The following is a 72,089-nucleotide window of genomic DNA, read 5'->3' on the forward strand; positions in this document are numbered from 1 at the left end:
GCACCTGCATACACGCTTTGTATCATTTTGTTGGAATGTGCTGTTCATACTTTTGTGTTGTTTATGTGATTCCTATATGTGGGGTTAGTGACGGCCTCCACTTGTTGTTCTTGCACTCCTCCTATTCTGCCCTGGGTTATTTTAATTAGTTTAATGCTGGTTCCTACCATCCCCAGATATATATGTAGGCTTAGTCCCAGTTCTGGGTGTATGTGCAGCGTAGGTTCCCACCTTACTGAAGTCGCCTTGTCGTGGCAGGTGGGCTAACACTTTTTAATCAAAATGTGCACTAACAACCTCCCTATTTGTAAGTAGATTTAGCAGTAAAGCATATTTATTTATATTTGCAGTCACAGGTGTTCTTGCATCTGCATATACGTTTTGTATCATTTTTTGGAATGTGCTGTTCAAACTTTTGTTGTAGATAGATAGATAGATAGATAGATAGATTAGATAGATAGATAGATAGATAGATAGATAGATAGATAGATAGATAGATAGATAGATAGATAGATAGATAGATAGATAGATAGATAGATATGAGATAGATAGATAGATAGATAGATAGATAGATAGATAGATAGATAGATAGATAGATAGATAGATAGATAGATAGATAGATAGATATAGATAAATAGATAGATATGAGATAGATAGATGGGGCACTGTTGTACCCACGGTTGCTGACCGCCGGCACGTCCTACTTACCGGCAGCCGCAGGACACTTTTTTATGCCGGTGTCTCCCTCCCCAGACACGCTGGCACACGTTCCTGAAGCTCCTCTCTGTGTCCTGCAAAGGTGCGCGCGTGCGCTCATTCCTGGCCTTAAAAGGCCAGTGCCCTTCCTCTCCTTGCCTGAGCATTGTTGTGTCTGCCCATGTTAGTCTTTGCAAATGGTCCCTTAGTTGTATCCTGTATTCAGTGTTCACATTTCCTGTATCCCATATCCTGTATCCAATAATTGTTTGTTTCAGTGCGTTATCTAGTGTTAGAGTCGAGTGTCATCTGTGCCAAGTATCATCTGTGCCAAGTGTCTGCTGCGCCACGTGTCTGCTTCGCCTGGTGTCTGCCACGCTGGGTGTTTGCCAAATCATCTATCCAGGTACTTTTGTCCTAGAGACTGTAATTGACTTTTGTTTGGCCAGCTGCTACTCCTGGTGTGTCCACATACCCCAAAGCCATGACAGTACGCTCAGGCCATTGATCCCGCTGGTCAACCCGGGACCGCAGTTTAAATTATGCAAGCGAACATGCGTGACCTCCGGGCACGCCAGTACCAACTACTACAGGTGGTAAACTCCATCCTTACTCGCTTGGATCTTCCTCCTGTACCTCCTCTGGTTGCTTCCGCTCCTCCACCACCTGCTATCACTCCAGCCTGAGTTGGACCTGCAATTTCGTTACCTCTACCTCCTCGCTATGATTGGGATCCTAAGACTTCTAGAGGTTTCCTCAATCACTGTACCATCCACTTCAGGTTACGTGCTCATCTCTTCCCCTCTGATGAGTCCAAAGTTGCTTTTATTATTTCTCTCCTCTCCAGCAAAGCCCTGGCATGGGCGAACCCCATCTTGGTATAAGGAGGCCCGGAATCCTCTGATCTACCACTCTTTCTGTACTGTGGTCGAGGAACCGGGTCGAACATCATCTTCCGCTGCATCTCACTCAAGGAGAATCAACTGTAGGGGAGTGCGCCATCTCCTTCCGTACACTGCAGTGGAGCTGGCTTGGAATAATGAGGCCTTAGTGGCGACCTCCTGGCAGTGTCTTGCCTCTCACATAAAGGATGAACTGGCAGCCCGAGAGCTTCCTGCTACCTTGGATGCCCTAATTCTTCTGGATCAATATTAGGATTCAAGGGCGCACTCTGGAAATTCGTCGGGAGAAGAGGTCTTGTAGACTGGCACCAAAATTTCAATGGCAGCTACTGCCCTGTTCCGCTGCACATCCGGAGGAGCCTTTGCAAGTTGAAAGACTCCGGCTGTCCGACCAGGAACGGCAACACAAACGATCAGGACTTAGTTGTTCATCTCCACTTGACCACAGTAACTCTGCAGAAACTTCTGGCGGTCGCCTCTGTAGAGGGACAAGCTCTGCCTGACCCTATCCTGTCTATCACCAAACCACTGAGACTACAGATAGGAGTACTTCATTCAGAGCTTTCTATGTCTTATCTAAAGCTATCTAACCCATCCAGCTGGGATTACCATGGCTTCGCCAACATGCTCCAGTCCTGGATTGAAATTCCTCCAGTGGGGATCCCGATCTCTTCACCGCTGTCTGCCTCAGGTTCGACCTGTTATTTCTCCTCTGCCTCAGTCTCTCTCTGGACTGCATCCGCAATATGCTCATTACGCCTTCAGCAAAAAGGAGGCAGAGGTCATTCAACCTAATCGTCCATGGTATTATTTAGTAACGCTATGGCGATGTTATCCAGTCGCTGTATGGTGATGTTATCCAGTCTCTGTATGGTGATGTTATCCAGTCCTGCCATGACTAAGAACGCAGACTGCGTTCGAAACGCGTAGGCTTGGGCATCCACCCCAACTACTCCTACCCTTTTGCCTTGGGACTGCGTCTCCCTTTCGATTTTAAGAATTTTCTGAAATAAACATGGGACTCGATTTTCCCTTTTAATCTACATCAGCGCTGGATCATTTTCTCTGTCTCTCTGCATATATATGCCGCGGGCCGTCGCGGGGATCCGTTTGACGCTGCTTGAAGACGCAGACCGGTGAGCTGGAGGTTTCTCCTTGTTTTCCATATTGTGGTATTATTTAGTAACAGTATGAAGGTATTATTCAGTCACTGAATGGTGGTAATATTCACTGTATTTATTGTTTTTTTGACGGTAGGGCTCATATGTATACAGGCTCTGGTTCAACATAGTGTACCCTCTATTTCCCAATAGAGCACATAATTCTTGGGGAACACATTCTACACCACTAAACACCAGAACCTCGCTGTGCATCAATGTCATTGAGGGGCATCTACATTTATCAGTCTTACAGATAACAATTATTTTTACGGCTCACAATTGATGATCCACGATAAATGATAGCTTTATCATGGATTTTCTCTTTTGTTAACACTGACCAATTATTATTATGATTACTCAGAAACAAGCGAATCATGACGATAATGGGTAGGCACAAATAATAAACCAATGAATAGGGTATATTCAAGTTTAGTGCCTAGGGCAGTGTAAGCTGTAATCATGGCACCAGGCACCAGGCCACAGGTACAATTGTTACATCTTCACCCCTTTTAGGGCCTTTGCCCTTTACTTAAAAGGGTTGTCCACGTAGGGACAACTGATGACCTATCCATTGGATAGGTCATCAGTATATGATTGGTGCGGGTCCGACACCTGGACCCCGCACCGATCAGCTGCTCTGGCTGCCTCCGGGAGCCGGATGTTATGAAGGGTATGCAGTAGTCAAAGCCAGAAGCAGATGACTCCAACTGCTGCATAACGGCCGTCCTGCAGACTTGAATAGGAGCAGTACTGAAGCTTGGCTGCTATTCTGTGACTGGAGCCATCTGCAGCGGATCTGTGCAGGGTCCATGTGACGGACACCCACCGATCATATACTGATGACCTATCCTGCGGATAGGTTATCAGTTGTCCATGCTTGGACAACCCCTTTAAATTACTGGGTGGACTATCTAGGATTCTCCACCATCTATACTTACTCAACTAGGAACAGCCTTAAACCTTATCTAAATTAAATCTTATGTTTGCATTTCTCTAGGTTAGAGGGAATCTTCTGTTTATTTTTAGTAGTCGGCACCATCCGGTGAATTGTTTGAAAATAGTATCGACATTTTATTTTCATCGCTTGTGTCTTCAGCAAACGTCTCCATCACCGAGATGTCCACCAGGCATTCATTCTGCAGTTTAATATGTACAAAATTGGCTCCAACTGTGATGTCACTTAGCTTCATATATGCTCTCCTTTTTGGGAAATAGGTCCTTTATTGTACATGGGGCCACCAAAAGCATGAGGGGCTGGTCTCCACCAGGATTCGGAAGGGACTGGTCTCCCACTCCCCCCAGTAAAAGGGTCTTGTCTCCACCTCCTCTCATGCTGGTCTCTACCAGGAAAGAGGGATCAGGGGATGACGTCTGTACTATACACTGGGCCATCTAGAAGTAGACTTAGAATTGAACACTGGCCCACCAGGTAAAAATGTTTGTATAGTACACAAAAGGGACTGTTCTGTACGTAACTGTGATATAGGCCACATTATAACGGACTGTCTCACAAGACAGTTATATACGGAGCCAATGCCACAGTTTCTGGTTTGTACTATGGGCCACCTTGTAACTGGCTCCGATCCCCCTTTTTCTCTGTTTTCCCTCACATTACTGCATTCCTGTCCTCGTTGAACGCCACATAAAACTATCATTGTAGAGTAATATCCATCTCTAATAGTGCAGCAATTTAATTTCCACCATAATATGGTAATCTGGTCTCTAATCTAATTTGGTCGCCTGCTTTTTAAGAAATTACAGTTTCAGTGAGTGATAAATCCTCCTGCAAGAGAATTCCCAAAATCAACCTTCTAAACATGAACAGGAGCCTCGGACGCACCAGAAGCGACAGTTTTACATCAGTCCACACGTGGCCATGGTAGTTTGGGGGAAGCAACTGGTATACAGCAATTTTATTTGAGGTGATGGACTTCTCATTGAACCTGCATGTAACACTCACTTTAAGGACTCGACTTATGAAATGACGGATCCCGGAAAAACCAATCCAGTACAGGTGACTTGGACTATCTTGCTTTTTGGGTCACCAGGGACCATACCTACTGGTGGTGTGTATCCATGATAGGTGCCCCTCACTAATATAGGGCATAACACACCCGTGTCTCCAAAAATTGCTTGCAACATTATTTTCCTATAGGAAAGTTCTGACCCGAGTTGCAGTAAAGTCCTGGATTTCATTGCCCTTTCGAGGGCGAGCCCCAGCCTAAGTTTTGGTCATGAAGTGCCCTGGTGATGTTTTCTTTGCAGTCAGCAGTCACTTTATGACCTAATTTGTTCCCCTATTGCCAAAAAGGCCACACAACTAGTTTGCCAATGAACAGTTTAACCTTGGGTGTTCTACAGCTCCCGCCCTTGCGGGGAATGCAGGGCATTGCATATCTAATATTTAGCCCAAAATTTACCCCAAAAGTATCAAATAAAGGTACGGGGGACATGAAGGGTAGCGGGGCACAGCTTTATTGATTAAAAAAATACACAAAAGTAAATAAATTAAAAAAAATTACAATAGTTCACAAAGTAACCTCCATAGTGCCGACAGTGAACCAAAGCGGCCAGCCAGCAACTGACAGGGTTAAATTTACCATAAATCTTCTTGCATAGAAATAGTGCAGCCCCTATAGACAATATATTTATATATTTATATAGATCTATATATATAGTGCGTCCAGATAAATATACTCCATATGTATAGACGTATGTTTCTATATGTAGATAAGACAAGGCATGGCAGGACATTACCGGACGTGGCACAGGCTCATGATGACATCATAGGCTGGGAGGTGATGTCATAGGTCGGAAGGTTTGAGCACAGAATGAGGTCTCAGGAAAGGGTAATGGTGGTGGCAGTGATGTCATGCAGGGGACATGTCAGAAACCTGCAGCTCATTACTCTGTTAACCCTCCCTTTAAGGGGACTCGTCACCAACAAAGACAGTAGGCAGCCATTTAGGGAGTAAAACGTGACATCAACATCTCAATGTTTCCACTAGTTTCTGGCAAGCAAATGGCTGGCTCCAATGTTTGTTGGGAACGGGTCCATATGAAGTGTCTCTACCTGTTCAACCTCGGGACAGACCTGCTGAGTGTTACTCTATGATCTCTTTAGTTTCTAGCACTAAGTGTGTGTGTGTGTGCAGTAACTTTTTCCCAACTAAATAACAATTAAGGCACAGCACAAACACACGGATACACAGACACACACACACAGACACACACATACATACACGCCTGTGCAGCCCCCACCTCTCCTAGAGGCTGTAGAGGGGCAATAAGGCTTACTTCAAGAATCCAGTGTGGGGCAGATAGGAAAACTGACCCCTTTTCATTCCTCTCTCCTGAATATAGAGGGGCTAAATTGATAATATAATGGACATCTTCATTCTTTCACCCTGACGAAGACGAGAAACTGCTTTCCTTAGGAGCGCCGCAGACCTGCGACTGTGGGTGCTGTCTGGGAACCTGGAGATTTTGAGGTTGGGCTCTGGGTGTCACTTTCAGCTCCACTAATCCTAATTGTTACTGGTGACTCCTTGGGTTGATCTGCTTCTGTCCCCTTAATAGAAGATGTGGACACCTTGCTCTGCTTTTTGTCAGCGTCAGAACTTCCAGTAACAGTTTTGGTCGTCTGGTTGTCTACCCCAGTAATAAGTTTATTACATTTTAGCGGAGGAGGAAACTTGACTTGGGTGGTGTCTACCATGTTTACTCTATCAAAGCTTGGAGAGATGGTGGTCTTCTTAAACTGATCGCTCAAAATTTTGCTGATGCTACTATCAGAAGCAGCAGTGGACATCTTTGCCCGAGTTCTCGTTTCTTCACTTGTCTTCTGAGTACTCGATGGCCGGGTTGTCCTTGACTTGTCTTGTTCGGTTCCTGAACGCCTACTTATAACTGGGGTGTTATCGGTAAAGCTTGTCTGCCCAGCTTCGGTGCAACTGACTTTAACTGCTAATGGAGCCATGGCCGCCTTAGTCTTCTCACTTTCTGTTCCATTTGTCTTGCTTATGGTTGGGGTATTGCTTGCTAATGTTTGGCTCTTCTCAGTTGCACTTAGAATAGGTTGGGTGGACACCACTTTATCTACTCCTTCATTTATGGAAACAGGCGGGAGACTGCTGGTCACCTTGGTCTGACATGATTCCTTCCCAATCAGTGTAATATTATTGGTCACTGTGGTAGTCATTCTCATTTGTTCATTTTCGGATTTGGTTATCTGTATACTTATGGGAGAAACAGCTGGTGAACCTGGTGGAAGCGCTGATGAAACCTCAGCAGTCAATCCACTCCCTTTGACATTTACAGTGGCAGGGAGAGATGGAATCAATTTTGTATGTTCTACTTTGCAATCACTGGTCTTATCAGGGAGTAAATTGGTGGTCTGCGTTGGTCCAGGCTTTAAACCATTTGTGCTGGAGGTGGAAACCTTTAAATCATCAACTTTGGCATCCCTTAATCTAACAGGGTGAGAAGAAGAAGACTGGAATGCTTCAGGGTGTTTTGCATTGGATCGAGAAAGAGATGGACATTTCTGAACGTCGGCAATTGGCTTCTCATCCTTAATACTGCAGGATGGATCACATTTTATATTGTTGGGGACTGGCCACTTTATTTCAGCTTGTTGAGATGAAGTGGTTGGGATTTTAGGGGCAGAAGCCTTTACAGAGGAAACCTCAAGGTCTTTATTCTTTGCTGGGTGCAAGACATCAGACTGTACATGTGAGAAGGCCGTAGATGCGCTCTTCATTTGGTCAGCTTCAACACTCTTGGGCTTGACAGAATGTAAACAGTCTTTAAGATTAGAAGGGGCCCCTTTAGTGCTAACATGGGGTGCACTTTTCCCTACTGTAGTCAACTCTTCTACCACTTCTAGATACCAGCGTTCTCTCATGGTTCCACAATCTTCTTCATCCTCCTCTCCCTTTTCTCCTTTTTTTCCGTCTCCCTCTCCTACACCTTCTTCGCCTTCACCTCTTCTGCCCTCGTGTTCCTGGACAGGACTCAGAGTCTTCACCTGGCATCTCCCCACCATAGCATGGGAAGGGTCACCTTGTGTTGTAAGGGCAGAAGTTGAAATAGATGGAGGCTCTTGTGGTGAATATGTAGCAGGACTTCGTACTACTGTACCTATTTTTCCGACTACTTGAACCTTTCCCTCAGTACTTTTGTGTCCCTCGGTCTGCTGTAAAGCTCCCAAGTCACCTTCCAGTCTCTCTAAACTCTCTACTGCACATAGATCTGCTGCACATAAGCTCCGTGGAGACTCCTGTCTACCTACTCTCCTAACTGCTTGTGATCTACCTCCAAGCGTTTCTCCTAGTTCTCCATCTGGGGTTCCCCCACCACCTCCTGGCTCCTGTTTTCTAGGTGCTCCACCACTTCCTCCTCCACCCAACTTCTCTGCGGACTGCACTCTCTTCAGAAGAGGGGAACGTGGAGGTTCTGCACTCTTAGGACGTGGACGGGAGACAGGAGGGGAAGGATGTAACTTTGGAGGGAAGCTCTGTGTGGTCAGACTGCTTCCTACACTGTGGCTTGGAAGCAGAGGAGGGGAGGCAGCAGCAGTAGGTGATGGAGTATGAGCTAGAGGAGAAAGTGGCATATTACCAGCAGACTTGCAACGTGCTGAGCGGTATTGGCGGTGAAGTTTTGGGGACAGGCCGTGTAGTGTACTGGGGCGAATGTGGGGAGAGGGTGGTGCTGGAGAAGATGTAGAGGAAGATGTGGAGGCACAAGATGTGGAGGAAGATGGAGGAGGAGGGGCAGGAGAATTAGGAGTGCTGGATGAAGGGGAGCTGCCTTGTGAGGAGGCACCTGTAGAATACAAGAAAGAAGAATATTAGTATGCCATATGTTTTTTCTCTAGGTACTCAATAAATTGCAGAGTCCCCTTCAAAGTGACTAGTGGAAAGCTTTCTCTGGTAGATGATACTTCTCCGTGCAGGAGACTTTAAGACCTTAACCCATTTATAGAGCATCAACCCTACCTAGATATGCAGAATCCATTGAGCGATAGCTGTGAGTTGGAGAACGGGCAGAGAGGCTGTGAGTAGGAGATCCTGGCAGACTGTCGCTAGAGGAGAGAGAGCGGCTGAGAGAAGATAGAGAGCGGCTGGTATGCAGAAGATTGGACTGCTTGGTGATCTTACGAAAGAGAGAACTGCGCTTCTTGCTGTTAAGGGAAGAGAGAGACAGGACAGAAAGAAGAAGGAATGGAAAAAAGAGAAGAAATGCTAGGTAACCATGTACCCAATATCTGGTACTACATTATTAGATGATGAGACCATATGACCAGTACTTCTCACTGGCTTGCACACGGAGTCTATCACTATGGTCGTCCACCCCATGCACCTTTGACCCGCATTTTTCCACAGCAGTGTTCCTCATAATTTTCTCCTCTTTTCTTCTTGGATCTATGAACTTTTTCTGCTCACTTATTCGCATTTCCACATCTCTTACCATTCTTGACCTTCTCTCCCCATGCTCCTCTTGCTTCTCCGGGCCATCTTGGACTTGTAGCTGCTCCTCCTGGCTGGGCCAGTTCTGATTGATGTGTTCTCAAAAGGTGTTGTGGTGACCAGCACCTTGTTACCACTCTGTGGGGAGGAATTTGGGGGCCGTCAGTACATTTAGGACTCAACTGAACAATTGAAGACTAATGTTTTTGACTTCTCCACAAAGCTCCTACCTTCAGGATCAGCTCAACCACTTCAGTGTGCACCAGACCATGTACAGGCTCTCCATTAACATGAGTAATAAGGTCACCGGCACATAGTCCTGCCTCATGAGCTGGCCCTCCATCCTCAACGTGCTGGGAAAAAGAGAAGGGAAATAGGCATTTCAGATTTGATCATGGATTGAATTTTGTAGCTTCCTTTTTAGGCTGGGTTCACACGTGGCGGAATTTCACTTGAATTCCGCTGCGGACACTCCGCAGCGTTAATCCGCAGCGGAGCCGTTTCTCCATTGACTTCCACTTTAATTTAGAAGTGTTCGTTTAGACGATGCGTAAAATTCCGCTGCGGAGCATAGGCTGGGGAGCGGAATTTGGTGTCCGCAGCATGCTCTGTCTGTTGCGGAGCAGTGGCGGACTGGTTGCGGACTCATGGCGGAATTTCTCCATTGACTTCAATGGAGATTCTAAATTCCGCAATGAAGTCCGCAGCTGTCATGCACATGTTATGTGTGCTGCGGATGCGTCTTGCTTTTTTGCCATGACATTTCTTCATTCTGGCTGGACCTATGTATTTCTAGGTCTACAGCCAGACTGAGGAAGTCAATGGGGCTCCCGTAATTACGGGAGCGTTGCTAGGAGACGTCAGTAAATAGTCACTGTCCAGGGTGCTGAAAGAGTTAAGCGATCGGCAGTAACTGTTTCTGCACCCTGGACAGTGACTACCGATCCCAATATACAGCAACCTGTAAAAAAAATAGAAGTTCATACTTACCGAGAACTCCCTGCTTCTGTCTCCAGTCCGGCTTCCCAGGATGACGTTTCAGTCTTAGTGACGGCTGCAGCCAATCACAGGCCAATAACAGGCTGCAGCGGTCACATGGACTGCCGCGTCATCCAGGGAGGTCGGGCTGGATGCCGAAAGAGGGACGCGTCACCAAGACAACGGCCGGTAAGTATGAAATTTGTTTACCTTCACTAGGGAAAGTGCTGTCCCTTCTCTCTATCCTGCACTGATAGAGAGAAGGGAAGCACTTTTACCGCAGTCCGCAGCAGCTAGTCCGCATCAATTTACTGCACATTTTGGGCAGATCCGCAGCCGTAATCCGCAACCCGGATTAGGTGCGGCATTGATGCGGACAGTTGCGGAGGAAATCCGCCACATGGGGGCATGCCCTTAGACTGTCTTTTTCCCCCCTGATTGATGGTGATGTTTAAGACTTAGCTGCTCAATCCTGGTTTATTTCCTTAACTTGACTTATTTTCTAAAATTTTACAGCAGCAATAAAAACCTACAGACGTGGTCTAGAAAACTAGACTCCTTAGTACAGATACTTTCTGGTGGCTCCAACATGGAGCTTCTTAAGGTGGCCATACACATTAGACCAACGTTTGGAGAACTCGCCGATTTCAGTGGCACAGTCCAACCATCTAATGCATTTTAGATGTTCGGCCGACATTAGTTCGACAGACGTCGGGGAGAAAAAGGATGGACATGTTGAATTTGAACATGCCCGATGCTTGGTTCTCAAGGGAGAGGTGTCTGGCAGCGACTCATTCCCCTCTCCATATTGAGAACACATGAACACTCAGCTGAACTGAGCGTGCATGTGTATGGGGAGATCTCGGAGGAACAGCTGTCGGCCGAACAAGCATTCGTCTGACAGCTATTGAAGGTGTATGGCCATCTTTAGATCTGCTATTATCACTAAGATCCTCTGGCAAGATGATATTATAGCTAATAGTGTGGACGTTAAGGACAGGGCCAGCCTTGTGTTGGATGGTGGGGAGCTTGGACTGAATCAGGTCTACATAGCCTAGGGATGTTGTATGCTATATAAAAGATTATTGGCTGGGGTGTTACTGTTGGTCCTTCTGGGGTGCTTCCTCTCCCCTGTAGATAACCTATGACTATTATTATACAGCCATCTCTTTATGTCCCATAGAGGAGCTCACCCCATGACAGTAACTGCCCACAATTCACACACTTACCCAAACTATGTGTTGAACGCTGTAAACGTCACTCTCCCCCATGTACACTCGAATGGCCCTCAAGGTGAAGCCATACTTTTTTCCTGATCGCTGGATGGATATGGGGGAGCGGAGACTGCTGACTGCTGGGGTGTAGTCACGGCTGGGAGAAGAGTCTCGTGAAGATGGATTGGATGAGAGAGAGCGGGGAGACATCGGACTGACCAGGGGTGAACTGCTGTGCTGTTCAACTGCGGGGGGGAGGAAATATTTATACACAGAATATCATAAACTTGCAGGCCAGATAAGGAGTCTAGCTTCCATATGAGCCTTGAAAGTTTTCCTTGTACATATATGTGGTCTAGTTGTAAAGGGGTTCTCCACTTATGACAATCCCTTTTTGTTAGATGGTACCCCGACTTATAAGCCCCAGCGTTCAGCTGTAATCTGTGGGGGAACCCGGCAGAAAATTTTCAATTACTCTGCAGCGCCACCACAGGGGAAATTAATCATTACAAGGTGCTCATTGAAACCTGCTTGAAGTCTTTCTGAACAAAAATAGTGACCCTGCAGATAAGCAGTGCCAAAGGTGTCTGGCAGCCATTTATCTCACTTCCTCCATATGTACAATAATGTGACTTTGCTCCTAAGAGCCTAAAATGAATAAGGACAATGAAGTATTAAGTATTGGTATTTTTTGAGAGTCCGAGATCCTGCTCTCTTCACCCAAGTGCCACAAAAAAGTGCTCAATCGGATGCGGTCTATCATAAGCCCTCTCCAAACGGAGAAATGACCCGCGACCTATTCCCCAGCCATCAGAAAGCCATGATGCAAGTGTCACGGACCAGCGTCAGAGGGCCGGCTTCCTGGAACGACGTTTCATTCCATGTGACCATCGCTCCAGCCAATCACAGGCTCAGCAGCAGTCTCCTTTGATGAAACATCATACCAAGAGGCCAGCCTGCTAGCTAAATGCTGCCGTTTTCTGCAGTGGACATTCTGGGCGAAAGACTGCACCACAGTTTGGTGCGGTCTTTCGCCCGGAATTCCCTGCGGCCATCAAGGCTCGGTACCAAATGATCCGAGGCCTGTCATTGGTCCACGGCCCAGTACCAAATGATCCACGGCCCGGTATTGGTCCACGGCCCGGTGGTTGGGGACCACTGGATCAGATGACTGCTAGTGGCCTACAAGTAGCCACTGGGCCAAACCAGGTCTAAACCACCTTGCATAAGTTGTACCTGTCCATTACCAATGGCCCTAATTCTAGCCACTGATCAGAACAGATACTACACTTGATCTTATCAAGAAGGCCAAGCTTTGACACCCCAATATATAGACCTTGCCGTTACAAATCCTTTTTTATTGTACTGTATGATGACGCCTGGAATGAGAAAGCAGTCATGACGCTCACCTGTAGGAATCATGACAGAGAGTGCGGTGGTGGAAGCGGACTTGATAACCTTTCCTCCAGCTCTCCTCCGTTCGCTGTCCCCGGAGAGGTGCTGGTGACGAGCTCTGCGCAGGACCAAGTCATTGGTGGCGCGGGGGGAGGAGTCTGTGTCCTGTTGCATTTGTGATTCTGAAGACTTGTCTGGGTAGAGTGACAGGCAGGAACATTACAACTATTTTATATAATGGCTCCCAATATAACATATTTATGGGGTCACTCACCTGCTTCTAGTTCTCCCAGGGGGATTTTACTTTGACCAAGCTGATGTCCGCTGCTGCTTTTTACTCTGCCTTCTCCTTCTCCTTCTAGAGGCGCCACGAAGCGAGCTGTATCCACCAAGGCGGAGAAGCGGCGCCTGGCAGCCAATGGGGGGCTGGAGTCAGCGTCCGCAGCATCTGAGAAATGCTTCCTGCAAGAAAGATATTTAAAGTTTACGCAGAGTTGTAGCTAGGAACCCGGGGTATATGTTTGTTACAATTGTAATTGAGTAATTGTATGTGGTCGCTTTACGACACGCGACTGTTGCAAAAAATTCAAACCTGCTGGATTTTTGGTCGCAGTTCACAAGACACACGTGATTTTGCTGGGATAGACATTAATGGAAGTTGCGTGCGACTGCGACTAATTTGCGACTTGTCAGTGTTTTTTCTTTTCTTGGGTTTCTTTTGGATGTCACAATGTCCATATCGCATGCGACTCGCAAACTAATTGCACCCTGAAATAGTCGTGCTCAGCTGACATTTCGAATGTTTGATGAAAGTGCAATCACTCTTTAACCTGCACTGATACATTGTAACAAACACGACAGAAGAGGAAATGTGCTGCTGATGTGTTTAGCTAATAGAAGATTATCTAGACTGGATACAATTTTAACAAACCCTCAGCTGTGAGAAAGTTTGTGCATTTATAAAAACAATTTTTCCATTCACTAATAGCAATCAGAGATCTTGAAACAAATTAATATTAGAAAGTTGCAGAATCAGTAAGCCCAAGTTACATAACATGAGCTGAACATGTGATGGGTCCTCCAGAGAAGAGATATTCCTGGCAGCAGCTCTCCCTTCTTCCACTCTGGCTAATAAAGGGGGGTCCTATGTGGGGGTCCTCACCCTTTCTTACCTAAATATGCCGTATTAGCCCTAATAGGAAGGTGTTCTCACACACTCACATTTCAGGAGACACGGTCCTCCAGCAGCGATCTCTCAGGGTGACCCCGCCAAGGGTCTCCCTCTTGCTTGTCCTCTCGGAGCGCTCTTGTTTGGTGGAGTCTTGGGCAGGGGTGGAGGGTTTGTGCTCCAACTGGGACAGCTGCTCCATGCTACTGTAAACCTATATACATGGGAAAAGCAATGCTCTGTGTGTGAAAATACCTGCACCTTTCTTAAAGGGGAAATACACCACCCGCACACTGGCTTTAGGTGAGAAGGATGGGGTCTACATTTACAATATCCAGGAGGGGCATTTACTTTACTGAATCTTGGAGTACAGGATGAAAACTGTCTGATCTCCACAGAGTCTTCATCATTCGTATCATCTTCATCGTAGGAGTTAATATGCTGATAACGATCCGACCGAGCTGTAAAGGTAAATAAAACATTAATGAATCATCCCTGTAATATCCAGCCATGATGGGGTTAACCGTACCAGATATGGTCAGGCGAGGTTAGAAGATGGTATTCTGTTTAGTATGTGCACACAGGTCTGTACGTGGGTTTTATGGATAGCAAAAACCTAAGAAAAAAAACCTATACAGATCTACAGACCCTCCCCCTACGGGGCTCAGTCTACGCGAGGCAGTTTCCTATAATCCTCATTGTCTCACTGGTGGTTTAGTTGCTTGGAATTTATAATCATTCTGTCCCTGCTGTAAAGGGTAGAAGCTAATCTGTACAAGCAGAGCTGCAGTGTAAAGCATGGGGGACATAATGATACGGAAAATGGATTTTAGACAACCTCAGACTCTAACAAACAATGCAGCTAAGCTGGAGTCACTGATCATAACTATGTACTTTTGGAGCTGAGCTAAAATGCAGCTAATACTAATATATATATATATATATAACAAAATGTGTTGGTTTATCTAAAGCAACCTTAAAGGAAAATGCTAGAATGCCAATGCCACCACAGATCATTCCCTGCCCGATCACTACAACAGTGATGTTATTGGATGTATGTTATGAACCATGCCACATTTATTATACTCACTGTCAAAGTAGCTGGTATCATCCTCCGCCTCCAGATGAGGAATAAATTCTGCTTTCTGCCTCAGCAACCCATTCCAGTCCAAATCTGTGAAAAACTTGTGGGCCTTCACCTCAATAGCACCCCCTAGTGGGTTAAATAGAAAAAAATTGTATATTGGAAAAACAATATAATTAGTTTATTTTCATTGTGTAATTTTTTGAATTTTGTTATATTATTGATAATTATGTCAATTATGGACAAGGCCGCTAAGAAAGAAGATTTAACATCTACTAGAAAAAAAGGATGTTGTCTGCATAGAGGGCCACATGCTCCTCCCTTTCACCTTAACGAAATCCAGCAATAGGGGGATATATGCGGAGATAGGCTGCTGACGGTTTTATCGCTATTACGAATGGATGGGACAACGAGGGGGGCACTATTTTGAGGGGGTCAAACTGTCGTTATAGCTGCACCTGTGGGAGGGGCAGTATGGTACTGTAAAAGGGACAGCAGAATAGGAAGTTTGTGTAGAGGTTTGAGAAAAAGTGTGGTTGGTTCAGGAAAAGCAAGGAGCCAAAGACGTCTGGGCAGCAAACTCTGCAGAGACGAGACATTGTTGGGAGAAATCATCATGGCGGTCTGGGCTGGGTGGAGAAGAAAAAGGAATGTGGACGAGTCGACTAAAATCTGAGAAGACGTCAACTGTGAATCACTGGATGTACCTGTACTGTTTTGGCTTATAGATCTGCAAAGCTCCTGTTCAGAACTGGTTTCTACCACTACTTGGTCCCTGTATGGTGGCAATATTGGTCTTTGTAAAGTGGTTTTATTCAGCCATTATTTGGTGATAATATGTGGTTATGGTGTGGCGGTATTATTCAGTAACAGTATGGTGGTATTATTCAGTCACTATGTGGTTATGGTGTGGGTATTATTCAGTAACATTGTGGGGGTATTATTCTGTCACTATGGTTATGATGTGGTGGTATTATTCAGTAACAGTATGGTGGTATTATTCAGTAACAGTATGGGGGTATTATTCAGTCACTATGTGGTTATGGTGTGGTGGTATTATTCAGTAACAGTATGGTGGTATTATTCAGTCACTATGTGGTTATGGTGTGGCAGTATTATTCAGTAACAGTATGGTGGTATTATTCAGTCACTATGTGGTTATGGTGTGGCAGTATTATTCAGTAACAGTATGGTGGTATTATTCAGTCACTATGTGGTTATGGTGTGGAGGTATTATTCAGTAACAGTATGGGGGTATTATTCAGTCACTATGTGGTTATGGTGTGGAGGTATTATTCAGTAACAGTATGGTGGTATTATTCAGTCACTATGTGGTTATGGTGTGGAGGTATTATTCAGTAACAGTATGGTGGTATTATTCAGTCACTATGTGGTTATGGTGTGGAGGTATTATTCAGTAACAGTATGGTGGTATTATTCAGTCACTATGTGTTTATGGTGTGGCAGTATTATTCAGTAACAGTATGGTGGTATTATTCAGTCACTATGTGGTTATGGTGTGGAGGTATTATTCAGTAACAGTATGGGGGTATTATTCAGTCACTATGTGGTTATGGTGTGGTGGTATTATTCAGTAACAGTATGGTAATATTATTCAGTCACTATGTGGATATGGTGTAGTGGTTATTATTCAGTAACAGTATGGGGCATTATTCAGTCACTATGTGGTCATGGTGTGGAGGTATTATTCAGTAACAGTATGGGGGTATTATTCAGTAATTGTATGGGGGTATTATTCAGTAACAGTATGGGGGTATTATTCAGTAATTGTATGGGGGTATTATTCAGTATCAGTATGGGGGTATTAATCAGTCACTATGTGGTTATGGTGTGGCGGTATTATTCAGTAACAGTATGGGGGTATTATTCAGTCACTATGTGGTTATGGTGTGGCAGTATTATTCAGTAACAGTATGGGGGTATTATTCAGTCACTATGTGGTCATGGTGTGGTGGTTATTATTCAGTAACAGTATGGGGGTATTATTCAGTCACTATGTGGTCATGGTGTGGTGGTATTATTCAGTAACAGTATGGAATATTATTCAGTCACTATGTGGATATGGTGTGGTGGTTATTATTCAGTAACCGTATGGGATATTATTCAGTCACTATGTGGTTATGGTGTGGCGGTATTATTCAGTAACAGTATGGGGGTATTATTCAGTCACTATGTGGTTATGGTGTGGTGGTATTATTCAGTAACAGTATGGTAATATTATTCAGTCACTATGTGGTTATGGTGTGGCAGTATTATTCAGTAACAGTATGGGGCATTATTCAGTCACTATGTGGTCATGGTGTGGAGGTATTATTCAGTAACAGTATGGGGGTATTATTCAGTAATTGTATGGGGGTATTATTCAGTAACAGTATGGGGGTATTATTCAGTAATTGTATGGGGGTATTATTCAGTATCAGTATGGGGGTATTAATCAGTCACTATGTGGTTATGGTGTGGCGGTATTATTCAGTAACAGTATGGGGGTATTATTCAGTCACTATGTGGTTATGGTGTGGCGGTATTATTCAGTAACAGTATGGGGGTATTATTCAGTCACTATGTGGTCATGGTGTGGTGGTTATTATTCAGTAACAGTATGGGGGTATTATTCAGTCACTATGTGGTCATGGTGTGGTGGTATTATTCAGTAACAGTATGGAATATTATTCAGTCACTATGTGGATATGGTGTGGTGGTTATTATTCAGTAACAGTATGGGATATTATTCAGTCACTATGTGGTTATGGTGTGGCGGTATTATTCAGTAACAGTATGGGGGTATTATTCATTCACTATGTGGTTATGTTGTGGCGGTATTATTCAGTAACAGTATGGGGGCATTATTCAGTCACTATGTGGTGATAATATGTGGTCATGGTGTGGAGGTATTATTCAGTAACAGTATGGGGGGTATTATTCAGTCACTATGTGGTTATGGTGTGGTGGTATTATTCAGTATCAGTATGGGGGTATTATTCAGTCACTATGTGGTTATGTTGTGGCGGTATTATTCAGTAACAGTATGGGGGCATTATTCAGTCACTATGTGGTGATAATATGTGGTCATGGTGTGGAGGTATTATTCAGTAACAGTATGGGGGGTATTATTCAGTAACAGTATGGGATATTATTCAGTCACTATGTGGTTATGGTGTGGTGGTATTATTCAGTAACAGTATGGTGGTATTATTCAGTCACTATGTGGTTATGGTGTGGAGGTATTATTCAGTAACAGTATGGGGGTATTATTCAGTCACTATGTGGTTATGGTGTGGTGGTATTATTCAGTAACAGTATGGTAATATTATTCAGTCACTATGTGGTTATGGTGTGGCAGTATTATTCAGTAACAGTATGGGGCATTATTCAGTCACTATGTGGTCATGGTGTGGAGGTATTATTCAGTAACAGTATGGGGGTATTATTCAGTAATTGTATGGGGGTATTATTCAGTAACAGTATGGGGGTATTATTCAGTAATTGTATGGGGGTATTATTCAGTATCAGTATGGGGGTATTAATCAGTCACTATGTGGTTATGGTGTGGCGGTATTATTCAGTAACAGTATGGGGGTATTATTCAGTCACTATGTGGTTATGGTGTGGCGGTATTATTCAGTAACAGTATGGGGGTATTATTCAGTCACTATGTGGTCATGGTGTGGTGGTTATTATTCAGTAACAGTATGGGGGTATTATTCAGTCACTATGTGGTCATGGTGTGGTGGTATTATTCAGTAACAGTATGGAAAATTATTCTGTCACTATGTGGATATGGTGTGGTGGTTATTATTCAGTAACAGTATGGGATATTATTCAGTCACTATGTGGTTATGGTGTGGCGGTATTATTCAGTAACAGTATGGGGGTATTATTCATTCACTATGTGGTTATGTTGTGGCGGTATTATTCAGTAACAGTATGGGGGCATTATTCAGTCACTATGTGGTGATAATATGTGGTCATGGTGTGGAGGTATTATTCAGTAACAGTATGGGGGGTATTATTCAGTCACTATGTGGTTATGGTGTGGTGGTATTATTCAGTATCAGTATGGGGGTATTATTCAGTCACTATGTGGTTATGGTGTGGTGGTATTATTCAGTAACAGTATGAGGGTATTATTCAGTCACTATGTGGTTATGGTGTGGTGGTATTATTCAGTATCAGTATGGGGGTATTATTCAGTCACGATGTGGTTATGCTGTGGAGGTATTATTCAGTAACTGTATGGTAATATTATTCAGTCACTATGTGGATATGGTGTGGAGGTATTTTTCAGTAACAGTATGGGGGTATTATTCAGTCACTATGTGGTTATGGTGTGGTGGTATTATTCAGTAACAGTATGGGGTATTATTCAGTCACTATGTGGTTACGGTGTGGAGGTATTTTTCAGTAACAGTATGGGGGTATTATTCAGTCACTGGTTATGGTGTGGTGGTATTATTCAGTAACAGTATGGTAATATTATTCAGTCAATATGTGGTTATGGTGTGGCGGTATTATTCAGTAACAGTATGGAGGTATTATTCAGTCACTAAGTGGTTATGGTGTGGTGGTATTATTCAGTAACAGTATGGGGGTATTATTCAGTCACTATGTGGTTATGGTGTGGCGGTATTATTCAGTAACAGTATGGGGGTATTATTCAGTCACTATGTGGTTATGGTGTGGAGGTATTATTCAGTAACAGTGTGGGTATTATTCAGTCACTATGTGGTCATGGTGTGGTGGTTATTATTCAGTAACAGTATGGGGGTATTATTCAGTCACTATGTGGTTATGGTGTGGTGGTATTATTCAGTAACAGTATGGAGGTATTATTCAGTCACTATGTGGATATGGTGTGGTGGTATTATTCAGTATCAGTATGGGGGTATTATTCAGTCACTATGTGGTTATGGTGTGCCGGTATTATTCAGTAACAGTATGGTGGTATTATTCAGTCACTATGTGGATATGGTGTGGTGGTATTATTCAGTATCAGTATGGGGGTATTATTCAGTCACTATGTGGTTATGGTGTGGAGGTATTATTCAGTAACAGTATGAGGGTATTATTCAGTCACTATGTGGTTGTGGTGTGGAGGTATTACTCAGTAACAGTATGGGGACATTATTCAGTCACTATGTGGATATGGTGTGGTGGTATTATTCAGTAACAGTATGGAGGTATTATTCAGTCACTATGTAGTGGTAATATGTGGTTATGGTGTGGTGGTATTATTCAGTAACAGTATGGGGGTATTATTCAGTCACTATGTGGTTATGGTGTGGTGGTATTATTCAGTAACAGTATGGAGGTATTATTCAGTCACTATGTGGATATGGTGTGGTGGTATTATTCAGTATCAGTATGGGGGTATTATTCAGTCACTGTGGTTATGGTGTGCCGGTATTATTCAGTATCAGTATGGGGGTATTATTCAGTCACTGTGGTTATGGTGTGGCGGTATTATTCAGTAACAGTATGAGGGTATTATTCAGTCACTATGTGGTTATGGTGTGGAGGTATTATTCAGTAACAGTATGAGGGTATTATTCAGTCACTATGTGGTTATGGTGTGGAGGTATTATTCAGTAACAGTATGAGGGTATTATTCAGTCACTATGTGGTTGTGGTGTGGAGGTATTACTCAGTAACAGTATGGGGACATTATTCAGTCACTATGTGGATATGGTGTGGTGGTATTATTCAGTAACAGTATGGGGGTATTATTCAGTCACTATGTGGTCATGGTGTGGTGGTTATTATTCAGTAACAGTATGGGGGTATTATTCAGTCACTATGTGGTCATGGTGTGGTGGTATTATTCATTAACAGTATGGAATATTATTCAGTCACTATGTGGATATGGTGTGGTGGTTATCATTATATCCCGACTCCAGGAAGGGCCCCAAGAGTGGGCCTTCTCCTTGGCTCCTGACGCCCCTGAACTTTCCTCCGTTGATCGGTTTTTCTCTGCCCTCGGTCTCATTTACGACGAGACTGACAGGACTGCCTTAGCCGAGAGTCAGCTGGTGACCTTACGTCAGGGTGGGAGACCTGTTGAGGAATACTGTTCTGATTTTAGAAAGTGGTGCGTAGCTTCTCGGTGGAACGACCCGGCCCTAAAGTGCCAGTTTAGGTTAGGTTTATCTGACGCCCTGAAGGATCTGCTGGTTAGCTACCCCTCTTCTGACTCAGGTTATGGCCCTAGCAGTACGACTTGACCGACGTCTCAGGGAACGTCAGCTTGAACGTTTCAATGTTTTCCCCTCTGACTGCCCTGCGATTCCCCCCGAGGTCCTGTCTCCTCGCTCTTCCACGGAGGACTCGGAGGTACCTATGCAACTCGGGGCCTCCATGTCCCCTCGACAACGTAGAGAGCGGTATTATTCAGTAACAGTATGGGGGCATTATTCAGTCACTATGTGGTGATAATATGTGGTCATGGTGTGGAGGTATTATTCAGTAACAGTATGGGGGGTATTATTCAGTAACAGTATGGGATATTATTCAGTCACTATGTGGTTATGGTGTGGTGGTATTATTCAGTAACAGTATGGTGGTATTATTCAGTCACTATGTGGTTATGGTGTGGAGGTATTATTCAGTAACAGTATGGGGGTATTATTCAGTCACTATGTGGTTATGGTGTGGTGGTATTATTCAGTAACAGTATGGTAATATTATTCAGTCACTATGTGGTTATGGTGTGGCAGTATTATTCAGTAACAGTATGGGGCATTATTCAGTCACTATGTGGTCATGGTGTGGAGGTATTATTCAGTAACAGTATGGGGGTATTATTCAGTAATTGTATGGGGGTATTATTCAGTAACAGTATGGGGGTATTATTCAGTAATTGTATGGGGGTATTATTCAGTATCAGTATGGGGGTATTAATCAGTCACTATGTGGTTATGGTGTGGCGGTATTATTCAGTAACAGTATGGGGGTATTATTCAGTCACTATGTGGTTATGGTGTGGCGGTATTATTCAGTAACAGTATGGGGGTATTATTCAGTCACTATGTGGTCATGGTGTGGTGGTTATTATTCAGTAACAGTATGGGGGTATTATTCAGTCACTATGTGGTCATTGTGTGGTGGTATTATTCAGTAACAGTATGGAATATTATTCAGTCACTATGTGGATATGGTGTGGTGGTTATTATTCAGTAACAGTATGGGATATTATTCAGTCACTATGTGGTTATGGTGTGGCGGTATTATTCAGTAACAGTATGGGGGTATTATTCATTCACTATGTGGTTATGTTGTGGCGGTATTATTCAGTAACAGTATGGGGGCATTATTCAGTCACTATGTGGTGATAATATGTGGTCATGGTGTGGTGGTATTATTCAGTATCAGTATGGGGGTATTATTCAGTCACTATGTGGTTATGGTGTGGAGGTATTATTCAGTAACAGTATGAGGGTATTATTCAGTCACTATGTGGTTGTGGTGTGGAGGTATTACTCAGTAACAGTATGGGGACATTATTCAGTCACTATGTGGATATGGTGTGGTGGTATTATTCAGTAACAGTATGGAGGTATTATTCAGTCACTATGTAGTGGTAATATGTGGTTATGGTGTGGTGGTATTATTCAGTAACAGTATGGGGGTATTATTCAGTCACTATGTGGTTATGGTGTGGTGGTATTATTCAGTAACAGTATGGAGGTATTATTCAGTCACTATGTGGATATGGTGTGGTGGTATTATTCAGTATCAGTATGGGGGTATTATTCAGTCACTGTGGTTATGGTGTGCCGGTATTATTCAGTATCAGTATGGGGGTATTATTCAGTCACTGTGGTTATGGTGTGGCGGTATTATTCAGTAACAGTATGAGGGTATTATTCAGTCACTATGTGGTTATGGTGTGGAGGTATTATTCAGTAACAGTATGAGGGTATTATTCAGTCACTATGTGGTTATGGTGTGGAGGTATTATTCAGTAACAGTATGAGGGTATTATTCAGTCACTATGTGGTTGTGGTGTGGAGGTATTACTCAGTAACAGTATGGGGACATTATTCAGTCACTATGTGGATATGGTGTGGTGGTATTATTCAGTAACAGTATGGAGGTATTATTCAGTCACTATGTGGTTATGGTGTGGCGGTATTATTCAGTAACAGTATGGAGGTATTATTCAGTCACTATGTGGTTATGGTGTGGTGGTATTATTCAGTAACAGTATGGGGGTATTATTCAGTCACTATGTGGTTATGGTGTGGAGGTATTATTCAGTAACAGTATGAGGGTATTATTCAGTCACTATGTGGTTATGGTGTAGCGGTATTATTCAGTAACCGTATGTGTAAAGGATCTGCCAGGCACTATGTCTGGGTATACTCCCAGGATTAATCAGTCGACACCTGAGGCCAGACCTCTGAGACTGACACCTGCTCCCACCAATCAGGGTGGCAGGCTCAGGAGTGGGAGAGCCTATCGCGGCCTGGTCAGTCAGAGTTAGCTCCGCCCCCTGTCCATTTATACCTGCCGTTTTCTCTTCCTCCTTGCTTGTTATTCTTCTTGGATTCCTGGCCCCACTGCTGCCTTGCTCCAGCCTGCTTCTGCCGTGCTTCTGCCTTGCTTCAGTTCCGTTTATCCTGCGTTGCTCTGCCCCTGGCTTCTTCTGCTCCGTGCTCCCGTTTGTATACCCCACTACTTCCTGATCCTGACTGGCTCATTCACCGCTCCGTTTCCTCGCGGCGTTCCGTGGGCTACTGTATTCCCTTGCGTGTTCCCTGTTTGTACTCCCTTGCACTTAGACAGCGTAGGGACCGCCGCCAAGTTGTACCCCGTCGTCTAGGGCGGGTCGTTGCAAGTAGGCAGGGACAGGGCGGTGGGTAGATTAGGGCTCACTTGTTCCCTTCACCTCCTTTCTGCCATTACATAATAACAAGCCCTTACCTAGTCTACCATTTCTTCTACGCTGATGCTATCATGGACCCCCTTGAGACCCTGACCCAGCAGATGCAGGGCCTCTCCCTACAGGTCCAGGCCCTGGCTCAGAGGGTCAATCAGTCTGACGCTGCCTTTGTAGTACCCCTCACCTCACCTTTAGAACCCAACCTCAAGTTACCTGACCGGTTCTCAGGGGACCGTAAGACTTTTCTCTCCTTCCGGGAGAGTTGCAGACTTTATTTCCGCCTAAGACCTCACTCCTCAGGTTCCGAGAACCAGCGGGTGGGTATCATTATATCCCGACTCCAGGAAGGGCCCCAAGAGTGGGCCTTCTCCTTGGCTCCTGACGCCCCTGAACTTTCCTCCGTTGATCGGTTTTTCTCTGCCCTCGGTCTCATTTACGACGAGACTGACAGGACTGCCTTAGCCGAGAGTCAGCTGGTGACCTTACGTCAGGGTGGGAGACCTGTTGAGGAATACTGTTCTGATTTTAGAAAGTGGTGCGTAGCTTCTCGGTGGAACGACCCGGCCCTAAAGTGCCAGTTTAGGTTAGGTTTATCTGACGCCCTGAAGGATCTGCTGGTTAGCTACCCCTCTTCTGACTCAGGTTATGGCCCTAGCAGTACGACTTGACCGACGTCTCAGGGAACGTCAGCTTGAACGTTTCAATGTTTTCCCCTCTGACTGCCCTGCGATTCCCCCCGAGGTCCCGTCTCCTCGCTCTTCCACGGAGGACTCGGAGGTACCTATGCAACTCGGGGCCTCCATGTCCCCTCGACAACGTAGAGAGTTTCGCAGGAAGAATGGTCTCTGCTTCTATTGTGGGGACGACAAGCATCTACTGAACACCTGTCCCAGGCGCAAGAATAAGCAGCCGGAAAACTTCCGCGCCTAAGTGATCATCGGGGAGGTCACTTGGGCGCACAGGTATTTCCCGTTAATACTAAACGCAATAAGATTTTGCTTCCCTTTCAGGTCTCGTTTGCTGGCCGGTCTGCCACTGGCAGTGCCTTCGTGGATTCGGGCTCATCTGCTAATATCATGTCTGTGGAATTTGCTATGTCTCTAAAAATGCCTTTTATTGATTTACCTTATCCTATCCCGGTAGTGGGTATCGACTCCACTCCTCTTGCTAATGGTTATTTTACTCAGCATACTCCTGTTTTTGAACTCCGTGTTGGCTCCATGCATTTGGAGCAGTGCTCTGTACTGGTGATGCAGGGATTATCGTCCGATCTGGTATTAGGTCTTCCCTGGTTGCAGCTGCATAATCCCACGTTTGATTGGAATACTGGGGATCTCACCAAATGGGGTAGTGATTGCCTGATGTCATGTCTTTCGGTTAACTCTATTTCTCCCCGGGAGGAGGTAAACACGCTTCCTGAGTTTGTTCAGGACTTCGCTGATGTGTTTTCTAAGGAGGCCTCCGAGGTGTTGCCCCCTCATAGAGATTACGATTGCGCCATCGATTTGGTGCCTGGTGCCAAGCTTCCTAAGGGGAGGATATTTAATCTTTCATGTCCTGAACGTAAAGCTATGAGGGAGTATATCCAAGAATGCCTGGCCAAGGGTTTCATTCGCCCCTCGACTTCTCCTGTAGGTGCTGGCTTCTTCTTCGTGGGGAAGAAGGATGGTGGTCTTAGGCCATGCATTGATTATCGGAACTTGAATAAGGTCACAGTAAGGAACCAGTATCCCCTTCCTTTGATTCCGGATCTTTTTAATCAGGTTCAGGGGGCCCAATGGTTCTCTAAGTTCGATCTACGGGGGGCATATAACCTTATCCGCATCAAAGAGGGGGATGAGTGGAAAACTGCGTTCAACACGCCCGAAGGTCATTTCGAATACCTAGTCATGCCCTTTGGGTTGTGTAATGCCCCTGCCGTCTTCCAGAATTTTATTAATGAAATTCTGAGAGATTACCTGGGTAATTTTCTTGTAGTGTACCTTGATGACATACTGGTGTTTTCCAAGGACTGGTCCTCGCACTTGGAGCATGTCAGGAAGGTCCTCCAGGTCCTTCGGGAAAATAATCTGTTTGCGAAGACCGAAAAATGTGTGTTTGGGGTACAGGAGATACCATTTTTAGGTCAAATCCTCACTCCTCATGAATTCCGCATGGACCCTGCCAAGGTTCAGGCTGTGGCGGAATGGGTCCAACCTGCCTCCCTGAAGGCGCTACAGTGTCTTTTGGGGTTCGCTAACTATTACAGGAGATTTATTGCCAACTTCTCGGTCGTCGCTAAGCCTCTTACGGACCTCACTCGCAAGGGTGCTGATGTCCTCCATTGGCCCCCTGAGGCCGTCCAGGCTTTTGAGACCCTCAAGAAGTGCTTTATCTCGGCCCCGTGCTGGTTCAGCCCAACCAAAGGGAGCCATTTATTGTGGAGGTTGACGCGTCCGAGGTGGGAGTGGGGGCCGTCTTGTCCCAGGGTACCAGCTCCCTCACCCATCTCCGCCCCTGTGCTTACTTCTCTAGGAAGTTTTCGCCCACGGAGTGTAACTATGATATTGGCAACCGCGAACTTTTAGCCATTAAATGGGCTTTTGAAGAGTGGCGTCACTTCTTGGAGGGGGCCAGACACCAGGTAACGGTACTTACTGACCACAAGAATCTGGTTTTCCTAGAATCTGCCCGGAGGCTTAATCCTAGACAAGCTCGTTGTGCACTGTTCTTTACCAGATTTAATTTCTTGGTTACCTATAGGGCTGGGTCCAAAAATATTAAGGCTGATGCACTGTCACGTAGTTTCATGGCTAATCCTCCTTCTGAGAAGGATCCTGCTTGTATTTTACCCCCTGGTATAATTGTTTCTGCCACTGATTCTGACTTAGCCTCTCACATCGCGGCTGATCAAGGTTCAGCTCCCGGGAACCTCCCTGGGGACAAACTGTTTGTCCCCCTGCAATACCGGCTAAGGGTACTCAGGGAAAACCATGACTCCGCTCTATCTGGTCATCCTGGCATCTTGGGTACCAAACTCCTCATTACCAGAAACTATTGGTGGCCTGGGTTGCCTAAAGACGTTAGGGCTTACGTCGCCGCTTGTGAGGTCTGTGCTAGGTCCAAGACCCCTAGGTCCCGACCTGCGGGCTTACTACGTTCCTTGCCCATTCCCCAGAGACCTTGGACCCATATCTCCATGGATTTTATCACCGATTTGCCTCCATCTCAGGGCAAGTCGGTGGTGTGGGTGGTAGTAGACCGCTTCAGCAAGATGTGCCACTTTGTGCCCCTTAAGAAACTACCTAACGCCAAGACGTTAGCATCTTTGTTTGTGAAACACATTCTGCGTCTCCATGGGGCCCCAGTCAATATAGTTTCGGACAGAGGGGTACAATTTGTTTCCTTATTTTGGAGAGCTTTTTGTAAAAAGTTGGAGATTGATCTATCCTTCTCCTCCGCCTTCCATCCCGAAACTAATGGCCAAACGGAAAGGACTAACCAATCCCTGGAACAATATTTAAGGTGTTTCATTTCTGACTGTCAATTTGATTGGGTCTCATTCCTTCCCCTCGCCGAATTTTCCCTGAATAACTGGGTCAGTAATTCGTCAGGGTTCTCCCCGTTTTTCTGTAATTTCGGGTTTAATCCTAGGTTCTCCTCCGTTTCCCCTGGTTGTTCCAATAATCCCGAGGTAGAGGACGTTCATCGGGAACTGTGCACAGTCTGGGCCCAGGTTCAGAAGAACCTAGAGGCGTCCCAGAGTGTACAAAAGATTCAGGCTGATTGTAGACGTTCTGCTAACCCCCGGTTTGTCGTCGGGGATCTGGTGTGGTTGTCGTCGAGGAACTTGCGCCTTAAGGTCCCGTCCAGGAAGTTTGCTCCCCGATTTATTGGACCTTATAAGGAAGGTCATTGAAGTCCTCAACCCTGTATCCTTCCGTCTGGAGCTGCCCCCATCCTTTCGCATACACGACGTCTTCCATGCCTCCCTCCTGAAACGCTGCTCCCCGTCCTGGTCCCCCTCGAGGAAACCTCCTGTTCCCGTTCTCACCCCTGAGGGGGTGGAATTCGAGGTGGCCAAGATTGTGGACAGTAGGATGATCCAGGGCTCCCTCCAGTACCTGGTCCATTGGAGAGGATACGGGCCGGAGGAGAGGACTTGGGTACCTGCTCGAGATGTTCACGCTGGGGTATTGATAAGGAGGTTCCACCTTCTCTTCCCCACTAAACCGGGTCCTCTTAGTAAGGGTGTGGTGGCCCCTCATAAAAGGGGGAGTACTGTAAAGGATCTGCCAGGCACTATGTCTGGGTATACTCCCAGGATTAATCAGTCGACACCTGAGGCCAGACCTCTGAGACTGACACCTGCTCCCACCAATCAGGGTGGCAGGCTCAGGAGTGGGAGAGCCTATCGCGGCCTGGTCAGTCAGAGTTAGCTCCGCCCCCTGTCCATTTATACCTGCCGTTTTCTCTTCCTCCTTGCTTGTTATTCTTCTTGGATTCCTGGCCCCACTGCTGCCTTGCTCCAGCCTGCTTCTGCCGTGCTTCTGCCTTGCTTCAGTTCCGTTTATCCTGCGTTGCTCTGCCCCTGGCTTGCTTCTGCTCCGTGCTCCCGTTTGTATACCCCACTACTTCCTGATCCTGACTGGCTCATTCTCCGCTCCGTTTCCTCGCGGCGTTCCGTGGGCTACTGTATTCCCTTGCGTGTTCCCTGTTTGTACTCCCTTGCACTTAGACAGCGTAGGGACCGCCGCCAAGTTGTACCCCGTCGCCTAGGGCGGGTCGTTGCAAGTAGGCAGGGACAGGGCGGTGGGTAGATTAGGGCTCACTTGTTCCCTTCACCTCCTTTCTGCCATTACAGTATGGGGGTATTATTCAGTCACTATGTGGTTATGGTGTGGAGGTATTATTCAGTAACAGTGTGGGTATTATTCAGTCACTATGTGGTCATGGTGTGGTGGTTATTATTCAGTAACAGTATGGGGGTATTATTCAGTCACTATGTGGTTATGGTGTGGTGGTATTATTCAGTAACAGTATGAGGGTATTATTCAGTCACTATGTGGTTATGGTGTGGTGGTATTATTCAGTATCAGTATGGGGGTATTATTCAGTCACTATGTGGTTATGGTGTGGAGGTATTATTCAGTAACAGTATGGGGGTATTATTCAGTCACTATGTGGTTATGGTATTGTGGTATTACTCAGTAACAGTATGGGGGTATTATTAAGTCACTGGTTATGGTGTGGTGGTATTATTCAGTCAATATGTGGTTATGGTGTGGCGGTATTATTCAATAACAGTATGGAGGTATTATTCAGTCACTATGTGGTTATGGTGTGGTGGTATTATTCAGTAACAGTATGGGGGTATTATTCAGTCACTATGTGGTTATGGTGTGGCGGTATTATTCAGTAACAGTATGAGGGTATTATTCAGTCACTATGTGGTTATGGTGTGGTGGTATTATTCAGTAACAGTATGGGGGTATTATTCAGTCACTATGTGGTTATGGTGTGGCGGTATTATTCAGTAACAGTATGAGGGTATTATTCAGTCACTATGTGGTTATGGTGTGGAGGTATTATTCAGTAACAGTATGAGGGTATTATTCAGTCACTATGTGGTTATGGTGTGGTGGTATTATTCAGTAACAGTATGGAGGTATTATTCAGTCACTATGTAGTGGTAATATGTGGTTATGGTGTGGTGGTATTATTCAGTATCAGTATGGGGGTATTATTCAGTCACTGTGGTTATGGTGTGCCGGTATTATTCAGTATCAGTATGGGGGTATTATTCAGTCACTGTGGTTATGGTGTGGCGGTATTATTCAGTAACAGTATGGGGTATTATTCAGTCACTATGTGGTCATGGTGTGGAGGTATTATTCAGTAACAGTATGGTAATATTATTCAGTCACTATGTGGTTATGGTGTGGTGGTATTATTCAGTAACAGTATGGGGGTATTATTCAGTCACTATATGGTTATGGTGTGGTGGTATTATTCAGTAACAGTATGGGGGTATTATTCAGTCACTATGTGGTTATGGTGTGGCGGTATTATTCAGTAACAGTATGGGGGTATTATTCAGTCACTATGTGGTTATGGTGTGGAGGTATTATTCAGTAACAGTATGGGGGTATTATTCAGTCACTATGTGGTTGTGGTGTGGAGGTATTATTCAGTATCAGTATGGGGGTATTATTCAGTCACTGTGGTTATGTTGTGGCAGTATTATTCAGTAACAGTATGGGGGTATTATTCAGTCACTGTGGTTATGTTGTGGCGGTATTATTCAGTAACAGTATGGGGGTATTATTCAGTCACTATGTGGTTATGGTGTGGCGGTATTATTCAGTAACAGTATGGGGTATTATTCAGTCACTATGCAGGGGTTGGAGTCTATTGATGCAGGTTCCAGGTCCAACAGAACAGAAAAAGAAAAAGAGGAAGGGGAAGAAGAAGAGGAGGAGGAAGAAGAGGAGGAAGAAGAGGAGGAAGAAGAGGAGGAGGAAGAAGAGGAGGAGGAAGAAGAGGAGGAGGAAGAAGAGGAGGAAGAAGAGGAGGAAGAAGAGGAGGAAGAAGAGGAAGAAGATGAGGATGAAGTAGAGGAAGAGAAGGAAAAAGAGGAAGAAGAAGAAATCAGCAAGGGGTTCTCTCAGGCTGTGCACAGTAGATGTGACTCTGAGTGGGATTCTTTCTCCCCCAAACCTGGCAGCCACATCCTCTGCTCAGCAGGGTCTGCGGTACAGTATACAGCCTGCCTGCCATAGCGCCACAAGAGAACACTTGCTGACCACAACAATTGTTAGCAAGTCTCAACAGGCACAGTGGCGCTAGGACAGGCAGGGTAGGCGGCACAGCAGGGTGAGCAGAGGATGTGGCTCTCCAGAAGACAAGACTAGGACCCATTCTCCCCGATATCCTGCAGCCACATATACTGTAACTGTTCAGCCGGCTCTAGTAGGAGATTGATGAAAGTAGCTGTTAGAGGAGAATATGGAACCATTTGACTTGTGTCCCTCCAATTGTGATCTCTTGCCCAATCTGACATCGGACATGGAGAGATATTATTACATGATGGGTGCCAAGGCAACCATATGACGCGCAGAGAGTATAATGTAGCACAGGTCCTATTACTTAGGATTTGCAGTAAAAAATAATAATTTGTAGTCGAAAACACTTTTCAATACAGTTAACAAAAAAAAACAAACGAGTAAACTTTTGCCAAAAGACAATCTCCTTGACCAATGAGCTCCTCCTTTAATAATTAGGGGGAGGGGTCATTGGATAATTACATAATCCATGCTGCGCAGCTTTACAGAATGCAAAGTCCTGGCCCAGCGGGAAGACATGAAGAAGTATTAGGAGCCTGGCCCACCACAGGATCCCCGGTGGGCCAGTCTGACACCGTACAAAATAAATACAAGTGTCATTCTTCTATTCTTGGTATATACAATACACTCACAAATATACAATTACATACTCACATAATGATGTACAGTATAACAGAAATATCTCTGTTCGATAGATAGTAGAGAGTCCGTACATAGATTATGGGTCACCTGTAAAGCCCCTCGGTATTTTGGGCTGCACCCTCATTTTCTACTTCCAGAGCCTCTCTACCATTACATACTTATCTATGCCGGCCCAGTAATCTGGAATGTTTCCTAATCCAGCATTTTATACCCCATTGTTGTAGGATTAAGGAGATTGAACTGCAGTAGGTGCTAGACGGGCACTTTCCTAATTCTAGACTTGCCGATTCAGAATTTTGCTTAGAATGAGATTATCTGGGGATGCTTCTCTCCGGTGAAATACATTTATAATTTGTTGACGTTTTAACACGCGGGATAAAGTAGAGCAGGATTATCAGTGACGTTTCCTCATGAAGTGTATGGCAGCTCATCTCACCTGTCCCCAGTCTGAGTAAGGGGTCCGTCTGCAGGAGGCTGGAGATGAGATTCTGGGCATCTGTCGGTAACGCTTCTTCGCCCTCTGGCCAGACAATGTCATCTAGGGGTGAGAGAGAACAGACATGAGTAATGGTGGGGCCAATAGTTAATAGATTTGAATTTAATGTAGACGTTCTTATTTGTATATAGAGAATAGCAATGTGTTGTAGGGCGGGGGATATGGGGGTCAAACTCATTTGGCCAAAAGTGATCTCCATTGGTTCTACACGCATTGCTCTTTTGATATCAGTGTGTTCTGACCAGACAGGACAACATACAGCAGTTGTCACTGCGGCCCAGAATCCAACCTATAGAAATGTGATATAGACCCAAATGGCTGTATACACTCCCACCTTCACTCTTACGTGGTTGTCCGATCAGTGCTCGGGAGTCTCATCTATTAGACAGAGCTGTGAGCTGCTGCAAAGAATGGCTCCCGCTTTGGAAGACTTGGCGTAAAGAGGATGAAGCTCATATACTCACCACTGATCACCTGACCAAACAGCTCTTCAGGGGTGTCTCCAAAGAATGGGACACAGCCCACAAGGAACTCATACAAGATAATGCCCATTGCCCACCAGTCTACAGGTTTTCCATAACCCTGACGAAGGATCACCTCTGGTGCTATGTACTCTGGCGTCCCACACACCTGTAAGATTTACGGAAGAAAATAAATAAATTAGGAAGTACCTATTTCTTCCTATATAAGTAGACACAAGAGAGTGAAACTATGTGACATGGTGTCTACTCCTCCCACCATAGGGTGACACAGACAGGAGGGAGGAGCTATGTGACATGGAGACTGCTCCTCCCACCACAGGGTGACACAGACAGGAGGAAGGAGCCATGTAGTATGGAATCTGCTCCTCCCACCACAGGGTGACACAGACAGGAGGGAGGAGCTATGTGACATGGAGTCTGCTCCTCCCACCACAGGTTGACACAGGCAGGAGGGAGGAGCTATGTGAAATGGAGTCTGCTCTTCCCACTACAGGGTGACACAGGCAGGAGGGAGGAGCTATGTGACATGGAGTCTGCTCCTCCCACCACAGGGTGACACAGGCAGGAGGGAGGAGCTATGTGAAATGGAGTCTGCTCTTCCCACTACAGGGTGACACAGACAGGAGGGAGGAGCTATGTGACATGGATTCGGCCTATACACACCGCAAACTGACCTGTTTATCCAGGAATTCTCTCGCCTCACTTTCAATGTGTCCTTCATATAAATTAGTAGTATGATTCATAAGCCCCATTTTGGACAGGCCGAAATCGGTCAGTTTGACGTGACCCATTGAAGTTATTAGAAGACTTTGAGGAAGAAGAGACGGGACAAGGAGTAAACATTACGGCACAAGGAGGAGACAAACAGACAGCATAGATGAAGGGAAGTGCATAAAGAAATGACATTGTAGCAGTGTCTTCTACAAAATATAGTAAATTATGCAAGTAAGCTAAGTTTAATTCATGCAAATTATGCCTCCTTTTGTGGGTTGGAGGGACAGTCCAGTAGAAATCAGGACTGCTGCCAAGTATGCATATTTTGAAGGACTGATGTCTGTACTAGCACAATACATTCTTGTAATAGGGCATTCTACTCACTTGTCCGGTTTCAGATCCCGGTGAACGATCCCATAATTATGCAGGTACTCCAAGGCCAGGACTGTCTCAGCAAAATATAATCGAGCCATCTCCAGTGGGAGAGCGCCAATGTGTTTTAGGAGAGTGGCACAGTCACCCCCTGCCAGGCATAGAGCATAAGACGGGAAGACAGGGAGTGAGAGATGAGCTGTACTTATAGAGAAATGGAGATTATAACATAGTAAACCACATATATACAATATGGCACTTTCCATGACAACCTGACTGCAGATCTTATTTTTGTGATCGACTAGGAAAATTTTACTTACATTTACTTATTAAAAAATATTTATAAACCCACAACATCAATGAACAGAATTTATTGGGCCAGCAGTGCATCCGTTCATCATCATTGCAAGGATGTACGGACTGTTGAACTAACCCTTAGAGAGGGAGACCCAGGTGAGGTGTACCCACGGGCAACTACCAACTACTAGAAATACTTGGGTTGGGTTAAAAAATTGCATTATAATAGATAACCCATTAATAATTAACGGAAAGTGACACACAAATGCGTGACCTACCCTACCTCTTCTTCCCTTTGCAAGGGGGCTCTGGAGGGTTTAAAAGCACACAACGTGGAATGCAGGACCCTTTTTCCGATAGGCTGAGGTCCCAGCAATGGGACCGCCAGCTATGAACCATTTAGAGCATATTCTTGGTATTAGCCATAAATGTATTTTGTTGGAATACCCCTTTAAGGAGTGCTGTCACTGACTAGGGAGATGTGATTTCCATAATGCCAGAATTGTCGGTCCCCCAAACCATTTCCCCAAAGGAGATGTGAACCTGCTCAGGGTCACCCTCTTCTCAGACACTGCAATGTTAACAAACAAGGTTTATGGAACTGGACCAAGGGTCATGCCACCCTTCCTACAAGGGATGAGACAGGAGGATGAAAAAATGCTGGACCCTTCTGTCCTGGGGGTGTGAGACATGTCAGATTATAGCATGGGATTCCCTGAACTCCATGTTATGCCCCATTGAAAAGTATGCTCATTACAGTCACATTTCAACGCACCGGGCTAAACTGATAGGGGGCGGGGCGTGACACAGGGATTTGTATTTTGTCGATCGGGATGGAGGGTTGTTCACTAGAAGGTGTTGGCGTCTCCATGCTCATTGCTTTATGCTTCCTGCCACCATGGTACGGTGTGCACCCCTGATCACATGTATAGGTTCCTTGATATTAAGTGTCTAAGAACAATGGCTGAACCAAAATATGTCTATTTCTCCCATGATCTGCTCTGCCTATGACGTCATGTAATTCCAAGAGCTGTAATATCTCCAGATGAGTGAAGAGGTTGAAGGCTGTGATGTACATTACATTCTGTATCTCACCTTCCACATATTCCATGACCATACAGAGGTGTCTACGAGTCTGGAAAGAGCAGAACATGCTGACCACAAATGGATTCTGTGCAAACGTCAGGATGTCTCGCTCTACGAAGGCCTGGTGCACCTGGTTTCTCAGCAGCAAGTTCTGCTTGTTGATCTTTTTCATGGCAAAGCGTTGGCGGGTCTCCCGATGCCGGACAAGATACACTGCTCTGTTGGAGGAGAGACCATGACCCAAAGCCACAGAATCACAGATCATGGGGTTAACGTAAAGGAGAAAGAAGTTCTGTCAAAGAAAATGTCAACCGGTTACCATATCTAAACTAGGTTTATCATGGAGGCCTGGCATCACTATCATAAAGAGTGTAGACTTTGCAGCAGCCATATGACGAGCTCTGTGTCCAGACTGTGAATAAGTTAGCCCTTTCCCCTCTCTCACAGCAGGATGATGTGTCTGGATAATGTCTAAAGCCGGCCATACACATGACATAGCCGTCATATGAATGCTTATTCGGCTCACATATATCATGCGTGACTCCTCAGGATCAGCACAGCATGCATGTTTATTTCAATTGGGAGAGGGTAATAAGCCGCTTCCAGAAACTTCTGGCAGATGCTTATCTCCCAGGGAACAAAGGATTGACATGTCCATATTTAACATGATCCTTCTTTACCCCGACAGCAGACAACAGTGAAATGTTGGGCTGCCCCCATACATATTTGCCGTACCTGCCGATTTCGGTGGGACCGGACGACCTTCTAATGTATATGTGGGTGACCTGACTCTCCTCTGAAGGCAGATATCGAGGGAAAGAAGGATTAGGCATGTTGGATTTAAACTTGCCTGATTCTTTGTTCCCGCAGGTGATAAGCTGCTGCTAGAGAAGTTTATCCCCCTCTCCCCATTGAAAACACCTGCACCACTGAGTGTTCATGTATATAGGGAAGGCAGGAGGAATATCTGTAGGCTGAACGAGCATTTGGACAACAACTATCTTTAGGCCGGGTTCCCAAGTAGCGTAAACGCTGCGGATTTTCAGCAACGGAATCATGTGCGGATATTCCGCAGCATTTACAGTAGCAGCAAAGTGGATAAGATTTAGAAAATTTCATGAGCACACTATGGAAAAAAACAATGTGGTGCGATTTTTCGGATGGAATGTACTGCGGGGTTCTGTCGGATACGCTACGTGATTTTTCCGCAGCGTATCCGACGCGTGGGAAGCCGCTTAGTGTCCCAAAATCAAATTCTCTCAAAGTGACCTTCAATTTTCCATATTCTCCACTTCAACAACCCAGGACTGGACTGTATTGGCTCATTTCACCCACTCACCCATAGGCGCCATTGCTGATCAGTTTAATGTTTTCAAAATCACTCTCCTCAGGGGGTCTTATTGGCTTAGATGCTCCTTTTCCCTAAATAAAGTCAGAAAATTGGTTGAACAGGGTGATAAACATGTTGATTTGTAAGTCAGGAATACTTGGTGAAGCATTGACAGTGCCGGATATAGACTCTCACCTCTCCAGTATCTTCACTCTCTGGTGTGTGGGTCTCCAAGGTAAGAGGTTCTTCAGCAGCATCCTCTATAAAGGAATAGTAATAAGCCCTTGGTTATATTTGAAAGTGCCCCTCCAATTTTGACCGCTGCCCAATCTGACATCAGACATGGAGATACGCAAGTGCACATTGGGTGGTTCAGCTGGTGAGGCCCTGAGAGAATGGTGCAGGGGTCCTGTTAATTAGACTAGGACCTGTACACGATACTCTACGGGCGTTGTGTGATTGCCTTGGCAACTGTACCACCCAATGTGCACTTACGTATCTCCATGCCCGAAGTCAGATTGGCCAGGAAGTGAGAATTGGAGGGGCACTATAAACTGTATGGTTCACAATGATAATGGAGACCGTGAGAGGAACATTACCGGGGAAGGGGTCTCTTGTGAGTCCCAGCTGTCGTAGGATGTATTGTGGTATATCCGTCTTAAGGTTCCCTTCCTTCACCTGGTCCTCAGCTGCTTCCAACAAGTGGTAAAACTCCTCAGGGTTAAACTCCTGTAAATAAAATTCCGCTTAAAGGGGTTGTCCCATAACAGAAAAATATTCCAATCGGAAGTAATTTTTAGCCACTTGATGACGTCAGGCAGTCGCTGCATCAGGTCAAGCATTTTTGTCCTGCTGGTCACTCAAGTGTGCAGTGCGATCAGGAGGAGCGGGGCAACTGCTGCCCCGTTCTAATGGCAGAAATTATAGGAACCCGTGGTCTACACCATTCAGCGATCAACTCTGATTGCGGCATTCAAAAGGAAAGACTGAGGGAATCCCTGTGACGCGATCGAGGTCCATACCATATATGGGCAGACAGCCCAGGGTCCATTGAAATCCCCCAGGGCCATATGATCTTATTCCCTGCTGTTAGGACATATGCCATAACAACTGCCTGTGTACTATTAGTACATAGACTAATGTACTGACATATTGTTGAAAAATTAAAAAAATATATTTGAAAAAGTAATATAAAAAAAATCCTCTACACAAACGCACAATTTTTACAATGAACGTACACATACTTAGTATCGTCACGACCGTAACAACCTGTACAATAAAAATATAGAATCACTTATAATGATTGGTGTATGCGGCAAAAAAAATAATAATAAAAACTGCAAGAGAATTGTATTTTTCTTGCATTTTTGCCATAATAAAAAATGTATCTAAATTAAACGCATATGTGCCAAAAAATGACACCTACATAAAGTACAACTCATCTCCGCCAAAAACAAAGTCTCATGCAGCTACGAATAAAAAATGTATGATGGTCGGAATGCAAAGAGAAAAAATTCAAATATTGCCCAGGTCCTCATAATGTTCTTGTGTCAAGATATTGCTGGTGTAAACTTTGTATGGCGCCCCCTGGTGTCCTTTTTTATTCCCTTTTAGAACGACTACCTAATGTGTCCAGTGTTGGTGAGAAGAAGCTGCTTCTAGTACGACGATTGATATTGGCTGTCTGCACAATAGCAGGAATCACTCCTAGCAGGATCCAGGTGGTGGAATTGAGCTTCTGGGATGTGCGACCACTGGCACTGGACACATTGGGTGGACATTCTGAGCAGAAATCAAAAGAACACCAGGGGGCGCCATAACAAGATTGTAACAGGAATATCTAGACATAGCAGCAATATGTCAAAATTATTCCAATTGAAAAATTGTTCTTCTTTGCGTAACCTAACAGAGAATTTATAGGCAATAACAAGGGTTAAGTGATTCAGCTATAAGACGCCTGTGACTATGTCGCTGCTGCGAGAGATGACTGGAAAAGACATGGACATTATGAAGCCATACCAGATGCTGCAGGAAGTATTATGAACCATTGACGTCAGGCATCACTGGGGAAATAAAGCTAGACGGTAGGATATAATGGATGTCTCAGCTTCGAGGATTATAATGGAGATGCCCCCCTCTAGAAAGCCCCAGGAGGAGTTATTTATTACTGGGTGCCTTGCAGACACGCATGAGAAGCATCAGTGGCCATTTCCTTACAGAAAATAGAAGAAGAATATCAGTGACTAGAGGGTTGTGAAAATTTGGAAATAAACAAAAAATGGACTGGCATAATAATCGTGATGGCACAATGGTTGGCATTGCTAATGTGCAGTTCTGACCCAATGGGCTCAGTTCTAGTTGTGCAGTAATCTGCATGGCGTTTGTCTTTTCCCTACATATGTAAAGCCAGTAAATTGTAAGCGTCTACATTTTATTGACCGAAGTTAAAGTGGATCTATCAAGCCTCCTATCTAAGAGACGCATAAGGAAGATGGGGAGACGCTGAGCTCGGGGATATATCGTTTATATGCTTTGATTCCTTATTTTCATGTAAAAAGCTATTTAACTGCTGCCAGACATATATACAGAAAGCCTGTGAGTCTGTGCCTCCTCCGCCCACTCATAGAGAGCATGTGAGTCCTGCTTCCCCCACAAATAATAGAGAGCCTGTGAGTGCTGCTTCCCCCACAAATTATAGAGAGCCTGTGAGTGCTGCTTCCCTCACAACTAATAGAGAGCCTGTGAGTCCTGCTTCCCAGCCTACTCATAGAGAGCCTGTGAGTGCTGCTTCCCCCGCCCACTCATAGAGAGAGCTTGTGAGTCCTGCTTCCCTGCCTACCCATAGAGAGTGCCTGTGAGTGCTGCTTCCTCCGCCCACTCATAGAGAGAGCCTGTGAGTCCTGCTTCTCCAACTAATTTATAGACAGAGCCTGTGAGTCCTGTTTCCTTGAACACTCAGAGAGATTACCGCCACCCACTCATAGAGAGAGCCTGTGAGTCCTGCTTCCCCCGCCCACTAATAGAGATAGCCTATGAGTCCTCCCTCCCCCGTTCACACACAGTGATTGACAGCTTATTCTGTATACTCACTTGTAGAGGAAAATCGGTCAACCACTGCAGGACTCACAGGCTTTCTCTATGAGTGGGCGGGGGAAGCAGGACTCACAGGCTATCTCTATAAGTGGGCGGGGAAAGCAGGACTCACAGGCTTTCTCTATGAGTGGCAGCAGTTAAACAGATTTTACATGAAAACACTAAGTCAAATCCTAGAAAACCATATATCCCTGAAATTAGGGTCTCCCAAACTAATCTATGTTGCCCTCAGATAGGAAATATGACTGTTTACTGGTTTATTACATTAGGAGGTGCAAACCAAATCCTTTGTATTTTGCAGGGTAACCAGGTACCTACAGAATCATAGCACGATATGTTGGGAGGTGAAAAAAAAAAAGGAGCTACTCTCCACCGATAGTCTGTAAAACTATCCATCAATCTGCCCATTTGGGATCACATGACACGTCTGGCCATTAAGGGACTGTCCCATACAAAACAGGCAGGTCGAGAGGCATGAATTGTTACTATCTGAACCTGTGAAAGGGAAATACGATTGTCAGCCTAAGTATAGGTTAATGTGTATGACTATAGTGTCTCTACCATAATACATAGATAACAGGCAACACCACATGGCAAATATATAAAATTGATAATATATGAAAACGCCGATCCATACAGCTAAGGCAATACTAAATTGAAACAAGTATAAAGTCATCAACTCACCAAGCATTCGAGTAGGCGGGCGGGCCGGGAGATGATGATGAGCAGATTCTTCATCAGCTGGGCAATAAAAGCCACTTCTGATCCATCCGAGCGCTCCACTGCCTATAGAGCAGAAAGGTGATTATGTACTGTCCTATGTATTCCTTACCGTTCCAGGACTTCTCCCAAGGCTTACTGTATACTGCTTTAATATTAAATTCAAAGTATAGCTCCCTCTGGTGGTGGCTGAAGGCAGACGGCAATGCAGGGGATTTGGAGCTCAATATCAGACAAGCAGATGTCTGACCTCTATAAAGATATATTAAATAGGACCGGTCTCCTCTACTGACATGTCTGTTAGAGTGAATACTTGTATCCCCCATAAAATAACAATACTAGAGCATCTCTATATAGAACTCTCCATTGTGCCGTTCCTCTGTTATTCCTCCTAGAAATGTTTAAATAAATTGACAACTGGGTGTTACTAATCCCCTTGTCAAAGGGGTGTGTCCCTACACAGTCTTACTCTGTCAGGACTGATTGGACAATGTCAGACTGTGTAGGGACACACCCCCAACTGGTAACACCCAGTTGTCAATTTATTCATAAATTTGTAGGAGGAATAACAGAGGAACAGGACAACATACAGATAAAGATGCTCCAGAATTGTTATTTTATGGGGATTACAAGTATTAAACCAAAACAGACAAGTCAAGAGAGTGACAGGTCCTCTTTAAGAGATTAGTAAGTACAAAATTTTAAATCTATTTTGAGAAAAACTTGATGTTCACGGGGAATATTCACTAAATGGGCCGATTATAATAATAGGATAAAAAGGAACTTATGTTCGCAACATATCCAATATCCATAAAGTCACACATAAAGGAGAAGAAGCGCATCTTATACACAATATTATATGATATAATTGATATTATCTTCTTCTGGATTAAAATCATTGCGTCTGTTCCTCCCCACTAATCCTGAGAATAGGGACCCCCCTATCCACCGCTTACAGAGGAGAGGTGGCTGTACATGTGCAGGAACTCTTTATAACAGCTGAGAACTCTCACATGTTTCCATACCTCTCCATGTTTATTATAACTAAAGATGGAATTCCCCTTTAAAGCTAATCCTCGTAATTATCATGGTCCACCTTCTCAGCTCCTTACATCCTGGAGCAGCTTGTCCAGGTTATCCTGCAGCTGGTAAAAGTAGGTACTGGTGATCATTCCCTCAGTGCTCCGTGTCAGGCAGTCTCTAGCGAGCTCCACAATTTGGTGGTGAATAAAATTCAGGACACCATCGGCCAGAGGAAGGACATTTTCTGGGGAGAAATTGGAGATAAACACACGGAGCCTGTCCTCCATTTGAGCTGTGGCCTGGAATAAACAAACACGACCATTTTTAATTATGGCCCAGATAGTAGGTTAGCCTATGTATTATATAGAAAGAGATGAAAGTGTTACTCTCCAGGACGTGTAAAAAAATCAAAACTGACATAATACCACTACAGCAACACTATGGGAAAAATATTTGCCCCCAGTCCAGACATTACTGATATAAAGGGGGCATATATTTTTGTACAGACATTTAGAAACCTTAGAACCTATGTTATAATCAATCACATAACTATGGATGAGCCGCTATGGGGGTGGGTAAGGGGCCGTAACCGGACCAGATTCTCTCCATCCAATTTCACTGGTACCTTTATGGCTTTTTACAAGGGATAATATGAGCTCTAGGAGAGGGATTCTCGGTAAATTACAATAAGGACAGACATCGTCTTGCTGGTCACCTGGTTCCTTTATGGATATAATTACGGAATATAATAATACAGGATTCAGAGAGGATATTGTAGTATAGTCAGTTCCTAAATAATCGGGGCCCCTGGTAGTTATATAATGGTACACAAGGCAGGTTATATTTGTGAGTGTGACATAGGGTATAGGGTTTCTTTGGGACTATAACATTGATAGCCTATTCTTAAAATAGGCCATTCATTTTTTGATCGGTGGGGGTCCAATCTGCAGGATTCCCCTACAGTCCCGATCAGAACAATGAAGGGGCCCATTTTATCGTTTACATGGGTAACCCATTTCGTCCGTACAGGCGGCTGTGCCTGGTACTGCAGCCCGTTGGATTCACTTGAATAGGACAAGCTGCAGTACCAGGCAGAGCCACTCATGTGGCCCCTTTATTGAGTCGATCTGAAGTTGGACCCCGGTGATCAAACATTAATGGTCTATTGTAAGGATAGGCCATAAATGATCCTGGAGAACCCCTTTAAGTAGAATATTGAGGTTAACTCAGCCTTGCAAGCACCTTTGTATTCGGCACCAGGATCAGAATTTCTTCCTTGTTCTAGGTGAGATTCTAGCTGGAGTGCTTCTTTAGGTAAAGTAACATGACGTCAATTATACGCCAAGAAAAAAGCCCCATCCTTACCTTGGGGAACCTGTCTTTATACACATGGTTCATCATCACTATTTCATTATCGTAAGAGGAAGGTGATCGGCCGGGGCTGAGGAAAAAAAGGACAGTACTGAGTCAACGTGCTATATACCATAAAGACAAAAACACAGTGTTAATGGCAACTCCTCCAATGATGAAGGTCTTCGTTGTGTGGTTTCCCTAAACCACTGCTTGCCCTACATGGTAGACATCTTCTAAAGATGGGTGAGATCCACTAGGCCGACAAACCAATTACATTGGTACAGCTATTAATGGTGAAAACTACCATGGATAATAACATCCTGGAATAAAAGTTAAGATGGTGACCTGACCTGTGACAAGATTGATCGATATCGGACATAATATAACCAGGATGAAGACTAACCTTAAACTTCGAGATCGCGGTCTGACTGCTGGTGACCTACGACCGTCATCATCAGGGATACTCTCTGTACTGCCGAAATGCTTGGAAAGAAAGTGGAGCTCATCCAAGGTGGGCTGGAATGGTAGCTGGTGTAGGCGTTCCTGAGAAGAGGAGGAGGACTGCAGGGAAGAGAATAAGTAGGACAGGCCAAGGGAAATAAAGATGAACGTGGGTTGCAAAAGAAAGAAAGAAAGAGAGAGGACATCTGTTCATAAAAGACTGAGAGATATGGAGAGATATGACTGAATGAAAAGGAGCAGAAAAAAATTAGAAAAAATAAAAACAGTGACAAATGCAAGATATAATTTTGACTACCTATAGCCGCCACTAGGGGGAGTCTTACTGCATACTATCTTTATATTGCGTTGAATGTAAAAAGTATGCAGTAACGCCCTCTAGTGGTGGCTGCAAGTAGCTAGAATGGTATATTTTAACTCTAGGTCTATGCTTGAGGTTTGGAGCTCTGTATCAGAAAATGGTTTTCAATGGTCGACTTCACTTTGATGATAACAAATGTAAAAACCTATTATAAATTATCTTTATAACGTGTATGAGCTATGGTGGATTTTGTATGTGCCCTACGATGTAGTCACCATAAATTCCAAATCCTTATGTTTTGAAACATATTGACCGGGAAATAAGAAATACATGCTCTGGGCAGGAGGTTGGCACCATTTTTGTTGCCCTTTTGAACAAGACATCCTTTGAAGCCTGGCAGAGGTTTCATAACTGGATAGCTCCCAACTTACCGAAACAGTGGAGCTTGGAGTATTCGTCCCATATCCGGATGATGGAAGCGAAGCAAGAGACCAGCGGCGGCCATCTGTTCTGCTGAAAGGTTAGGAGAACTTATGTACAAGACACAAATAAGAACACAAAAAAGTCCCATTTGTCCGAGTGCTACAGTATCCAGTTCCAGTATCAGCGGGCCACTGTTATGAGGAGCTTATGGAGCCCCAAGTGACTCTGTGCCATTATTTTAGATCCCCAACTAATAAAGTGTCAGTGAGCTACACTGTACTGACCTCAACTATCAGTGGGCGTTATTCTGAAACTTCTGGAACCTCAAGGGAAGTGTCCTATTGTTTTGGTTCCTCAAGTGACACTGTGCCAATGTTCTGGGCCCCAGTGTAGTATCTAAAGTTTCTTTGTGCCATATTATGGAATCCATAGCATCTATAAGCCATTATTCTGTGACCCCCAACTATCAGTGTGACATCAATGTAGGATCACAAGTGTCAATGTGCCATTAATTAAACACCCAAAGTGTCAATGTGCCATCAATGTAGGATACCAAGTGTGAGCATGACATTATTGTAGGACCCCAAGAGTCAGTGTGCCATTTATGCAATACCCAAAGTGTCAGCGTGCTATTAATGCAATTGTGCCATCAATGTAGGATCCCAATTGTCAATGTGCCATCAATGTAGGATCCCAAGTGTCAGCGTGCCATAAATGTAGGACCCCAATTGTCAGTGCGCCATTAATGCAATACCCTAAGTGTTAATGTGCCATTAATGTAAAACCCCAAGTGTCAATGGGCCGTCAATGTAGTTCCCCAAATGTGAATGTGCCATAACTGTTGGACCCCAATTGTCAGTGTGCCATTAATTCAATAACCTAAGCGTCAATGTGCCATCAATGTAGAACCCCAAATGTGAACGTGCCATTAATGTATGACTCCAATTGATAGTGTGCCATCAATGTAAGACCCCAAAGGTCAATCAGTTCGACCCTACAAACAACTTATGGAATGTATCATCATAATCATTTAACTTTGTTGACTCTTCTGAAAAAGTAGAGGTGTAACTTGAAGCTCCTGAGCCCTAAGCAAAATCTGTGACAGGGACACCACCTACCATGTGCCATTTATAATACTGGTGTCTTTGTTATGAGGCAGAGGGGCCTTTGGGCCCCATCAGACACCAGGCCTTGGGTGGGACTGCTACCTCTGCACCTCCTATAGCTATACCCCTGAGGAGAAATATAGCATACATGTGCGTGCATGGACAAAAATATAATTCTGAGAAGCTTTACTGCCTAAATAGATTGTAGAATACACCCAAGGTCTAATTTCACCAATTACCCATAAATATGCCCAAAAAGTGCATTTGTCAAAAGACCATCCAAAATTAGACAACCCCCTAAAACTATAGCACCCAAGTCTCTAATGAATTTATACTACGAACCCCTATTACCTGCGTGAAGATGCAAATGAGAAGTGAGCTGCTGCACTTGGGGAAAAATTCCGAGGACTGTCCATAGGGCTTCCCCCTGAAATGAGACAGGACATAGGGTTAGATATGGTTGTCATGTCTCATCATGACTGCGTCTTCCAGCTTTGGAGCAATAAACCTCAATACTCACTGATGTCTATATGTTCCCCATAAAACTTAAAAGAAAAATACCCCATCTAATTGATTTATATTTGCCCCCATCTCACGGGTTTGGGTGTCACCATATAGGAAGAGGACTGGACTTCACACCCAACCGTATTTTATTGCCTCAACTTGGGAGGATCTTGTTCTGTGTCACCCAAGATCTGTGCAATTCATCAACTTTCAACTGAAACGCAATGGATACTTTGTATATTCATAATGAAACGTGGCCTCAAGCACAGTATATATCTACCAGATGATACCCAGGTTATACCAGCATGGTCCATATCACTATATACAAGAAGATATATAACTTATACCAGCTGTACATATATAATTATATACAGAAGATACCCAGGTTATACGTACCCAGGTTATACCAGCATGCTCCATATCACTATATACAAGAAGATGTATAACTTATACCAGCTGTACATATATCATTATATACAGAAGATACCCAGGTTATACCGGCATGCTCCATATCACTGTATACAAGAAGATGTATAACTTATACCAGCTGTACATATATCATTATATACAGAAGATACCCAGGTTATACCGGCATGCTCCATATCACTGTATACAAGAAGATGTATAACTTATACCAGCTGTACATATATCATTATATACAGAAGATACCCAGGTTATACCGGCATGCTCCATATCACTGTATACAAGAAGATGTATAACTTATACCAGCTGTACATATATCATTATATACAGAAGATACCCAGGTTATACCAGAATGCTCCATATCACTATATACAAGAATATGTATAACTTATACCAGCTGTACATATATAATTATATACAGAAGATGCCCAGGTTATACCAGCATGCTCCATATCACTATATACAAGAAGATGTATAACATATACCAGCTGTACATATATTATTATATACAGAAGATACCCAGGTTATACCAGCATGTTCCATATCACTATATACAAGAAGATGTATAACTTATACCAGCTGTACATATATAATTCTATACAGAAGATACCCAGGTTATACCGGCATGGTCCATATCACTATATACAAGAAGATATATAACTTATACCAGCTGTACATATATCATTATATACAGAAGATACCCAGGTTATACCGGCATGCTCCATATCACTATATACAAGAAGATGTATAACTTATACCAGCTGTACATATATCATTATATACAGAAGATACCCAGGTTATACCGGCATGCTCCATATCACTATATACAAGAAGATGTATAACTTATACCAGCTGTACATATATCATTATATACAGAAGATACCCAGGTTATACTGGCATGCTCCATATCACTATATACAAGAAGATGTATAATATATACCAGCTGTACATATATAATTATATACAGAAGATACCCAGGTTATACAAGCATGGTCCATATCACTATATACAAGAAGATATATAACTTATACCAGCTGTACATATATAATTATATACAGAAGATACCCAGGTTATACCAGCATGCTCCATATCACTATATACAAGATGTATAATTTATACCAGCTGTACATATATAATTATATACAGAAGATACCCAGGTTATATCAGCATGCTCCATATCACTATATACAAGAGGATGTATAACTTATACCAGCTGTACATATATAATTATATACCAGGATATACCCAGGTTATACCAGCATGCTCCATATCACTATATACAAGAAGATGTATAACTTATACCAGCTGTACATATATAATTATATACAGGAGATGCCCAGGTTATACCAGCATGGTTCATATCACTATATACAAGAAGATGTATAACTTATACCAGCTGTACATATATAATTATATACAGGAGATGCCCAGGTGATACCAGCATGCTCCATATCACTATATACAAGAAGATGTATAACTTATACCAGCTGTACATATATAATTATATACAGAAGATACCCAGGTTATACCAACATGCTCCATATCACTATATACAAGAAGATGTATAACTTATACCAGCCATACATATATAATTATATACAGAAGATGCCGAGGTTATACCAGCATGTTCCATATCACTATATACAAGTAGATGTATAACTTATACCAGCTGTACATATATAATTATATACAGAAGATGCCCAGGTTATACCGGCATGCTCCATATCACTATATACAAGAAGATGTATAACTTATACCAGCTGTACATATATAATTATATACAGATGATACCCAGGTTATACCAGCATGCTCCATATCACTATATACATGTTGTATACCATACCAGCTGTACATATATAATTATATACAGAAGATACCCAGGTTATACCAGCATGCTCCATATCACTATATACAAGAAGATGTATAACGTATACCAGCTGTACATATATAATTATATACAGAAGATACCCAGGTTATAACAACATGCTCCATATCACTATATACAAGAAGATGTATAACTTATACCTGCTGTACATATATAATTATATACAGAAGATACCCAGGTTATACCAGCATGCTCCATATCACTATATACAAGAAGATGTATAACGTATACCAGCTGTACATATATAATTATATACAGAAGATACCCAGGTTATACCAGCATGCTCCATATCACTATATACAAGAAGATGCATTACTTATACCAGCTGTACATATATAATTACATACAGAAGATACCCAGGTTATACCAGCATGCTCCGTATCACTATATACAAGAAGATGTATAACTTATACCAGCTGTACATATATAATTATATACAGGAGATACCCAGATTATACCAGCATGCTCCATATCACTATATACAAGAAGATGTAGAACGTATACCAGCTGTACATATATAATTATATACAGAAGATACCCAGGTTATAACAACATGCTCCATATCACTATATACAAGAAGATGTATAACTTATACCAGCTGTACATATATAATTATATACAGAAGATACCCAGGTTATACCAGCATGCTCCGTATCACTATATACAAGAAGATGTATAACTTGTACCAGCTGTACATATATAATTATATACAGGAGATACCCAGATTATACCAGCATGCTCCATATCACTATATACAAGTAGATGTAGAACATGTACCAGCTGTACATATATAATTATATACAGAGGATACCCAGGTTATACCAGCATGCTCCATATCACTATATACAAGAAGATGTATAACTTGTACCAGCTGTACATATATAATTATATATCAGAGGATGCCCAGATTATACCAGCATGACCCATATCACTATATACAAGAAGATGTATAACTTATACCAGCTGTACATATATAATTATATACAGAAGATGCCCAGGTTATACCAGCATGCTCCAGATCACTATATACAGAAGATGCCCAGGTTATACCAGCATGGTCCTTATCATTTTTGCTGTGATGAGTTTAATATGGACATTGCGTTGCACCCTATATTGTGACCACTTACCTATGTGACCGGGCAGAGGGGAGTGCGGTCGGGGGAGGGTGGGAGAACTGCTGCTTGTGAGGATTAAACTCTTCCGGTTGCTGCTTCTGCAACTATATAATAAAGCAGAGATTTCATTGGTTGTATATTTATCCTGTACCTAATATACACTATTTATAAGCAGAAGAACAAAGGCCCTGGAAACGCGTTTTTGACTGAAACAGCGCTGCGAAATGAGCGCAGACACACCGTCTGGAAGCTCAGACGAGACAGCTCAGCTGGCAGATACGAGTCTCAGCGTGACACCCCAAGGGAGACCCAGGACATGCTTACACTCTCACATACATGTAGTACGCCAGGCGTACCCACAACCGCAGACAGACCGCTATGAATAATACATGACATGCAGGCTGCTCCCATACACCTTCTGTAATACTCCTACTATATCATACATATATGTCCCCATATCGGTCTGATCACATGACTACGTATTAAACTGGCCGTAGACGCAACGCATTTTGATCCAAAACAATGAACCATACGGTTTTTCTTACATTGTGGGAATCTTAAGGGCTCATGCACACGACTGTTGTCTTCTTCAGTTTCCTATCAGTTGTTTTGTTTTTTTTGCGGATAGCATACTGAACCGTTCATTTCTATAGAGCCATGCACGCGTCCGTTTTTCTTTTTACTGATCCGTGTGTCCGTTCCGCAAATTTATAGAACATGTCCTATTCTTGTCCGTGCTTGCGGTCTGTCTCACTAATTCTAGTGCATGGGTCCGCAATAAAACGGACAGCACATTGAAGACACTATGATGCGTGTCTTTTGCGGCTCGCAAAATGGAAACGGTCGTGAGCAGGATGCCTAACACATATCCGATGAATCTTAATAGATTATACTTGATTGGTTTGGCTTTTATAGACATAATGACATTACAAAATAACATCCATGGGTAGCTTTAGGGTATGTTCACACGGCTTATTTTCAGCCATTTTTAAGGTCGTAAACGTCCCGAAAAAAGGCTGAAAATACGGGGCTGAACGCCTGCAAACATCTGCCCATTGATTTCAATGGCAAAAACGTTGTTGCGTGCCGACGGGGCATTTTTTTACGTGTCCGTTTGTAAAAACGGCGCATAAAAAAACGCCCCGTAAATAGAAGTGCATGTCAGTTCTTGAGCTGTTTTTCATTGGGTCAATAGAAAAACAGCTCCAAAAACGGACGTAAAAAACGCATCAAAAAACGTTTGATGCTTTAAAAACGGCTGAAAATCAGGGGCGGTTTCCCTTGCAAACAACTGCGTATTTTACAGCCGTTTTTAGTTTGCCATGTGAACATGCCCTTAAAGTCTAAGCTCTGAGGGACAGTTGAATGCAGGATCTACCATTTTGCCTCTGACTGTTAACGAAGTGTTAGCTCTTCAGCCAAATATGGATATTATTAAATACTTGCACTTGTCGAATAGTTACAGGATATAACATGCAAATTTGAGGCACATAAATCACCTATATAACTGCATGTCGCTCCTATATAATCACCTATATAACTGTATGTACCACCTATGTAATCGCTTATAGAACCGTATGTAACTCCTATGTAATCACCTGTATAACTGCATGTCACGCCTATATAGTCACCTATATAACTGTATGTAACTCCTATATAATCACCTATATAACGGTATGTAACGCCTATGTAAAAGACTATATAACCGTATGTAACTCCTATGTAAACATTTATATAACTGTATGTAACTCCTATATAATCGCCTATATGACCGTATGCAACTCCTATATAATCACCTATATAACGGTATGTAACGCCTATGTAATCGACTATATAACCGTATGTAACTCCTATGTAATCACGTATATAACCGCATGTAACTCCTATGTAATCATTTATATATCTGTATGTAACTCCTATTTAATAACCTATATAACTGCATGTAACGCTTATGTAATCACCTATATAACCGTATGTAACTTCTATGTGATCACCTATATAACCCTATGTAACTATGTAATCCCGTATATAACTGTATGTAACTCCTATATAATTGCCTATATGGCCGTATGTAACTCCTATATAATCACCTATATAACGGTATGTAACGCCTATGTAGTCGCCTATATAACAGTATGTAACTCCTAAGTAATCACGTATATAACCGCATGTAACTATGTAATCACGTATATAACTGTATGTAACTCCTATGTAATGACCTATATAACCGTAAGTAACACCTATGTAATCACTTATATAACTGTATGTGACTCCTATGTAATCACCTATATAACCGTAAGTAACTCCTGTGTAATCACCTATATAACTGTATGCATTGCCTATGTAATCACCTATATAACTGTATGTAACTCCTATATAACTGTTTGTAACTCCTATGTAATCACCCATATAACCGTATGTAACTTCTTTGTAATCACCCATGTAACCGTATGTAACTATGTAATCACCTATATAACTGCATGTCACTCCTATATAATCACCTATATAACTGTACGTAACTCCTATGTAATCACCTATATAACCGTATGTAACTTCTTTGTAATCACCCATGTAACCGTATGTAACTATGTAATCACCTATATAACTGCATGTCACTCCTACATAATCACCTATATAACTGTACGTAACTCCTATGTAATCACCTATATAACCGTATGTAACTTCTTTGTAATCACCCATGTAACCGTATGTAACTATGTAATCACCTATATAACTGCATGTCACTCCTATATAGTCACATATAAAACTGTATGTCACTCCTATATAATCACCTATATAACGACATGTAACTCCTATATAATCGCCTATATGACCGTATGTAACTCCTATATAATCACCTATATAACGATATGCAACGCCTATGTAATCGACTATATAACCGCATGTAACTCCTATGTAATCATTTATATATCTGTATGTAACTCCTATTTAATAACCTATATAACTGCATGTAACGCCTATGTAATCACCTATACAACCGTATGTAACTTCTATGTAATCACCTATATAACCCTATGTAACTATGTAATCCCGTATATAACTGTATGTAACTCCTATATAATCGCCTATATGGCCGTATGTAACTCATATATAATCACCTATATAACGGTATGTAACGCCTATGTAGCCGCCTATATAACTGTATGTACCGCCTATGTAATCACCTATATAACCGTAAGTAACCCCTATGTAATCACTTATATAACTGTATGTGACTCCTATGTAATCACCTATATAACCGTAAGTAACTCCTATGTAATCACCTATATAACTGTATGCAATGCCTATGTAATCACATATATAACCGTAAGTAACACCTATGTAATCACCTATATAACTGTATGTAACTCCTATATAACTCTATGTAACTCCTATGTAATCACCCATATAACCGTATGTAACTTCTTTGTAATCACCCATGTAACCATATGTAACTATGTAATCACCTATATAACTGCATGTCACTCCTATATAATCACCTATATAACTGTACGTAACTCCTATGTAATCACCTATATAACCGTATGTAACTTCTAGGTAATCACCTATTCTAACCGTATGTAACTATGTAATCACCTATATAACTGCATGTCACTCCTATATAGTCACATATAAAACTGTATGTAACTCCTATGTAATCAACTATGTAACCGTATGTAACTCTGCTGCATCATGACACTACTGATACTCAGACAAAGACATCATTGACATAATGTGATTCTGCATAAAAGCCCATCTCGGACATTTAACCCCTGCTTACCCCCCACCCGGATTACCTTTTGGTTCGTCTAAACATGGCGGGTGTTGTGGTGGGTAGGTGACCTCGTCCAGGTGAGTGTGAGTATCACAGCTGGAGGGGGGATGGGATACGATGATCAAAGACAGATTAGGAAGGACATGGTTCTTGAAAGAGACAGAGGGGAGGGAGGATTTTCTAAAGAAGGTGGTGAAAGGATAAAATGGGGGTGGGGGTGATAATAAGAGAGAAGGTTATAGATGATGGATATAGGATAGAGTGAAGATTGTTAGAGAATGGAGAAAGGGAAAGACAAAGATCAATGGACGCAGGGAAAGGAGAGAAGGAGCCTGGATGGAGATAGGAAGAAGCTGCGGTGCTCGGGTGGAGAGAGCGGAGAAGGAGATCAGGTGGAGAATGGAATTAAATCCTCAGGAAACAGATAATGGGGCAATGAGGGGGGAGATAAAGATCTGGGAGACAGGAAGGAAGAAATCTGGGAGAGTAAAAGAGGGAAGAACAAGGGACGGACGGACGGAGAGAGATGACAAGGATATTCTGAGGGCGAGCAGAGGGAAAAGGAAACAGAAGAGAGATCTGCAGGCGGGAGGGGGAGCAGACGGGAAGATGGAGAGGTGTGTGTCTGCAGATGTGATTTCTACTGCTGCTTGTATGTCACAGACCTAGAACATATGTGTGCACTGCTGCTTGTATGTCACAGACCTAGAACATATGTGTGCACATGCTGCTTGTATGTCACAGACCTAGAACATATGTGTGCACTGCCGCTTGTACGTCACAGACCTAGAACATATGTGTGCACTGCTGCTTGTATGTCACAGACCTAGAACATATGTGTGCACTGCTGCTTGTATGTCACAGACCTAGAACATATGTGTGCACTGCCGCTTGTATGTCACAGACCTAGAACATATGTGTGCACTGCTGCTTGTATGTCACAGACCTAGAACATATGTGTGCACTGCTGCTTGTATGTCACAGACCTAGAACATATGTGTGCACTGCCGCTTGTACGTCACAGACCTAGAACATATGTGTGCACTGCTGATTGTACGTGACAAACCTAGAACATATGTGTGCACTGCTGATTGTACGTCACAGACCTAGAACATGTGTGTGCACCTGCTGCTTGTATGTCACAGACCTAGAACATATGTGTGCACTACTGATTGTACGTCACAGACCTAGAACATATGTGTGCACCTGCTGCTTGTATGTCACAGACCTAGAACATATGTGTGCACTGTTGCTTGTATGTTACAGAACTAAAACCTGTGTGCACTGCTGATTGTATGTTACAGAACTACAACACTTCTACGTTACAGACCAAGCACATATGTGTGCACTGCTGCTTGTATATCACAGACCTAGAACATATGTGTGCACTGCTGCTTGTATATCACAGACCTAGAACATATGTGTGCACTGCTGCTTGTATGTCACAGACTTAGAACATGTGTGTACTGCTGCTTGTATGTCACAGTCCTAGAACATCTGTGTGCACTGCTGCTTGTACGTCACAGACCTAGAACATGTGTGCACCTGCTGCTTGTATGTCACAGACCTAGAACATATGTGTGCACCTGCTGCTTGTATGTCACAGACCTAGAACATATGTGTGCACTGCTGCTTGTATGTCACAGACCTAGAACATATGTGTGCACCTGCTGCTTGTACGTCACAGACCTAGAACATATGTGTGCACCTGCTGCTTGTACGTCACAGACCTAGAACATATGTGTGCACCTGCTGCTCGTATATCACAGACCTAGAACATATGTGTGCACCTGCTGCTTGTATGTCACAGACCTAGAACGTATGTCTGCACTGCTGCTTGCATGCCACAGACCTAGAACATATGTGTGCACTGCTGCTTGTATGTCAAAGACCTAGAACATATGTGTGCACTGCTGCTTGTATATCACAGACCTAGAACATATGTGTGCACTGCTGCTTGTATGTCACAGACTTAGAACATGTGTGTGAACTGCTGCTTGTACGTCACAGACCTAGAACATGTGTGTACTGCTGCTTGTATGTCACAGTCCTAGAACATGTGTGTGCACCTGCTGCTTGTATGTCACAGACCTAGAACATATGTGTGCACCTGCTGCTTGTATGTCACAGACCTAGAACATATGTGTGCACTGCTGCTTGTATGTCACAGACCTAGAACATATGTGTGCACCTGCTGCTTGTACGTCACAGACCTAGAACATATGTGTGCACCTGCTGCTTGTACGTCACAGACCTAGAACATATGTGTGCACCTGCTGCTTGTATATCACAGACCTAGAACATATGTGTGCACCTGCTGCTTGTATCTCACAGACCTAGAACGTATGTCTGCACTGCTGCTTGCATGCCACAGACCTAGAACATATGTGTGCACTGCTGCTTGTATGTCAAAGACCTAGAACATATGTGTGCACTGCTGCTTGTATATCACAGACCTAGAACATATGTGTGCACTGCTGCTTGTATGTCACACGCCTAGAACATATGTGTGCACTGCTGCTTGTATGTCACAGACCTAGAACATATGTGTGCACTGCTGCTTGTACATCACAGACCTAGAACATATGTGTGTACTGCTGCTTGTACGTTACAGACCTAGAACATATGTGTGCACTGATGCTTGTACGTCACAGACCAAGAACATATGTGTGTACTGCTGCTTGTACGTCACAGACCTAGAACATATGTGTGTACTGCTGCTTGTACGTCAGACCTAGAACATGTGTGTGCACCTGCTGCTTGTACGTCACAGACCTAGAACATATGTGTGCAATGCTGCTTGTACGTCACAGACCTAGAACATGTGTGCAATGCTGCTTGTATGTCACAGACCTAGAACATATGTGTGCACTGCTGCTTGTACGTCACACACCTAGAACATATGTGTGCACTGCCGCTTGTATGTCACGGACCTAGAACATATGTGTGCACCTGCTGCTTGTACGTCACAGACCTAGAACATATGTGTGCACCTTCTGCTTGTACGTCACAGACCTAGAACATATGTGTGCACCTGCTGCTTGTATGTCACAGACCTAGAACATATGTGTGCACTGCTGCTTGTATGTCACAGACCTAGAACGTATGTCTGCACTGCTGCTTGCATGCCACAGACCTAGAACATATGTGTGCACTGCTGCTTGTATGTCACAGACCTAGAACATATGTATGCACTGCTGATTGTACGTCACAGACCTAGAACATATGTGTGCACTGCTGATTGTACGTCACAGACCTAGAACATGTGTGTGCACCTGCTGCTTGTATGTCACAGACCTAGAACATATGTGTGAACTGCTGATTGTACGTCACAGACCTAGAACATATGTGTGCACCTGCTGCTTGTATGTCACAGACCTAGAACATGTGTGCACTGTTGCTTGTATGTTACAGAACTAAAACCTGTGTGCACTGCTGATTGTATGTTACAGAACTACAACACTTCTACGTTACAGACCAAGCACATATGTGTGCACTGCTGCTTGTATATCACAGACCTAGAACATATGTGTGCACTGCTGCTTGTATGTCACAGACTTAGAACATGTGTGTGAACTGCTGCTTGTACGTCACAGACCTAGAACATGTGTGTACTGCTGCTTGTATGTCACAGTCCTAGAACATCTGTGTGCACTGCTGCTTGTACGTCACAGACCTAGAACATGTGTGCACCTGCTGCTTGTTTGTCACAGACCTAGAACATATGTGTGCACCTGCTGCTTGTATGCCACAGACTTAGAACATATGTGTGCACTGCTGCTTGTATGTCACAGACCTAGAACATATGTGTGCACCTGCTGCTTGTACGTCACAGACCTAGAACATATGTGTGCACCTGCTGCTTGTACGTCACAGACCTAGAACATGTGTGCACCTGCTGCTTGTATATCACAGACCTAGAACATATGTGTGCACCTGCTGCTTGTATGTCACAGACCTAGAACATATGTCTGCACTGCTGCTTGCATGCCACAGACCTAGAACATATGTGTGCACTGCTGCTTGTATGTCACAGACCTAGAACATATGTGTGCACTGCTGCTTGTATTTCACAGACCTACAACATATGTGTGCACTGCTGCTTGTATGTCACACACCTAGAACATATGTGTGCACTGCTGCTTGTATGTCACAGACCTAGAACATATGTGTGCACTGCTGCTTGTACGTCACAGACCTAGAACATATGTGTGCACTGATGCTTGTACGTCACAGACCTAGAACATATGTGTGTACTGCTGCTTGTACGTCACAGACCTAGAACATATGTGTGCACTGATGCTTGTACGTCACAGACCTAGAACATATGTGTGTACTGCTGCTTGTACGTCACAGACCTAGAACATATGTGTGCACTTGCTGCTTGTACGTCACAGACCTAGAACATATGTGTGCACTGATGCTTGTATGTCACAGACCTAGAACATATGTGTGCACTGCTGCTTGTACGTCACAGACCTAGAACATGTGTGTACACTGCTGCTTGTACGTCACACACCTAGAACATATGTGTGCACTGCCGCTTGTATGTCACGGACCTAGAACATATGTGTACACTGCTGCTTGTACGTCACACACCTAGAACATATGTGTGCACTGCTGCTTGTATGTCACAGACCTAGAACATATGTGTGCACTGCTGCTTGTATATCACAGACCTACAACATATGTGTGCACTGCTGCTTGTATGTCACAGACCAAGAACATATGTGAGCACTGTTGCTTGTATGTTACAGAACTAAAACACTTCTACGTTACAGACCAAGTACATATGTGTGCACTGCTGCTTGTATATCACAGACCTAGAAAATATGTGTGCACTGCTGCTTGTATATCACAGACCTAGAACATATGTGTGCACTGCTGCTTGTACGTCACAGACCTAGAACATATGTGTGCACTGCTGCTTGTATGTCACAGACCAAGAACATATGTGTGCACTGCTGCTTGTATATCACAGACCTAGAACATATGTATGCACCTGCTGCTTGTATGTCACAGACCTAGAACGTATGTCTGCACTTCTGCTTGCATGCCACAGACCTAGAACATATGTGTGCACTGCTGCTTGTATGTCACAGACCTAGAACATATGTGTGCACTGCTGCTTGTATATCACAGACCTACAACATATGTGTGCACTGCTGCTTGTATGTCACACACCTAGAACATATGTGTGCACAGCTGCTTGTATGTCACAGACCTAGAACATATGTGTGCACTGCTGCTTGTACGTCACAGACCTAGAACATATGTGTGCACTGATGATTGTACGTCACAGACCTAGATCATATGTGTGTACTGCTGCTTGTACGTCAGAGACCTAGAACATATGTGTGTACTGCTGCTTGTACGTCACAGACCTAGAACATATGTGTGCACTGCTTCTTGTACGTCACAGACATAGAACATTTGTGTGCACTGCTGCTTGTACGTCAAAGACCTAGAACATATGTGTGCACTGCTGCTTGTACGTCACAGACTTAGAACATATGTGTGCACCTGCTGCTTGTATGTTGTCGAACTAGAACATATGTGTGCATTGCTGCTTGTATGTTACAGAACTAGAACATATGTGTGCATTGCTGCTTGTATGTTGCAGAACTAGAACATATGTGTGCATTGCTGCTTGTATCTTACAGAGCTGGAACATATGTGTGCATTGCAACTTGTGTGTTACAGACCAAGAACATATGTGTGCACTGTTGCTTGTATGTAACAGAACTAAAACACATGTGTGAACTGCAAATTGTATGTTGCAAAGAACATATGTGTACACTGCTGCTTGCATGTTGCAGACCAAGAACATATGTGTGTACTGCTGCTTGTACGTCACAGACCTAGAACATGTGTGCACTGCTGCTTGTACATCACAGACCCAGAACATTTGTGTGCACTGCTGCTTGTACGTCAAAGACCTAGAACATATGTGTGCATTGCTGCTTTTATGTTGCAGAACTAGAACATATGTGTGCATTGCTGCTTGTATGTTGCAGAACTAGAACATATGTGTGCATTGCTGCTTGTATCTTACAGAGCTGGAACATATGTGTGCATTGCTGCTTGTATGTTGCAGAACTAGAACATATGTGTGCATTGCTGCTTGTATGTTGCAGAACTAGAACATATGTGTGCATTGCTGCTTGTATCGTACAGAGCTGGAACATATGTGTGCATTGCAACTTGTGTGTTACAGACCAATAACATATGTGTGCACCTGCTGCTTGTATGTCACAGAACTAAAACACATGTGTGAACTGCAAATTGTATGTTGCAAAGAACATATGTGTACACTGCTGCTTGCATGTTGCAGACCAAGAACATGTGTGCTCTGCAACTCGTATGTTACATAACTAAAACATATGTGTGCACTACTTCTTGTATGATGCATAACTAAAACATATGTGTGCACTACTTCTTGTATGATGCATAACTAAAACATATGTGTGCACTACTTCTTGTATGATGCATAACTAGAACATATTTGTGCATGTATCTTACAGAGCTAGAACATTTGTGTGCACTGCAACTTGTGTGTTAGGGTTTGTTCACACGCAGTGATTTCAGGCGTATTTCGGGGCGTTTACGCCTTGAAAAATGCCTGAAAAAACGGAAGCTGAACGCCTACAAACATCTGACCATTGAAATCAATGAGAAAAACAGCATTTGGTTCATACGGGGCGTTTTTTTACGCCTCTTTTAAAAAACGGAGCGTAAAAAAACGCTCCGTAAAAAGAAGTAGCATGTAATTTCTTGAGGCGTTTTTTGGAGCTGATTTTATATTGAACACTATGCAAAACTCCTCAAAAGAAGCCTGAAAAGAAGCCTCAGGGTATGTTCACACGCTTAACCAAAAACGTCTGAAAATACGGAGCTGTTCTAAAGGGAAAACAGCTCCTGAGTTTCAGACGTTTATTAAGCCACTTGCGATTTTCGCGCAGTTTTTTATGGCTCTTTTTTGGAGCTGTTTTTTATAGAGTCAATGAAAAACGGCTCCAAAAACGGCCCAAGAAGTGACCTGCACTTCTTTTTCGCGGCCGTTTTCAAAACAGACGTGTAAAAAAACGGCCCATCGGAACAGAACTCCGTTCTTCCCATTGAACTCAATGGGCAGATGTTTGGAGGCGTTCTGCTTCCGATTTTTCAGCCGTGCTGCCTGTATGTTACCAGTCCAGGAACATATCTGTGTACTGCTGCCTGTATGTTATATAGCTAAATATATGTGTGCACTGCTGTTTTTATGTAATAAATCTAAAACATATGTGTGCACCATTGCTTGTATGTTATATACTGTAAATATCTGTGCACCACTGATTCCATCTTATACATCTAGAACATATATGTGTACTGCTGCTTATATGGCTCCTGGAATGTCACATACCTAGAACATACATGTACACCACTGCTTGTATGTTATACAACTAGGACCTATGTGTGCTTTTATCACAAATATACATGTGTGCACGGCTGCCTATATATAACACATCTAGAACATGTGTGCAGTGCTGCTTGTATCTTACAGACGTAGAACATATCTGTACACCACTACTAGTATGTCACAAACCTAGAACATATGTAGGCACACTTCTGCTTGTATTTCACAGACCTACAACATATCTGTCCACCACTGCTTGCATGTTCTAGATCTTGGACATAAGTGCACCTTTACTTGCATGTTCTAGATCTTGAACGTGTGTTAACCTTACACATATGTAAAACTTTTAAAATCTATATAGCCCCATGTCCAGCTCTAAACATGATAAACTAAATACCCCCATGTCCTGCTCTATACATGATAAACTATATACCCCTATGTAAATCTATATAAGTGCTAAACTATTTCCCCTATGTACAGCTCTATACATGATAAACTATATACCCCCATGTCCTGCTCTATACATAATATACTATATACTCCCATGTCTATGTGTATACATGATAAACTATAAGCCCCCATGTCCACTCTATACATGATAAACTATATACCCCCATGTAAATCTATATAAGTGCTGAACTATTTACCCTATGTCCTGCTCTATACATGATAAACTATATACCCCCATGTCTATCTGTATACATGATAAACTATAAGTCCCTATGTCTTGCTCTATAAATGATAAACTGTATACCCCCATATAAATCTATATAAGTGCTAAACTATTTACCCTATGTCCAGCTCTATACATGATAAACTATGTACCCCCACAACCAGGTCTATACATGATATTCTATATACCCCCATGTCCATTTCTATACACGATATAGGTTATACCCTACAAACAGCCATAGAGGATTCTGCCTCATTCCTTATTTCCATTCACTCAAAACATACATCCCTCATATGGACATCAGCGCAGAGTACTTACCCGCTGCTCTTCCGGGGCAGGGGCAGGTCCTGCGGGAAGAAGATACACAGATCAGGAAAATGGGCAAATAAAGTATAGAAATATTATTGTAATAATCATCAGGACGCAATTCAACAACATCCCTACAAGAATAAAGGTCACCAAGTTGCTTTATTTAGCCTAACATTAGTACCATATCTGTGGTGCCCAGATTTCTTGAGTCTAGAAGCCCCAGTTAGTCTGGCCACCTGCAGTTATAAACTCAATTTCTGGTTGGCTGTACAATACAAACCTACCATGATGGGACCTGGGTACAATTTAAGAAGAATGAGCTGGAGAACTTCATATTGCATCTACCTGTAGATGGCAGTGTTTCATACACTCTTGTTTTTTGGGTGGTGCCTAAAGTTTTGCTCATGTTAATCTTCCTGTTTCATGAAGAGCACTGACACTTATACAAGCGGCACAATAGGAAATGTTGGTCAGGGGTTGTTTCCTTTATAGGAGATTTAGATAATAGTGAAAATTCTTCTTATCGAGGCTCAATTCATTTTAACATTCATTTTCACTGCAGGTTGTAAATTGAGATGGTTTTCTGGAGTCTATGCCTGAAGTGCTGACCTCTAGTGGCCATTATAAAAAGTAAACATTTTTACAAATAATTTGCTATGGATAATTGCAACAAAAAGCATTTTGTGTTGATAGTCCTCTTAGAAGACAGAAGGATATGTCAAGGAGTTACAAATACACGTCAAATTATCACATTATGATACAATATTGATATATAATGAGATAAATATCAACTAATACTTGACCTGTCAATGGAGCTTCCATCTATTGACACATATGAGGCTATAATCACATTATAAACCCTACAATGGCTCCGCACACAGGCAGAAATCTGTTTCCACAGTCCCCTTTAAGATAAGATCTGTAATACTCCCATATTCCCAAACCTTGCTGCATTGGATTTTAGTTTCTACGGAGACCAGTAAGCAGCAGAAATAATGCTGAGACACTCTGGAGAGAGATCAGAGCCAAGTGAAGAACAGAAAGCTGCAGGACCATGTGGCGATGCGAGATTTCATCAAAAAAAGCGCATGATGCAGATATAGGGGATCCAGTATCCAGAATGGTTATGGCAGTGGGCAAACCAGCTGAGGGGCAAAAGTTGCCAGTGCTGGGCACCGAGAGCCCTGTTGAAGATGGGCCCTATACGCTATGAGGGGCAGAAGTGGGTTCTGACTGCCCATTTAGCCGTAGGTCCCCATAGCAGACTATATCACTAGATCCTCCCAAGATAATCTGGAATTTCACAAAATTAGTACTTTAGTATGTTTGTCCTGTAATCCAGCACTTCTCAGGTCCTGCTAATGCTGGATTAAAGGAATTTTATTGTACCTGATTTATTAGTTAAATCAATGATATTTCAGCTGGCTTTTTTTTTGAGAAACATCATTGGTGGCCCTAAGCAAAGTTACATTTTTCGATCCACACAATGAATATTAAAAGGGTAAATGTCTGAAAGAGATATGTGCAGGTTCAACACTGATCTCCAGAACTGCAGCCCTGCCTTCTACCGCTGGGGCCGGGAGTACAGAAACAGCCGAGCTCGCTGTGCTGCACTGTTTCCGTAACTCCCATTCACTTCTATGATGGTTATGGAAACAGCGTAGCTCAGCTCCTTCCATACTCCGGGCCATCTCCTAACCCAGTGGCTTGACAGTAACAACAGCGGGGAAAAGGTAGGACGGTGGTCGAGCCCCATTCTAGAGACAGGTGCCATTCACAGAATGTATAATCAGAAAATTACATTATTTAATCAGATTTTTATTTTAAACGTATATATATAAAAAAATTAATCTTAAAATATTGAAGTTATCGCATTGGCCACTAGAACAGACACAATAGGCTGATGCTTCCTGTTTTCTGTAGCTCACTTGTCAACTTTGCTCTATAGATTGGAATGAGCAGAGTCATCTCATTATCATTAGAGGGTGGGGGATTTAATGACGACTCTATTGTCCTGCTTGAGGCTCAGTCAAGACATACTTGCCAACTTTTCCGAAGGGGCATCAGGGAGATTCTGAAAAAAGCCCAAAAAAATTCCTGTATGCCTCGCCCATTCATATAGAACACACCCCCATCATACGTATTTGAATCACAAATAGTGCATATGATCCCCCTTCATAATACCCCAAAATGAATAAAGACAGCAGACCAGACTCCTTTAATAAATTTAGCCCCCCTCAGTAAATACAGACCCGAGACAAGACCATACAGACCCCCTCAATCAGCATTGTACAGAGCAGAGGAGCAGAAGGATCTCTTCCACTCGTCGTGGGAACGGGAGGGGATAGGTGAGTCATTATTTTTTTTTTATTAGGCACTTTGGGGGCATTATACTGGGTATGGGGGCCTCTATGGGGCAATATACTGTATTGGGCAACTATAGGGGCATTATACTGTGTGGGAACAGCTACGAGGGCATCATTCTGTTTGGAGGGCAGCTTTAGGGGCATTATAATGTGTGGGGAGGCACTATAGGGGAATTATACTGTATGGGGGCAGCTATAGGGGCATTATAAATGTGTGGGTGTAGCTATGGGGGCATTATTCTGTGTGGATGCAGCTATGGGGGCATTATACTGTGCAGGGGCACTAAGGGGTCATTATACTGTGCGGGGCAGCTATGGGGGCATTATACTGTTGGGGGGCAACTAGATAAACCTAAATAAAGCAGGATAATAACACTATAAACACAGATAAGGCTCTGAGGGAGGGGGCTGTACTACATCACTTCCCGGAGACTGTAATAACCTGTGACATTTCTCTATCAATTGACTCCCATTAATTTCAGCTGCCATAAAGCAAACACACCCTGCTGCACAGACAACACAGGAAAGAAGTGTCTCCAATATGGCCTCCCCAGTAAAGTCAACTACAATATTGTAACAAAAGAACAGATTTACATGTAATAAATAAAGATAGAAAAAAATACTTGAGACATTTCCTTTAAATTGCAGGGACCCCTACTGATCACTAATACAGGGGGTCCTGAGTCCCCAGCCTTAGTATAGAGCAGCAGTCGAGCATGCCTGTACTAGTGATTGTTTTTGGTCCAAGTGGTCCAACATTTATCATGTGGATCTACAACCGACAGACACTGGTGGCAGCCATTTTGATAAACCCCAGGCTTTATTCACTACCGCAAAACAAATGTGGCAACCAATCCCATTCCAGCATTCCTTTTTCTAGTGCCAGCTACAAAATGAAAGAAATTATTTGATTGGTTGATATAGGCAACACCTCCAATGAGGCCCAATAAGATGTAGTGACATCACCACAGCCTAGGAGGTACCTTTCGTTGGTAGCGTACATTCATATCTTGTAATGTCATACAGGGTACCAATACCTATACCATTCAGTGCCAAACTATCAGCGTCATACAGGGTGGTGCCTAAATAACAGCGCCTATATGTTGGCCACTGAAAAAATACAGCACAGTCCCAAACAAATACTGCCATCCAGTGCTCAAATAATATCAGTATACAGTGTACAAATAACCGCTCCATACATAGAGCCATTCAATAACTGTGCTATACAGGGTCTAAATAATACCGCAATACAATTAATATTAGGATTTGTGGAGGTCACAAGCTATAGGTGCCAGGCGATCAGTGGTGCCCCCTTTAACAGGGACAACCCTAAATCCCTTAAAACAGTCAAAATGGGTGTGGCTTATGCAAATGTACTCTAAAAGGGGAGTTTCTGGGAGTTTTGTGGGTGGGGCTTAAAATGACCATCAAATGGGGATTCAAATATTGTGAGATATAGATCAAAAGAGGCACCCCACACTTAAGAAGGTGTGTCCTGATGGTTGACAAAAACATGACATTTAAAGCTTAAAGAGGTATTCCCATCTTATAAAGTGATAGCATATCCCTAGGATACGCCATCTCTTTATGATCAGTGGGGGTCCAACCTCTGGGACCCCCACCGATCCTGAGCATTGAGGGTCCGCAGAGCTGATTTAGCGCTGTGGCCCCTTTGCTGTTTTTTTCTGCAAAGCATCACCCCGGCCACCAGCTCTACACGGCCCCTTTCAAGTGCACAGCCGGATAGCCTGGAGCACCACTGTGCTAGGGAAACTTAGAAGGGGAACAGCGTTAACAGCACTCTCCCCAGGTAGGGTTGCCAATACTGGCCATGTTGAGGGTGTACAGTACTTCCACGTGACTGTTCTTCGGGGTTTTTTTGCCACAATTTTTTATACACCCTAATACAGGTAAAAAGTGGGTGTGATTTTTTGGGTGTGACATCCCACTGAGTGTGATTTCCCACTTAGGTCTGGAACTGTCTGACAAACAGTGACTCCTTGCAAGGATCTGTTCACATTGTGTTTGAACCTTCTGTTGGAGGTATACATCTGGAGTATTTCAAGACATATGCCTCTGACAAAAGGCTGTGACATGCCACAGTATGTCGACGCATACCGCCCTGGTGTATGCCCCAAGGATACTCTTTTGGCATATACCCGGTCAATGGGGGCCTCTGGCTCTCTGCTACATTGCTGGTGCCAAAATATTTCTCTATTTGTGTGGTTTGTGCCGCAATCATGACGGTACAAGGGCGAGAAGGGGCCACACCAACACCCTCCTATCTAATAAATATACAACGACACAATTAAAATTGGAAGTTACTTGTCACAGCTTTATTAGATGTTTTCTTTTACAGAACCTGAGAATATATAAAAACAAGTATAAACATAATTAACATATTAACATTATGTGGCTAAGTCCTTGGCAACCTCGGGGCATGGCCTGGACATGGCGCTGGTGAAACGCGTGGTGTAAGAGCTCTTGCTTCCTAACTGACTTCCAGCCCCGATTAACAGCGTCTAACATCATTACACATCGCACTCATGCAACGGGGGAGCACGCAACAAACCTACCACACCGGCGAGAAGTGATCACGGGAGGACGAGGAGCGGCATTCCTCATTATTTCGTGGACTCTGTGTCGCCTGCTTCCCCGTCTCAGCAATCCAACATGGTGGTCGCGGCTGCAGTGCCTCCAGGTGTGAGGTCGTCATCGGAGCTGACGCAGGACTTTCCATTTCTCTTTGTCCAGGGTGAGTCTCCCATGGCCCCTTCACAGGTCACTGAACTAGGTCCTGAATTATTGGCGCTCACTTCGCAGATGGCGGCCATTCCTACTAAAACAGACATGGAGAGATATATTTCCCGCCTTGAAGCGGTGTGCAAAACGGAGATACGTTCTCTGAAGGAGGACATTAATCATATTAATACTGCTGTGGGCGGCCATTGAAGTGACTACACAGACGCTCCAGCAGCAACAGGTCTCTCAACAAAGTTTATTAGACCAGCATTCTGCTCACATTTAATTGTTATTTGATATGGCTGATGATGCTGAGAATTGCAACAGGAGGAATAATATTAGAGTAAGGGTATGTTCACACGACCTATTTTCAGACGTAATTCAGGCGTTTTACGCCTTGAATTACGCCTGAAAAGATGGCTCCATTACGCCTGAAAACATCTGCCCATTGCCTGCAATGGGTTTTATGATGTTCTGTTCCCACGAGCCTTTATTTTACGCGTCGCTGTCAAAATACGGCGCGTAAAATGACGGCTCGTCAAAAGAAGTGCAGGACTTCTTGGGACGTTTTTGGAGCCGTTTTTTCATAGACTCTATTGAAAAATGCGAGTTGCTCAAAAAACGTCTGAAAATCAGGAGCTGTTTTTCCTTGAAAACAGCTCCGTATTTTCAGACGTATTTTGTTAATCGTGTGAACATACCCTTAGGGGTATCCCTGAAGCCACGGGACACCAGGATCTCATTCCTACGTTAACTGGGATATTTAACACTTTATTGGAAAAACCAGTCGACTCCCTGTTGGAGATTGATAGAGCCCATCGCACCCTTGGTCCGAAAAGCACAGATTTGGCGAGACCACGTGACGTGGTGTGTAGGATACATTTCTTTCAACTCAAGGAATTCATTATGCGTCAAGCACGTAACAAGGGTGTTTTGGACTTTGACGGTGCTCCGGTGCAATTGTTAGCGGATCTCTCCCGTTTTACCCTGGCAAAGCGGAGGGCCTTGAGGCCGTTACTTCTGGCACCTCGGGAGAAAGATATTCCGTACTCGTGGGAGTACCAGTTTCAATTACAAGTTTGACGAGGATCCTCTATCTATTCGGTGTATTCTCCAGATGACATCCCTGATTTCCTTGCTGCCTTGGATTTGCCTCATATTTCAATTTCAGACTGGCCGTTTTTCCCGCCACTGCCGCAGCGCATGCCACGTCGTACCTCCAGGATGGAGCACCCCTCGGCTCCGGCTCGGCGCAGACGACTTCAGGCTCCGATGGTTCCAGAGTCGTCTCTTATGGAACCGTGATTTAGCATAATTGTTTTCCATGGCCTCTTAGGACTTTCTTGGTCGAGCTGCTGCTTTTTGAGGCTATGGGTAATGTGTTGACACGGACATGTCTTAAACATAGTGTTTACCCTGTTGTTGCATCTCTTTTTCTCCGAATACTGAGTTAAATGTGTATTATTTCTCACTCTGCAATATGGTTCTGGATGTCTTGGATTGGAGTAGGTAGATACTGATTGAGCCTGAGCACAATTTCCTCTTACTTGTCGCCGGGCTCGATGATGAGGCAGAAATTGGAGTGATTGGTAGGGGTCCCCCAGTTCTGTTTGGGAAGTCTCTACATATAGGTATGGGGGGCTGCCCCTGGTATAGTTGAGGCCCCCTCCCCCTCTTGGATAGCTACACGTGTTTATTATGGTAGGGCCCAGTGCGTATTGACAGGGGTGGGATGGAGAGGGTTCTTACTCCTTTTTGCTAAATAGACTATAGGTTTGGGTTCATGCAATGGCGGGGGGGTCTTACCTTGAGCTCTCTTTGGGGTGTCTATTTATACTCCATCCACCTCTTCGACATTTAACTACGGTCTATGGTCTGATGGATGGGTTTTTGGTGGGGGGATGAGGCTGCTGGAGGCTGGCTACCCAGTTGTTTTGTTAGGGTGGTGGGAATGACTCAATCTGTGCCTAGGTTTTTGATCTCATGGTTAGGCGTACTATATCATGATCGGGTTACTTCCTATGAGTGAGATATTGTTTTATATAGGTGTGGTTCTTTTGCAGGTGCCTTTTAAGGGCTATGAATAAAATAGCCCTGTTCCAATTTTTCAATTCTTTATTTTAGGTGTGTATATAATTGGTATCGGGTTTCTGGAAGTTGGTTGGGATCATCCTTCTTCCATAGTTCAGTCAACTCCGTACTTAGGCTGGGTTCACACGACCTATTTTCAGGCGTAAACGAGGCGTTTTACGCCTCGAATTACGCCTGAAAAAACGGCTCCATTACGTCGGCAAACATCTGCCCATTGCTTTCAATGGGTTTGCCGACGTACTGTGCCGACGACCTGTCATTTTACGCGTCGCTGTCAAAAGGCGACGCGTAAAATTACAGCCTCGTCAAAAGAAGTGCAGGACACTTCTTGGGACGTTTTTGGAGCCGTTTTCTCATAGACTCTTGAAAACCGCTCTAAAAACGGCCGAAAAAAATGGCGCGAAAACGCTGCGAAAAACACGAGTTGCTCAAAAAACGTCTGAAAATCAGGGGCTGTTTTCCCTTGAAAACAGCTCCATATTTTAAGACGTTTTTGGCTCAGCGTGTGAACATACCCTTAGGTTGTGTTCTGCTACGCACTGAACACTTTACAATACCTTCTTTCCCCTCAACTTAGTAGTTTTGGGGCTGGAACACCGTCTGTGGGGATTTCCTTAGTATCATACTTGCCTTTCTTTCTTTCTTTCTTTGTTTTTTCTCCCCTCCCCACTTTTTTCCGTCCTCTTCCCTGATGGGATCCCTAAAATGTTGTTCGCTGAATGTACGTGGATTTAATACTCCACAAAAACGCTCTCAGATTTTGTACTATATGCATAAACAACATGTCAAGATTTGATTTTTACAGGAGAAACATTTCAGGAGTGACCATGTGCCTGCTATGAATCATAGATACTATACACAGTGGTTCCATAGTACCAACCCTGATGCTAAGTCCAGAGGAGTGAGTATTGCGATACATAGATCTCTTCCGGTTTCTATTGTTGCGACTCAATTTGATGCTCAAGGGCGCTTTTTGTTTGTGAAACTTAAAGTCTGTGGGAAAATGTTCACTGTGGCTAACCTCTACCTCCCTAATCATGACCAGGTGCGCATATGCAGGAGTTATTTGACAGAACTCTCTAACTTTGCGGAGGGTCTCTTAATCACAGCTGGTGATTTTAATTTTGTTTTGGACCGAGTGATGGATTCGTCCTCGGGCAGGTCCTCGGTCGCAGCTACACAGTTGTCTGCCCTCAAGACTAAACTTTTTGCCATGCAGCTGGTGGATATTTGGAGGATACTTAACCCTCGAACAAAGGATTACACCTTCTATTCTCCGGTCCATGACATGTACAGCAGGATAGACATGTTCTTTGTGAGTCATCACTTATTGTCCTGGTCTTCGACCTCTCAGATTGGTTCTATGATCTGGGCAGATCATGCGCCAGTCTTCTTCTCGCTTGGGCTCCCAGGTGAGGGGGTGAAGGAATGGAATTGGAAGCTGAATCCTCTTCTTTTGAGGGATTCGGTGTGTCAGACATCACCCGAACTATCTCCGAGTTTTTAGACCATCACGACTCCACCACCCTACCGGTGCAGTGGGAAGCGATGAAGAGTGGTTTGAGAGGCATATTTATCCAACAGGGTTTCAGACTGAAAAAGGAGAGGGCCTTTAAAATGCAGAAGTTGCTAACTCGTATTCAGACCCTAGAGTCCAATCATAAACAGTCCCAACAACCTCATACGTTAGCGGAGTTATTAGAGGCTAGGAATTAGTTGAGAAGTTTGCTGGATGAGGCTCATGCCTCTTTCAGGGATCGTGCTAGGCGCTTTTATTATGAACACTCAAATAAATGTGGTAGAGCGTTAGCTAGAGCGCTCCACCCACGGGTTACTACCTCTGTTATTCCGTTGATTAAGTCGGGTTCGGGTGAACTTAGACATAAGTCGGAGGAGATTGGACAAACCTTTCAGGAGTATTACCACTCCTTGTATAATCTTACGGGTCCATTGAAGGACATGTCTCCTAGTGATCTGCAAGGGAAAATTTACCAGTATGCGGCAAAGACGGCTTTGCCGGAATTGGAAGTGACTGAGACTTCAGCGCTGAGTGCGGCTTTCTCAGAAACAGAAATACATGGAATCATTAAATCCACCCTGCCGAGTAAGAGTCCGGGCCCGGACGGTTTCCCGACGTCCTTTTACAAGGCTTTTCTTCCTCAGCTTCTTCCCTTTATGACTAAGGTATTCAATTCTGTTACATCCACGATGCCCTTTACTCCACAAACGCTGGTGGCTACCATCACTGTTATTCCTAAACCAGGGAAAGATCACTCTGTATGTGCCAATTATCGCCCGATTTCCCTAATAAATGTGGATGTTAAACAATACTCGAAAGCAATTGCGAATAGGTTAGCTCCTCTTCTTCCAAGAATCATTCATACAGATCAAGCTGGGTTCGTTCTTCGTAGAGAAGCGAGGGACAATACCAATAAAACTCTTTGTCAGGATTCTGTTGTTGTACTGCAAAATTACCACTAGTGGCCGCTGTTTTACACTTTGAAGAATTGTGCTGCACTTTTACTCCTTACCACTGGAGGCTGCTGTTTTGCCCTTAAACCTGCCCTTAACCAAGATGGCAAATGTTGCATCGTGTGGAACCACCTTGTTTCCTGTTTGGGCCTACTTCAGACCACATGGAATACCAAACAGTGCTTGAGTATTGTGACTTGTTCCAGTCTCCTGCTCCTGAGAACTGTCTTTGCCAGACTGTTCCTACTTCCTTGCTATTGACTACTACTCGTGTTCCACCCTCCAAGCACTGTTCCTGGGGACGTCTCACCGGGTTCTGCACTGTGCTCCGCTCGCTACTTCTGACCATAGGATTCCAGCAGTGTTCGCCAGTATCGTAACACTCTTCTCTTGATGTCACATGTGAAGAAAATGTCCATACCCACATGTTTAATATCTGTAGATGCGGAGAAAGCTTTCGGCTTCATTGGGTATTTCTGTGCTCGGCTTTAAAATAGATAGGTATTGGTCCGGTAATGCTAGAGAGGATCCTTTCTCTCTATCAGAAACCTACAGCTAGAGTTAGGGCCAATGGTATCTTATCCACGTCTTTGCAGATTACTAATGGAACCAGACAGGGATGCCCTCTGTCCCCACTATTATATGTTATCACAATGGAACATCTGGCGGTGGCTCTCCGTAATTCTCCGGATATCTCTGGGATTAGGATAGGCCGGGAGCACCAAAAACTGGCGTTATATGCGGACGACCTTTTACTATTTGTTACTAATCCTGTGATTTTCTTTCCGGTGCTCATTCGGGAATTTGAAGAGTTTGGTCAGGTCAGTAATTTCAAGGTGAATTATACAAAAACGGAAGCACTTAATGTATCACTTCCGCAAGCGTCGATCGATCTCCTAAGATCATCCTTCTCTTTTAAATGGCAAGTGACATCTATCAAATACTTGGGGGTTCAGATTCCTGGTGATATGGTGGCTCTGTACGTCCTTAATTATCCTCCCTTACTGCAGCGTACGCTCAAGAATTTACAATCTTACGATAGAGCGCAGTTGTCATGATTTGGTCGTATCAATACTATCAAAATGGATATTCTCCCTCGGTTTTTGTTTTTATTTCAGGCTATCCCTGTTCTGGTTCCTAGGGCATATTTCAAGACTTTAGAGGCAGCATTTCGTAAATTTGTCTGGGGCACTCTGAGGCAGCGCATCATCCTGAGCTCGTTGTCTCGCTCTAAACTGAAAGGAGAAGCTGGACACCCCGACTTAGGGTTGTATCACCAAGCTGTCGTTCTTTCCAGAGTGATGGATTGGATTCACAAAGGCCTTAATAAACAGTGGGTGGGGATTGAGAGGTCCATCGTGGCTCTCTCTCTGCCGTGGATTCTGTCGGACCAAAGACCACCCCTTTTGACCTTTCCTATGCTTACTCATCACTTTCTCACTCTCTGGGACAGATTGCTGGTTCAAAAGGGCCTTTCCCATAGACTGGGGCTTCTTAACCCTTTGTTTGATAATCCAGAATTTCCGCCAGCTGTTAACAAACTTACCTTTTTGGGTTGGTCCTCTTTTGACGACCATTTTGGTGTACATGCGATGTTTTGATCACTTTTTATTTGATTTTTTTGTGAGAGATTAGGTGACCACAAAAT

The 72,089-nt window shown here is 43.7% G+C and overlaps 1 protein-coding gene across 2 annotated transcripts; it reads right to left on the bottom strand.

The window, feature by feature from the left end:
- Nucleotides 1-5,217: 5,217 nt before the first annotated feature.
- On the bottom strand, nt 5,218-52,971 carry MAST1 (microtubule associated serine/threonine kinase 1). 2 transcript variants are annotated; one of them, XM_075859097.1, is made up of 26 exons: nt 52,415-52,971; nt 48,630-48,721; nt 45,042-45,117; nt 43,593-43,671; nt 42,805-42,962; nt 42,414-42,489; nt 41,138-41,347; nt 39,990-40,091; nt 36,812-36,941; nt 36,408-36,472; nt 36,222-36,304; nt 34,892-35,100; nt 33,512-33,650; nt 33,088-33,220; nt 32,396-32,561; nt 31,872-31,973; nt 15,077-15,199; nt 14,338-14,447; nt 14,040-14,200; nt 13,093-13,280; nt 12,833-13,012; nt 11,439-11,668; nt 9,462-9,584; nt 9,233-9,369; nt 8,761-8,945; nt 5,218-8,587 (listed from the first exon to the last, which is right to left on the bottom strand). In XM_075859097.1, exons 1-26 carry the CDS (start codon nt 52,432-52,434, stop codon nt 6,192-6,194), a joined length of 5,673 nt encoding a protein of 1,890 aa, XP_075715212.1. In that variant the 5' UTR covers nt 52,435-52,971; the 3' UTR covers nt 5,218-6,191. The 2 variants fall into 2 exon arrangements, with proteins under 2 accessions (XP_075715212.1, XP_075715211.1); XM_075859096.1 differs by having other exon boundaries at nt 43,593-43,674.
- Nucleotides 52,972-72,089: the final 19,118 nt, after the last annotated feature.

The sequence above is a fragment of the Rhinoderma darwinii genome, chromosome 3 (assembly GCF_050947455.1).
Source record: "Rhinoderma darwinii isolate aRhiDar2 chromosome 3, aRhiDar2.hap1, whole genome shotgun sequence".
Taxonomy (NCBI): domain Eukaryota; kingdom Metazoa; phylum Chordata; class Amphibia; order Anura; family Rhinodermatidae; genus Rhinoderma; species Rhinoderma darwinii.

Excerpts from the sequence above, each read along its gene's own strand:
- MAST1 (XM_075859096.1), bottom strand. The coding sequence starts at position 52,434 with ATGTTTAGACGAACCAAAAG. Across the intron at positions 36,473-36,811 it reads CACAAGAGACCCCTTCCCCG|AGGATGCTGCTGAAGAACCT; the intron begins GTAATGTTCCTC and ends ATTCCTTTATAG. Across the intron at positions 8,588-8,760 it reads AATGGATTCTGCATATCTAG|GTGCCTCCTCACAAGGCAGC; the intron begins GTAGGGTTGATG and ends TGTATTCTACAG.